This window comes from Pipistrellus hanaki (genome assembly GCF_964339955.1).
Source record: "Pipistrellus hanaki genome assembly, chromosome: 3".
Classification (NCBI taxonomy): domain Eukaryota; kingdom Metazoa; phylum Chordata; class Mammalia; order Chiroptera; family Vespertilionidae; genus Pipistrellus; species Pipistrellus hanaki.
This window is the reverse complement of record NC_140505.1, coordinates 142083306-142151414: the sequence shown is the minus strand read 5'-3', so window position 1 is coordinate 142151414 and position 68109 is coordinate 142083306. Positions and strand designations below refer to the sequence as shown.

At 57.3% G+C, this 68109-nt stretch overlaps 3 protein-coding genes across 7 annotated transcripts; all 3 read left to right on the top strand.

Moving 5' to 3' along the window:
* The first annotated feature begins 11368 nt into the window (after positions 1-11368).
* Positions 11369-28487, top strand: NR4A1 (nuclear receptor subfamily 4 group A member 1). Of its 3 annotated transcripts, XM_084877420.1 has the most exons (8): positions 11369-11391; positions 13597-13702; positions 22841-23724; positions 24568-24697; positions 24964-25115; positions 25420-25622; positions 26264-26442; positions 27673-28487. In XM_084877420.1, the coding sequence occupies exons 3-8, from the start codon at positions 22843-22845 to the stop codon at positions 27927-27929; spliced, it is 1803 nt and encodes a 600-aa protein (XP_084733546.1). In that variant the 5' UTR covers positions 11369-11391; positions 13597-13702; positions 22841-22842; the 3' UTR covers positions 27930-28487. The 3 variants fall into 3 exon arrangements, with proteins under 3 accessions (XP_084733546.1, XP_084733545.1, XP_084733544.1); XM_084877419.1 differs by lacking the exon at positions 11369-11391 and having other exon boundaries at positions 13501-13702; XM_084877418.1 differs by lacking the exons at positions 11369-11391; positions 13597-13702 and adding an exon at positions 20014-20155.
* Positions 28488-38280: 9793 nt separating this feature from the next.
* ATG101 (autophagy related 101) lies at positions 38281-44077 on the top strand. Of its 2 annotated transcripts, none has more exons than XM_084877525.1 (4): positions 38281-38402; positions 38684-38792; positions 41751-42077; positions 43400-44077. In XM_084877525.1, exons 3-4 carry the CDS (start codon positions 41826-41828, stop codon positions 43802-43804), a joined length of 657 nt encoding a protein of 218 aa, XP_084733651.1. In that variant the 5' UTR covers positions 38281-38402; positions 38684-38792; positions 41751-41825; the 3' UTR covers positions 43805-44077. The 2 variants fall into 2 exon arrangements, with proteins under 2 accessions (XP_084733651.1, XP_084733652.1); XM_084877526.1 differs by having other exon boundaries at positions 38289-38402; positions 41756-42077.
* Positions 44078-46748: 2671 nt separating this feature from the next.
* Positions 46749-50374, top strand: SMIM41 (small integral membrane protein 41). 2 transcript variants are annotated; one of them, XM_084877541.1, is made up of 2 exons: positions 46749-47274; positions 47480-47549. In XM_084877541.1, the coding sequence occupies exon 1, from the start codon at positions 46865-46867 to the stop codon at positions 47111-47113; it is 249 nt and encodes an 82-aa protein (XP_084733667.1). In that variant the 5' UTR covers positions 46749-46864; the 3' UTR covers positions 47114-47274; positions 47480-47549. The 2 variants fall into 2 exon arrangements, 1 of the variants encoding a protein (XP_084733667.1); XR_014794470.1 differs by lacking the exon at positions 47480-47549 and adding an exon at positions 49922-50374 and having other exon boundaries at positions 46810-47274.
* The last annotated feature ends 17735 nt before the right edge of the window (positions 50375-68109 follow it).

Genomic DNA, 68109 nt, shown 5'->3' with positions numbered 1-68109 from the left:
TACCCATCCCACTGCCCGATAAACCTGTGAGGGAAAGGGCTGGGCCTCTCTCCGGCCTCCTGCCTGCCCCCCCCCCCCCCCCCCCCCCCCCCCCCCCCGGTCTCTCCAGGTGTTCCCCGTGGTGAGAGCTCAGGAGGATGGTGTTGCTTGGCAACTGGCACAGCACAAAAGATCCAGCTAATCCCGGCTGTCTGGGCTGGCCAAGCCCCACCGCTTCCAGGGCGGGAGCCTGCTGGCCAGCCGCAATCCCCTAGAGACAGGTGCTTATAAACTCCTCCCTCTTTCCACTTCAGCAAACCCCACGTTCTAAGCAAGTTCTGGCGAACCCCAAGCTTGCACAGCCAGGACCCTTTCTCTCCCCACCTTCCTGTCTCTCATCCTTTTCATGAGCGCTCTTTTCACACCCCAGCGAACAGTCTGCAGGCCTCTCTGGCGGTCCCAACTCTGTTGCAAGCGATGAAATGTGGGGCGAATGACTTCACCTCTCTGAACCCCAGACTCCAGTCGTTGAGGTCTCATGGATCTGGACACAAACCCATGCTTCATTTCTCAGCTGTGTGATCCCAGACGTGTTGTTTAACCTCTTGGAGCCTCAGCTCCCTCCGTGTAAACCTACCTGATAGGCTGCTGAACAAAGGGAAAGAAGCAAAGCAAGGAGAATGTTTGGCAGAGTGCCTGGCACATGACCCGGCAGGATTTGGCCCAGGCCCCCTCTCTAGCCTTATGTTCCAGCACTCCCTTAGTCACTGGCCACTGCTCATTCGCCTGTTCTGCTGTTGAGTGAATCAAGCTCTTTCCCACCTCTGGGCTTTCCGGTATACTGCTTCTTCTCCCGGAACACTTGCTATTACCCCCAACCCCCCGCCCCCGCCCCCCTCTACCAGACAATTATCCTTCAGTTGAAAAATCACCTCCCTGGAGAAACATCCCTTATTCACCACCCCCCTTTTGAATGTGACAGTTCCACATTAAACATCTCTTTGGCATCCTGCATTTTGTTTTCTCTTTATGGCACTTAAATGCAAGATGGTTTAACGTTAGTCTCCCCTAATGGACTGTAAGAATGGACAGGGGCTATATCTGATATGCTTTTTGCTGTGTTCCCAGTGAGAGGGTTGGCCTAGGTCCATGGTCAGCAAACTGCGGCTCGCGAGACATATGCTGCTCTTTGGCCCCTTGAGTGTGGCTCTTCCACAAAATACCGTGGCTGGGTGAGTCTATTCTGAAGAAGTGGCGTCAGAAGAAGTTTATGTTTAAAAAATTTGGCTCTCAAAAGAAATCTCAATCGTTGTGCTGTTGATATTTGGCTCTGTTGACTGGTTTTACCAACCACTGTCCTAGGTGTTCTCCATAGCACATTCCAGCCCTTTAGGGTTTGGCAGACCTGTATATTGAAGGATCCCAGGTTCTGTTCTGGTCAAGGGCACTTGCCGGGGCTGCAGGCTCAATCCCCCATAGGGGGCAGGGGGCGTACAGGAGGCTCAGCCAATCAATGATTCTCCCTTATTGGTGTTTCTCTTAAATATATTTTATTGATTTTTTGTACAGAGAGGAAGGGAGAGAGATAGAGAGTTAGAAACATCGATGAGAGAGAGTCATCGATCAGCTGCCTCTTGCACACCCTCTACTTGGGATATGCCCGCAACCAAGGTACATGCCCTTGACCAGAATCGAACCCGGGACCCTTCAGTCCCCAAGCCGACGCTCTATCCATTGAGCCAAACCGGTCTCGGCTCCCTTATTGGTGTTTCTATCTCTCCCTTTCCCTTCCTCTTTGAAATCAATAAAAATATATTTGAAAAAACCAGCTAACAAACAAAAAGTATGTTCCAGCTTTCTGTGTCTCAAACCGGCTAGGGCTGGATCTCTTTCTTTTTTTCTTTTTTCTTTTCTTTTTTAAAGTTATTTTTAATTAAATTATTATCTGTGTACATATCTTACCATTCTGGATCTCTTTCTTATTTCTTCCGTCTCCTAAATTGACCTAAATAATTTTTGCACCACTTCTTTGGTTAACCTGAGTCTCCCAAATGCGGCGTCTCACTGCAAAGGCGGCTCATTTCATTCCACTCCATTTCTTTCAGGACGGGCTGGACCAGATTTGGGACGGCCAATCCCAAATCTGCCCCTTAGGATTTGGGGACGCCTTTCTCATCTCGGGGCGCTCCATCCTCCCAGCGAGGTCCGTGAGCTGAAAGCAGACATGAAGGAAGCGGGCCCTCCTGGCTTATTTGCATACCCTCGCGCTATTGGTCGGAAGGGCGACCAATGGGTGGCTCCGGTGTGTGCCCTGTGCCTGCTCCGCACCGCCCGGTGATGTAATGGAAGGCGGCCCTGCGCGTGGGCTCCCTCAGGTCAGCCTCGTGACGTAGAGGCTTCCCCGGCTCCAGCCCGCCCGGCCCGGCCTGGCGTGGGGCTGGGCAGCCGCCCCCGAGGACGTGGCGTGGGACAGGGCCGAGGCCAGGGCCCCGGCGCTGCAGCGGGGCCCAACCCTCTCAGTTCCGGCCCGGCGTTCCGGCCTCGGCTCCTCCAGGAGGCCCGGCGCGCCAGATCGGATCTGGCGACGTGGAGAGAAATCTGGAAGCAGACACCAGGAGATTACCAAACCCGACTCCCCTGGGAGTGGATTACCGGCCTCTCACGCCGTAAATCACGCAGTTCTCTAACGTTTTGCATTCGTGTACAGCGAGCGTGTTTGATTTTGTAATGAAATGGTTACAGAGGATTTCTGTTTGTTATTATTAAAGAGCCTGGCTTGGATCTAGAGGAAATCTAGGCATTAATTTCAGCCTGGTGACCTTGGCCACTTTTTACTAGCTGGCCCTGATGCCTTCCATGGCAACCAGGAAAGAGCAAATGTACAGGCATTAAAACAAACAAACAAACAAACAAACAAAAAAAACCCCCACAAAAACCCTTCAGCCTTGCGAGGTCCAGTCTCTCCCTTCATTCTGTGCTCCATGTTCTCTTCCTCCAGGAAGGCCTCTCAGATTAACCCTCCAGATTCCACTCCAATGCTAGCTCGAGGTCTCTCGGACCTTCTGGCAATGTTTTCATAACCACTCTTGTGCCCTGCCTTCCATCAGATTAGGAACTAGCTTTCTGCCACACAGTCTTGTCCTTCTCCCTTAGGAATTTTCCATAATGTGGGACAGCACTGGCTAGGGCATCTGTTTCCCCCTCTGGTCCTAGCTCCTGAGCCATGCACATAGTTGACCTTTTCTTTCCTCAGTTTTCCTATCCACAATAGGGGCTGTGTGGTAGTTACTGGAATTTGTGTAGAAAGAGGAGGGGCTAAGGTATGAAGGAACAAGGTGGTGGTAGAAACTAGAGCACTGTTCTGGAAGTCAGAAGACCTGGGCTGTGGTTCTGTCATGGCCACTGACTTGAGTCAGGGAGACCACAAGGGGGTTGAAATGTACTGGACATTGTGATGCACTAAGAGGTGACAGCGCCCCCATCATCTGGGCAGTTCCTCAAGCCCCCCACCCCCCAATAAACATACCAGCTGGGCAAAGCCAGGTGAGTGCTTCGCATGTGCAGCTTGCAGATAAGTTCCCCAGCCTGCCTTCCCCCAAGTCCTGTGTGGAAATGGCAGGTCTGCTACCATGTGCCAGATTCCTTGCTGCATTCTTTATCTCGAACCTGTGAGATGGTTATGCTATCATCCTCATGTTTCAAACGAAGAAACTGAAGCCCTTGCCGAAACTGGTTTGGCTCAGTGGATAGAGCATCGGCCTGCGGACTGAAAGGTTCCGGGTTCGATTCCGGTCGAAAAAATCAATAAAATATATTTAAAAAAAGAAAGAAAGAAAGAAAGAAAGAAAGAAAGAAAGAAAGAAAGAAGGAAGGAAAGAAGAAAGAAGCTGAAGCCCAGAGAAGGTAACTTCCCTGAAGCTACACAGTTCCTAATAGCTGAACCAGTGTCAGTCTCAGGCCTCTTGAACGTATGTGCTCCTACCACCTCGCACCATTGTCATGAGCCACACAGGTAGGCTTTAGCATTACATATTTTTTAAAAAAATATATATTTTATTGATTTTTGTACAGAGAGGAAGGGAGAGAGATAGAGAGTTAGAAATATCGATGAGAGAGAGAGTCATCGACCAGCTGCCTCTTGCACACCCCCTACCGGGGACTGGAATCGAACCCGGGGCCCTTCAGTCCCCAAGCCGACGCTCTATCCATTGAGCCAAACCGGTCCCGGCTAGCATTACATATTTTATGGAATATTTTATTTGATTATGAAACAGGAGAGTATACAATAAAGCCAAGTTATGCCAAAGTATTTATAGAAGGGAAAGACCTCTGTGGGCTGGAAGCCTTCGTGGAAAAACTGGTAACTGAGCCTTTGAAAAAAAAAAGAAAAATCCTTCCTGTCCAAATAAATGTATTTCTCCTACGCAGGCAAAATATTTTTAAAGTGTGTTTCAAAAGTTAGGTTTCTGGAAAAAGAAAAAGAGGTGGGGGTAGTGCCTTCTTTAAAAAGTCCATTTGGAAGGAACACCTGGGGCAGGAAGGAGAGGAGGGTGGCAGGGGCGGGAAAAGCCAGCCCCGTGGCTCGCTCACTTCCTCTTGCCGTTTTTGAAGCCTCGGTTTCTTTCTCTCTGCTTTGGCCTACTCCTTGAATGTGGAAGAGAAATGTAAAGGTCCTGAGAGGTGGTTTTGAGATAAGCCGGAGATCCGTGGGGTCCTCATGAAGAATGAGAGAACGGGGCTTCAGATTTGCAGCAGGAGTTTAGGACGGGTCCAGAAAAAAAAGGATTTCTGGACATTGGCAAGGCCTGGGGGAGAGGCATGTGGCCCCTGGAATGAGGGCTGCGTGGAGATGGGGGACCCATCGTGGAGAGAGTCTTTGCTGCATGGGACCTGCTGGGTGCTGGGGATTGGGTGATATGCTCATAATTTAAGGTGGTGACTGAAATGAGCAGTCGCTGGTGGCTGGTGCTGCAGAGCACAGGACTGGCTCCCGCTGAATGGGCCTTTCCCGCTGGTCCTGCCTGCCTGGCAGTATAGGAGCAAAGAAGGTAACCCCAGCTCCTCCTGCCTCCAGCCCCACTGCTCCGGCCTTAACCTGGCTTCCCTGAGTCAGCCACAGTGAAGTGGGTAAATTGCTGGAGAAGGATTTGCTCAGAACAAGATGGTTCTCCCATTTCCAAATAGTGAACCAATCAGGTGGGAGAGAGAAACCTTCCAAGCACCCCCACTGCCAGATGGCTCTTATGGGGGAGCTTGTGCTTGGAGACTGTGGTCAGATGGGGGTTCTCTCTCAGGGCTTCCTGCCCACTGGGGTGAACCTCTGGGTATTATTCCTGCCATTTGGGAAGTCAGACTCCAAAAGGGGAGCAAGGAGGAGAGTTTGAGTGCCTACTGTATACAAGTCACCTCCACAGCTGTTCAATTATCCAGAAAACCAGAAAAGGTGGATCATATTAATATCCTCATTTTAGCCCTAACAGGTTTGGCTCAGTGGATAGATAGAGCGTCAGCCTGTGGACTGAAGGGTCCCGGGTTCGATTCCAGTCAAGGGCATGTACCTCGGTTGTGGGCACATCCCCAGTGGGGGGGGGGGTGCAGGAGGCAGCCGATCAATGTTTCTCTCTCATAGATGTTTCTAGCTCTCTATCCCTCTCCCTTCTTCTCTGTAAAAAAATCAATAAAATATATTTTTAAAAATATCCCCATTTTAAGGTAAGAAAACAGGTTCATAGTGGTGAAGTGACTTGCCCTCCGTGGTCGGCAAACTTCGGTTCTCGAGCCACATGCGACTCTTTGGCCCCATGAGTGTCGCTCTTCCACAAAAGACCACGGCCTGAGCAAGTCTATTTTGAAGAAGTGGTGTTAGAAGAAGTTTGTTTAAAAAATTTGGCTCTCAAAAGAAATTTCAGTGGTTACACTGTTAATATTTGGCTCTGTTGACTAATGAGTTTGCCGACCACTGCCCTAGATCATACAATATTATGGGAGTAGCCAGATCAGTGGATCCCCCCAGTGCCTTGTCCCTGCCTTCACTTCTGCCTCTGGGAATGCTTCTCTTGAGGAGAAATTTCACCCTCCAAAAACGTCCTCTTCTCTGCTAGTAAGCAAGCTGCCTTCTGGCTGGTAGCCCTGAGTTTGGGGGCTTATCCACAATTCCCCCCTCATCCCCCTCCCTCCTAGCTGGGCTCCTTTCCTTTGGGTTGGCATGCAGGCCAAGCAATGCAGATGAGGGTGCCCACGGCTGGCTCAGAGGGACAGCTCTTTGTCCTCTCCAGCCAGCCTCATTGCTGTGTGACTTTGGGCTGCTGCCAAGCCTCTCTGGGCCTCACTTTTTCCACCTCTACCTCGGGGGAAGCCCCAGGTAAACTTATTTATAACTTTAGCTTCAAGTTGGCTGCTTCGGAAGGTGTTAGCAAGGCCGCAGCACCCTAGCCTGAAAGAAGCGGCAGCCCCCCCAGGCGGGTTTGCGGCGGCGGCGGCGGCGGGGCGGGTTATGTAACCGGGTGCTGTGCGCGCGTTGGGGACGGGGGACGCGGGGCGGGGCGCTCGCGGCTATTCCGGGCGCCGCTATTTTTAGCCCATTGATGAGGCTGCGTCGGCTGCCGCGGCCGGGATTCCGGAGACGTCAATGGGCGCGCGTCACGGCCCCTGCCCGCCCGCCCGCCGGGGGAGGCGCGCCCGGCTGGGACGGCGGCGCGGGCGGCCGCGGGGCGCGGGGGCGGGGGGCGCGGCCGGGGCCGGGGCCGGAACTGCGGGGCGGGGGGCGCCAGGGGGCGGCGGGGGGCGCGGCGGCTGCAGCGCGAGAAGGCAGCGGGGCTCGTGGGGGCCCCCCGCGCGGCGTCCGCGACCCCCGGGCAAGGGCGCTCCCCCGCGGCCGGCTGGGGTGCGAGCCCGGAAGGCGGGGGTGCAGAGGCGAGCGGAGCTCCCAGCCCAGGTGAGGGGCCGCGCGGGGCGGGGCGGGGGCGCCGTGGTCCCGGGGTGACCCGGGAAGGAGGGTGTCTTGCAGACATCTCGGGGGAGCTGGAGCCTGGCCGCGAGTCCCGCTTGGACGCCGGGCGGCGTGGGGTTGGGGGGCTGGGGCGGAGAGGCACTGGGTTCCCAGCGGAGCCTCCTCGCTCCGTCTCAGCCCCCGAGTGCGGCGGCCAGCTCCTCTCTCCCCGGCCGCCAAGGGTGGGGTTTGGCCGGCGAGGGCGCTGAAGGTGGCCAGGCCAGAGACATTCCTTCCACTTCCCGCCGGCTGCAGGGAACGGGTTCCAGGAGTTCGGGAGCTCGGCTGCCAGGATGCCCCCTGCGAGGGACCAGGATTGCCACATGCAACGTCTTCGTGGGACGCAGTGCAGAAACCGAGGCCGGAGAGGGTCTCACGGAGCCAGAAGCGGACCCGGGCCTGGAAATGCTCCCTGGTGGCATGTACAGTGAAGTATTGATTTGGGTTCGGGGCTAGTGGTAGGGGAATGCCGGGAAAACGAAGGCTGGGCAGAGACTCTGTTCACAGCATTTCTGCCCAAAGGCTGCTCATGGATTGTTGAGGACAGCCTGGACAGGGGCCCTAGTGGTGGCCACACGGCTGGTTTGCTTTGTCCTAGACTCGCTCCAAGTGAATGGCTAGTTGAGGGACTTGGGGGAAGACTGAAAAGGGAGGCCAGTTGTTCCTTTGAGAGACCGAGAGCTGAGAGGAATGACATGTGAACAGTAGGTAGGATAAAATCAAGAATCCAAACGATGGCAGTCTAGCAGAAGGGTGGACCAGGAGTAACGAGATGCACATGACTGATTATAAATGTTGAGACCTGTGCTGGAGTTAGGAAAATTAGGTCAGGAATGCAGGCCCAGCAATCCAGGCCCTGGAGCTTCCCACCTGCTGTCTGGTGTTGGCTGTCAAACTGCTCTGCAGTCAGAGCCCTCTACCCCCTACACAAGCCCCAGGGGGAGTGGAACGCCTGTCCGGGGGGCCCCCTGGGTCCTAAGCCCGGCTTTGCCTCTTCCTCGCTGTGTGACCGTGGGCAAGGTGCTGAACGGCTCTGTGCCTCAGTTCCCTTCTTGGTAAAATGTTCTTAATAATCATCCCTTCCACACAGTGGTGGGAGGCTGAAATGAGAACATATACATAAAGTGCTTAGCAATGTATCTGGCACACGGTGTTGAGCATATATCAGCTGCTGTTGTTAGTGTGTGTTAAAGCGATATGCCCATTTCTGGGCGGAACATTGGCCAATACACACAGCCTAGGAGCCACCAGGGCTGCAGAGGGCCTGCCAGTCGTGTCCTGTTGCAAGGGAGAGTTTAGTTAAGAAAAGACCCAAAGGCTGTAGGAAAGAGAAGGAAGGACGTGTCAGGTGGGCCCAAGCAGAGCAGAGACCCAGAGCTGAGGGCTCTTGGAGTCAGGGCTGTGACTCATCACAGTGAGTCACATGCCCCCACGTGGAAGGGACCGCTCTCTGGCTGCAATGGCCTTCCCACCTCCTTCCAGGCGACTGGCCGACCCCCGCTCCCAGCCCAGGTCCACGGCGGGCATGTGTGAGCCCTCCTCTCCCAGAATTCCACAGATACCTTACTAGAGCGCCTGCTAGTGCTGAACTCTGTTTTATTTACTTTAAACTCTGTTTTATTTATTATTGATTTCAGAGAGGAAGTGGGGGGGGAGAGAAAAAAGAGGGGGGGGAGAGCGAGAGCGAGAGCGAGAGCGAGAGAGAGAGAGAGAGAGAGAGAGAGAGAGGAGACATTAGTGATCAGAGAGATTCATTGATTTTCTGCCTCTTGCACACCCTTGACAGGGGATGGAGTCAGCAACCTGGGCATGTGCCCTGACCGGGAATCTAACCCTGACCTCCTTGGTTCAGAGGTTGATGCTCAACCACTGAGCCACACAAGCTGGGCTGAACCCTGTTTTAGAGACTGAAGAATGTAGGGTTTGAGAGAGACAAGTGAATAGCTTTAATCCTACAGAGATAATAAAAGCAGGTTAAAGTGGTAGGATGAGGGTGGAGGCTCTGCAAGAAAATGATGGATGAGGAGAAGAGAGCTGTACAGACATCCGGGGAATGCTTTCCTGGCGGAGGAACAGACAGTGCAAAGGCCCTGAGTGAGGAAAGAAGGCCCGTTTGGCTAGAGCTCAGCTGGGTGCATGACGTCTGGCCTGATGCTCCCACCGCGTTTGGCGGGTTGGCGGGTACCACTTTTTCTCCCTCCCAGCCCTCTCAGTCCTTGGGTTGCCCTCTGCACAGTGCTGATTGTAAGTGACTTTGATTCACCCCCGTGGTAGCCTCCTGTGGCCCAGGGGTCTTGCTTTGTTCCTTCTGGCGCCTCCCACTGTTCATGGCTCACTGCTGGGCTCCCAGGAAAAGTGTATGAAATGACTGTGGAGGGAGGACATTGATCTGGGAGAGGAGCTAGGATCAGGGCCCTGCTCTGAGACTTTAGGAATCACTGTCTAGGCACCGGTGGGCCCCTGGCTCTGGCCCCGTTTTCAGACACAGGATGACCTGGGCGCTCGGACTGGGCCTGACTGGTAGGAAGTGTTTGTCCCTCTGACCTTCCTCCTCAGCTGTGGGCTGGAAGGGAGAGGAGGAAGTCGGGCCTAGGGCCTGCCCGCAGACCTCTTCTGGGGTATAGGAGGTGATGACGTCATTCTGGGAAGCAGGGGTAGCATATGGGCCGGGGCAGGTTTGAAGCTGATTTTGCCTCCTGTTTGGGGTTGGAAGCTCTCCAGCTGTTCGAGACTGCCCTCCCCTCCTTCCCTGCGGCCCTCACTCCATCCTCCCACCGCACCCATAGGACAGGAGGCGCTGGGGGCGCTATTAGAGGAGTCTGAGTGCCCTGGGCCAGAGAGGCCCCCTTTGCTGAGGACCCTGGGGCAGAAGTCAGGAGGGCGAGGGAACCCGCCGCCCACCCTCTGGGGCCCTCTCCTTCCTGCTTCCTCTGCCTCCCATCGTGGAAACATCTACTTCTCTTTCCCCAGACCTCACCGTGGCCTGCAGGGCAGCCTGATAACCAGAGAGGGCCACGCCTTGGCTGGTCCTGCCCTCTGGGGCCCTGCTGAGAGAGGAGAGGGTTGAGTAAGGGTGGGGACAGGGAAGGAGTGCACTGGCTGAAGGGGCTCTGGCTCCAGTGCCGTCAGCGGGAAGAGCCTGGAAAGGCTAAAGAGGCGGGACACACAGTTGGCCCCAGAAGCACAGGAGAGGCTAGGAGACGCCCAGAGTGGCTTGGAACCAGGTCTGAGGTTGGCCTTGATGTGTCCACATTGAATTTCTCTCCAAATTGATATCACATCTGTGCCTAGCACTGCTCTAAGCCCTTTACGTGTAGCTCATTTTAAGCCTGACGATAACGCTACGGCTGTTAATTTTAGACACGCCAATTACAGATTGCCATTTTTACGGAGCAGGAACAAGCGGCACAAAGAGGTTATGTAACTCGCTCAAGGCTGCAAGGGATGAAGCCCGGATGTGAACCCAGGCATCCTGAGACCTAGCATCCTGCCCTTCACTCCTCTACTCCAACCGAGGCCTCCCCCTTTGGGGACTGACATCCCTCCACCGAATATTCCTGAGAGTCCTCACTGCTCTGGTTACAAGGCTGGGCGGGCTGCCTGGAGATGGGGTCACCGAGCTCCCCCCGCCCGGAGGGCCTCTGAGGCTTTGGGGGCGACAGTGCAGCCCCTGGGGAGAGAAGGTATTCTGCTCTGTCCTCACAACCGTTCTCTTTTCTCTGCTTACGAATGCCCCTTTGTGCGTCTCAGGGGGCTGCGAGCTGGATTGAGGCACCCTCACCCCAGAGTAGGGAGTCAGGCTGAGGGGCTGGGTACTGCCATGCGTTGCCATGGTCTGGAGATGCCCCAGATGCTGTTAGCATCTCCTGGCCACAACCCCAAGAACTGTTTGCCTAGGGCCATGGTCGGCAAACTGCGGCTCGTGAGCCACATGCTGCTCTTTGGACCCTAGAGCGTGGCTCTTCCACAAAATACCACGGCCTGGGCGAGTCTATGTTGAAGAAGTGGCGTTAGAAGAAGTTTACGTTTAAAAAATTGGCCTCAAAGGAAATTTCAATCGTTGTACTGTTGGTGTTTGGCTCTGTTGACTAATGAGTTGCCGACCCCTGGCCTAGGGCACAGGCCCCACGCTCTGATGCCCAGCCTTGGGCTGGCTTGTCCCCCTGGCAGCCTGGGTCCTGCCCCTGTCCCCACAGCTGTGTGCTGGTCTGTGCTGTCTGGTCTGTGTGTGCTGGTCTGTGCTGTCTCCAGGGAAGGCCCCTGCTGGCTGGTTTCTTCTCCGTCACGCTGACTCCCCTCTGTAGGCCTCAGCATGGACAGAGGCCAGCTCCAGCCCTGCCTGGCGCCCGGCTCCTTTGGCCAGGCCCTGAAGATCCGGAGGATGGTTTGAGGATTGCCCAAGGCCTGGCCATCCATCCGGAGTGGTAAGTGCTCTGCTGCTGCTCTTTGTCTACCCCTGGGGCCCCGAGCAGGTGGGGTTGGGGGGCAGAGGTGGGTGTGGAGCCGCCTGAGGTGGATGTGGTTTGGGGGGGCGGACGGGGAAGCCCTGCAGAGGTGGTGGGCGAGGTGCTGCTCGGCACGGGGAGAGCTGAGTTTCGGTGGTGGGGTGATGTGGGGGTGTGGAGGGGGAAGCCTCTTTTTCTCAGCAGGATAGGTGGAGGGGGGCACGCCGGGCCCTGTGACATTGGGTGATGGTGGGGGTGGGGGTGGAGGGTGACAGCGACTCTCAGGGCAGCATGTGCCCCGTTCCAGGAAGCTGAGGGGGTGGAGTCGGGTAGATCAGGGCCAGGCTGGGAGTGTAGAGGGGCAGACGTGGGGGATGGGGAGCTGGCTTGTTTCTGGGGTGCAGGCACAGCCCCAAGGGAGGGCATGAAGGGAAGGCGGGGTTACCCCATTCCTCCCTGAAAGGGTACTGATAACCCCCTGCCTACGATGGCTGTCCTGAGGGTCCTGTGAGGTCTGGTAGCGGAGGTGCCTCTGTGAACGGGAAGGATCTTGCTAACCAAGGACTGGGAGAGACCCCCCTTCCCTGCCACTATTAAAAAATATAGATATATTTTATTGAATTTTTATAGAGAGGAAGAGAGAGGGATAGAGAGTCAGAAACATCGATGAGAGAGAATCATCAATCAGCTGCCTCTTGCACACCCTCCACCGGGGATGTGCCCGCGACCAAGGTACATACCCTTGACCGGAACCAAACCTGGGACCCTTCAGTCTGCAGGCCGACGCTCTATCCACTGAGCCAAACCGGTTTCGGCCCCCGCCACTATTGATCCAGCATTCCTGAGGGGGGAGATCTCAGTCTGGTGGACATGGCCAGAGGGATCCTCGGATGAGGGACTGGGTTACAGAGGGGAGAAGTGACTTTTCCAGGTCCTACGGTGAGGACATGTAGAGCCAGGCTCAGAGTCCAGGCTCCTGGATTCCAGGCAAGCCCAAGCCCAGAGGCCTGATCTGCTGTGAGGACACACCTTGTCTGAGCATGCTCCCAGAGAATGCACGAGCCGATCTGCAGATGGGGAGTGAGAGGGGGGGTCATTGGAATGGCATTTCCATCAGCCCTGTCTCTGGGGACCTGGGAGACTGGGATGGGCCAGGGGCACCGTAGTCCTGGTTACCATGTTTACCTGAGGTAGCTGGAGTTCACCCTGGCACCCTTGACAGGGATCCTGTGACACCCCCCCCCCCCTTTTCCTTCCCTGGAACGGAGAACAGAGGGCGTCTCTGAGCAACAGCCCCCTGAGGCCTTGGGAGATCTCAGATGAAGCAGGGGCCGGCTCAGTATCTCCCCCGGCCCCCCCAAACGCCGTTGCCTCCTGGGGAGTTGGTGTTGAGGGTGCAGAGAGCCCCAGAGAGATGGCTGGGCTGGGGAGGGCGGGGTGCCAGGGTGAGCCTGGATGGAAAGGGGAAAGCCCTGGGAAGCTGGGCCTCCGTTTCCAGGGCTGCCCTGGCTGTGCACCTGGCCTCATGCTGGCAGCAGGCTCTGTGCCACCAGCCTCAGGCCGGGGCAGGAGAGGAATTAGTGTAAGCGGGAGAGGCAGGTGTGTCCGGTCAGCCGGAGGTCACGACGTGGGAAGCACGTGAGCGAAGGTGGCAGCAGTGGGCCAGGTATCCCCGCCATTCCCTCGGCTCCCACCTCTACCCTCAGCTCAGACCTGGCATCCTGAGCTCCCAGCCTTCCCTCTGGGTACACAGCAGCCCCCAGGACAGGGTTTCTCATGTTCCCCTCGTTGTCTGGGTGGCCGGACGAGTCTCTCATGTCAGACACACTGCCAAGGCCACCCTGCGGGGCTGCCAGCTGGGGCCCCGTGAGTGCAAGAGCTGCTGGTCTTGTGACGTGGACACCTGTCTGCCAGGCCCGGGCACGGGCCCAGCGTCACGCTCACACCGGGGCTCCCGTCAGTTGACTATTTTGGGCTCCTGCTGACCTGGGCCAACGTCGGGCTTCAGCCAAGAGGGCCCTGAGGCAGCTCCCCCTGTCCCCAGAGGCCGTTCTGGTTTCTGCTATATAAACAGAGCAGGACACGCTGGCCTGGAGACAGCTCTGTGTCCCGAGCCCGCTCAGCTGGTGCACGGCCTCCCCTGCGCAGGACAGGCTGACTGGGCGGTCACGTCTCTTCCCTCAGGGCTCCCTGAGGCCACGGGAAGGGCCCCCCACCGGGCCCGGGACCCTCCTCCCTCGGTGCAGCAGCTGCCCACGATGAGCCGAAGCCGACTGTGAAGAGGAAACTGGTGAGTCTTAGGAACGGGGACACTGAGGCACAAGAGCTGGGCTATTTGGGTCTTTTCCCATCGAGACTGTCTGCTCTGTGGTTTGTGTGGCCTCGAGAGGAGTCAGGGAGGAGGAGGGAGCAAGGGTGGCCGATGTCCTGAGGAATGAGAGTCAGGGCTCCCCTGCAGTTGGATGATGGGAGCTGGACCTGGGGACCCTTTGTGGCTGAGAACCGGGAGGCGCCATGCCATCTTCCTCCTTCCTTGGAGCTCTCCCACGGGGTCCTGGGCCTCCTCTCTGCCGCCCAGGTCGGGACCCGGCACCGATGTGCTCGGGTGGGGAGGGGCACTGGAGTGAGCCGGGTGTCCACCCGGGTACTTCAGCACTGGCTCTTGTATGGGGTCCCTGGACCCCCAGCTGGCTGGGACTGGGAGGCAGACCCCCGGGCGTGGCTCCCCCGAGCTCCCCGCCCCTGCCCCACTCTCCTTGCCCAGCTCCCCAGCTGGTTTGGGTGCCTGGGAAGCAGAGCTGGAGTGAGGTCTGGCAGGTCGGCCAGCCAGCTTGCCACAAACATGCTCCCCAGGCCCCAGGCCAGCGGCTCCGGCCCGGCCTGGAACAGTGGCAGCTCCTTACGTGGGAGGCTCTTGTGCTCTCCTTCTCAGCGCTTAAAAAAAAAACAAGACCTTTTCCCCTTTCTGAACGTGAGTCTCTAAACGAATCCAGAGCCTGTGCCTAAAAATACTTTAACAATAGGAAAATGCCTCAGTCTTTCCGGCTGGGGCTCATTATCAGAGCGTTTTTATTTTGGAATTTGAAATGTTGCCCAAGGTGGCTGGGTGGAGACCCCGGGCTGGGCAGGAGATTTGGGTGGGTGCTGGCTCTTCTGCAGGCTGATGGGAGACCCTCCAAGGGAGGAGGCAGGCATGGCTGGCCAGGAGCGGGGTTTGGAGGAGGGTGCACACGGGGCGTGGGCTGTCCTTTCCCAAAGGAACTCCGTGATCCCGTCTGCGCTTCCCAGCTCTGGCTGTTCTTCCTGAGGTCGAACCTTATTCCTCCGTGCTCTATGCTAATTCCGTCCGGCCGAGAGGGAAGTGGGGTTGAGAAATCGCTGGGCTGAACATGACCTCTATGGAGAGAGGCCTGCTTTCCTCAGAGCGTGGAGCACTTGCTGCAGACAGGGCCTGGGATTTTCTGGTGCTGGGTGGAGCCACCTCTCTGGGCACACTCCCATTTCCTTTCACTCAAGCCCTGTTTTTCTCTGGCTCGTAAAGAAGGGGGAGGCCGGCTCCCCAGGTTAGCTGAGGACCCTGGTGTCTGTCTCCTTTCCCTGTGGCCTAGGATCCTGCTGCAGGGCCCCAGAACCCCCATCCCCAGACGGTGCTCTGCTTCATTGTTGAGCCTTGATGCACCCCCCCGCCCCAACCCCTCCTCCCCCCCTAGCAGAGGGAATTCTGGGTCTTGAGATGCTGTCTGCTTTGGACAGGTGAGAAACAGTCTCAGAGAGGGCAAGGGCCTGGTCGCACACCAGGTTTGCTGGCTCCTGGTCTCAGATGCCTCTGAGAGCTCCTCTGTCATTTGCCCCGGCCAGGGGCTGGGGGGAGAGGTAGGGGCAGTAGCCAACCTGCCCACATCGCTGGGAGCCTGTTTTCAGGGAGATAACATATGTCCGTGGGAAGCCTCCTGGGACAGTAGGCAGCATGGTCCCAGCCCCGGCTCGAATCCCCCTGCCCACTGTCCGGGCAGGAAGAAGAAGTGGCCAGGAAGGGCCAGGCAGAGGTCCTGGGGCTGAGGTGGGGAAGGTCCCCTGGCCATTCTCAGGGAGAGGAGGCAAAGCTCTCTCTCTCTGCCCACCCTGGGGTGGGTGTGGAGGCCCGTGGGTGGGGTTGGTTTTGGTGAAAGGGGGGCAAGTTCCTGCCCTCTGCACAGCAGCAGAGGGGGCACCCTGAGGTCAGGGGCCAGCGTGGGAAAGGGGCCGTGCAGTTCCACTTCCTCCATCCTCTATTCTCTCCACTCCACGCCCTCCCTCGGGGCTGGGAACATGGGCTACCCATTTGGGACGGCCCTGAGGATGCTTGAGGGGCCCTCCTGCCAACTTGGGGGAGACAGAGCCTTGCTCTCACGTTCACACATTGATGGGGGAGGGGTGTGGCTGAACACATGATAAGTCCCCCTAAGATGTGACTGGGAGGGGCAAAGGCCTAGTGAGTTGTTCAGAAAACATGCTGTGTGTGTGAGGAGCCCTCTGTACTGTCAGGGGTCATGGCCGCTCCCAGCTGCAGTTGTGTTCTGAGGATGTCGCATGAGAACAAGTGCATCATGGGAAGCAGCCGCTGCTCCTCTGTGATTTCAGAAACACACACACGAATGAGTAAATTCCAGCGGCATCTGTACCATATACATACAGATATTTCTTTCACTGAGGCATGACTGTCTTTTAGTTATGCTTTTATTTATTCAAAAAATATTTTATTGATTTTTTTACAGAGAGGAAGGAAGGGGGATAGAGAGTTAGAAACATCGATGAGAGATCAACATCGATCAGGTGCCTCCTACACTCCTCCTACTAGGTATGTGCCCACAACCAAGATACATGCCCTTGACCGGAATCGAACTGGGGACCCTTGAGTCTGTAGGCCAACACTCTATCCACTGAACCAAACCAGTCAGGGCTACGCTTTTATTTTTGAAAGTATAATATATGTACCACAAAGCATGCCAATGACAGGTGTGATAGTTTAAGAGTGGGGGGCCATGTCCAGATTGTGAACCAGAAGGTTCCCAGACCCCCTCCTGGCACCACTATTTTCGATTTACAGATGCTTGTTTGTACCTGGTTCTGTGGGGGCACTGGGTCCAGCCCAAAACTGAGAGTTAGGGGACCTGAGTGTGAGTCCTGCTCCCAAGCCTCCATCTCTTCATTTATAAAATGTGGGTCAGAATTCTCCTGGACGGCCGAGGAGAGGGTTCGTGGGAGAACCCATGTGAAGTGCCCTGGGCTGACCCTTGATCGGTATTCCTCGTGCTCCCAACCCCAAGTGAGGAGGGGCTTATTGTTCTGTGAGGCTGACCCAGGGGTGGCACGGGAGCTATCTTAGAGGATGAGCAGGGTTAGAATAGGTGGTGGTGGGCAGGTTTAACCCAAGGTTCTTATATGGGGGCGGTGTGGAGGAGAGGAGAGTTGTGAGGGCACATTGGTGGGCTGGGCCTGCAGTGGGGGCCTGACGTGGGTGGCTGTCTTATCTCCAATATGACACCTTCCATCCCTGCCCTTCCTGTGTTATCCTGGCCCTTCCTTACCTTCTGGTTCTCCCCTGAGTTCTGGATTCATCTCTCGTCATTTCCTGTTTCATCATTACCTGTCCCCCCAGCCCCCACCAGAGCTGTTGCACTCTTGAAGGCTGGGAGGGCCCTTAGGAGTCTCTGTGCAGCCTGGGACCAGCTTCTGGTCTAGGTCTCCCAGAGTCTGCATCAAATATGCCTTTCCCCACAGTCCTGCCTTAGCCAGACGCCATCCCTTCAGAGACCACCTCCTCTGGAGGACATCAGGCCAGCAGGGATGAGCTCAGGTCCCCAAGTCCCTCCCCTCTCCTCCTCTCTCTCAAGCTAGGTGTTCCACAAGGGTGCCCAATGGTGGCCCTGGCTGTGCTCCCACAGAGGGACCCCACCTTTGTCTCCTGTGTTCAGAGTGTCATGTGTGTAGACCTCCCAGCACCCCTCCCCTCCTACAAGCATGGCCAGGAGGCAGATGCAGTTGCCTCCCCTCCCCTCTGCCTTTGGAGAGGGGAAGCGGGGCCCGGGCTGCAGACGCAGATCTGGAGGCTGGGGCTGAGATGCGGAGAGTTAGCCAGGGCCCTGGACAGCTCCTCAGCACGTGCGCGTTCCCTGGTGCTCCCCGGTGGGCCTCCCCGCGGGAGCAGGGAAATGGACAGTGGTCGGAGGAAAGGCAGGTGCCAGGGCTCAAGGCTGGCCCCGTCCTCAAAGAGCCGCTGAGGCTGGGCTGGAGCACACGCAGCTTATACACCTGTCTGGCTGGTGGGGGGGAGGGGGGAAGAACGCTGATCTGGCGAGTCATCTTTTGCTGACCTATTAAAATTATTTTTATTTTTTGAGGAAGGCCATGTTGGTTGGAAGGAAGTGTCCCAGGGCGGGCTGGGGGACTGGGCGGCCAGCCCAGTTTCACCCGCCCAGACTCGCTGTGTGTGCCTGAGCAGGGTGCAGGTCCTCTGGGAGTCCTTGGGTCCTAATATGCAAAATGGGAAGACATGCATGATATTAGTGGTCAAGCCTTCTTTTTTTTTTCTTTTTTTTTTTTTCCCCTAAGCAAAATCTTATGCAAAGGGCCAAGACAAAGAAAAATTTTGGCTTAAGTGGGGTGGAGATCCAGGATGGTCCCATTGGCATTGTCCTGCCCGTGTTTCACCTGTACCCCGGTGGCCTTGAAGGGTCTCTGGAAGATGGTTTGGGAAAAGCCAGCGCTCTCTGAAGACAGAGCTCCCATGCTGGAATCGGGGTGTTCTGGCAGGGCCTGACCACATACATCACTGAAGGAGATTGGGATTCTGCGAAGACTGCTCCGTCCGGGGGGTTTGGGTTTGGGAAGTGGAGACAAGCTGGTTAAGGGGTGGTTTTAATTTTCCTAATGGGTGCGGGCAAGGAAAAGCAGAGGTCCCTGGCCTCACTCCGCTGGTCTGCTGCTGCTTCCTGCAGGTCCCACTTAGGCATGGCTGTGGCTGGCAGTAGGCACTGGGGATCCAAGAAAAGTTCCAAAATAGAACTTCAGGAAAAAGTGAAAAGTTGCATGCAGGGCATCAGGAGCAGAAGTGGGGTAACGGAGAGTGCACAGATGACAAGCACTGCTGGGAACAGATGAAGTTTGAGGTGCTGGCTGGGCCTTTGAATGGACAGAGAAGTGGGGGCTGGAAGACAAGGGTGTGGGGAACCTGAGATGGAGGTGAGGATGGAGGTGAGGAGCAGAAAGTGCCCCAAAGGTAGAAGGAATTGTTGTAGGGTGCCCAGATGAGGTGAGAGTGGGGTCCAGGGGTGCATGCTCAGTGGAAGCAGAAACTCCATGTAGACTTGCAGGGGAGAAGGGGGCTGGGTGAGGCCCCAGTGTGTGTGTGTTCTCCTTATGAATATTAGCCCTTCCTCCCCCTCTTTCCTAGCAGGTAAGGGTTCCCCAGGCGAGGGACAGAGTGGGGGTGGTGGGGGGAGGGGTGACAGCCAGACCAGGGAAGGTTCCAGGTGGCTGCAGCCTGGCCTGTGCCCTGATATAGCCCTGATACAGGGCTGGTCAGAGCTTTCCACAGGTGTTGGAGGTGAGGTGACAGGGGAAGGCCAGAAAAGATCCCCTAGAAATGCAGTCAGTAGGGATCACCCCCGTGGGCCACCACCTTTCGCTGTGACCTTGCACAAGTGCCGTATTTCTGAGTTTGTTTATTTATAAAAATGGGGAAGAGTCTGCACACATTCGAAAAAATTTCTCAGGCTCAACCCAGTTCTGAAATTCGGTGATTTCCCACCAGCGTTCACTCAACCTGGAAGGGACTGTGGCGGGGACTGGTGAGAAAAGAAGTTCAGCGGGTGGGGCAGGGCCCATGGGTCCATCTTCCGCCAGGCAAACCCCTGCCCTCCGGAAGGTGTTTTGCATAGGAAATTGCGGGGGAGAGAATAAGACTCTTACTGATCCTTGGGGTAACCTCGCAGCCCAGGACCCCGCTGGGGAGATTCTGCAGGGGGAGGCTGGTCAAGTGCACGGGACTGAGGTGGGGGGGAAGGAGGGGGCGCAGTTTCATCAGGTGTGCCCCTGACTTGCCCGCCCCAATCCCAGGCCTTCAGGAAGGGCTTGGGAGGGTGCCAGGCGGAGTCAGCCCAGGGAGCCAACCCAGGGAGCCGGCCCGGGGAGCTGCTGGAGGGTGAGGAAATCCTGGTCAGGGAAGCCCTAGCGGCCGCGGCTCCAGAGCGCCCTCTCCTTGGGCTCTGGCCCTCCGGCCGGTTATTTCGGACCTGGGGACCCCGGGCCGGGCCCTGGGTGCCGCGGGGGAGCCTCGGGAGTCCACGAGCTGCTATTTTTAGCCGGCGCGGCGGGCGCGAGGGCGCTATTTATAGATCAAACAGGCCGCGCTCCCTGCGTCAATGGAACCCCGCGTGCGTCACCCGCGCAGACATTCCAGCCCCCCTGGCCCCGCCCCCCCGGGCTCCCCGGCCCGCGCCGCCTCCCGCCGGAACCGCGCCGCCCCCCGCGCCCTTGTATGGCCAGGGCCGGCCGGCCGTGCGTCAGCGGCGCCCCCGCCCCGCCCCGTGCGTCACGGAGCGCTTAAGAGGAGAGTGGGCTCCGCCGGGGAGCCCCAGCGGCGGCGGCTGCGAGAGTTAGGGCAGCGTGCAGGCGGCAGGAGCAGGAGTGCGCTCGGCGGCGGCAGGCATCGACTGACTCGGGGTGCTGCTGGTCCCGGGCTGGGGAAGCAGGAGCCGGCCGGGTAGGTACCCCCGCGGGCAGCGTGCAGCTCATCGGCGCTGCCTGTCTTGGGTTTTCGGGGTGTTGCATGCAGGAGATGGGTGGGTGTACGCGCGGGTAGAGAGGATGTTGTAGGGTGCAGCTCTGGAGTTGTCCGGGGAGCAGTTGGGAACGGAGCAAGGACCCCAGGTTGGACTAGAGTCTGCCTGGTGCGAGGGGGTGAGGTCTGTGCAAGGTGGAAGCCTCAGGGGGTTGGAGTTGGCGCCAGGAGTCGGGACTTGTCCAGTTGGGAGCTGTCTGTAGATCAGCCTCCCAGGGTGCTCAACGGGGCACCCAGCGCCCTGGAGTGAGGTGCTTGATGATGGGGTTTTCAGTACCGCGGGGGGGAAAGGGACAGAGAGCTTCAGCTGCTGGGAACCTTTGGATTTCCAAAGGGGTCTCCCTCCTCCCAGCTTGTCAGCTCCCTCCCCGTGCTCCTGGTACTTTTCTGAACACGTAAGAGGCTGCGGCTTGGCTTGCAGGACAGACAGCCTGAAGTTTCTGCCCCAGCTCTGTTAGCAGACCTCGGGGTGGCCCACGGAAATGGCCAGCGTTGGTGGCTGAACGGTGGAGGGGGTGCCGTTGCATGATGGGATCAGAAAGTCCCCTTGGGGCAGGAGCAGGGTCTCTGGAAGAACAAGGAGCTGGTTTTAGCTGGAGCTTGGATCCTGTGTGTGTGTGTGTGTGTGTGTGTGTGTGTGTGTGTGTTACGTGGAAACCCTGGTCCCTGGGGGTCCTGGATGCCCATGACCAATGTTGGGGTCTCCGGTGTGGTACTATCTGGAGAGGGACCCCAATCCCTCTACCTCCGGAGTCACGGTTGGATCAGACAGGTAGGGTGCAGCCTGAGGCGGTAGGTTCAGCAGAACAGGTGCAAGCCACATTGTTGCCAGGACCTGCCTGGAGCCGGATTCGCCCCCTCCCTCCTCCAACCCCGCCCCTTCCTCCTCCCTGTGGGACTCTGTGGGTCCGTCTCTTGCGCCTTTGAGTACCTGCATTGGGGCGGGGGCAGGGGGGGTAATAGGTTGCGGGGGGGGGGGGGGGGGGGGCGGGTTGTTGATCCGGATGTGGGACGTCCGAGTGGAGAAACAGGATTTGAATAAAGCTGGAAGCCCAGCCCTCCGTGGCTGCCGCCTCTCCTCCGCCCCAAACCCATCCCTGCCCATGCCTTCCCAGGGCAGGCGGACGTGGCCACTTATCGCTCGCAGGTGCTGTGCGCTGCGGACAGGTGCTGCCGGGTGGGTGGGGCCAGGGCTTCCTGGGGCTCCGTTGTCTGGGTGGCTTGTGAGAAGGGTAGGTCAGGCCCCCGGAGGTGGGAGAAAGGCTGGAAGCTGAGGACTGTTGGGGTTCTTTGCCCCTTCCCGCTGCCCCCCCCCCCTTGATGATAACGCTCTGTGCCAGCTTGCTCTCTTACCCAGCGTCCCTCCCTGACTGGGGAGGCCGGAGCTGTGCAGACCCCAGGTGTGGAGGTGGGATGGGAAACTGTCCTGGAGCCGCTTCTCTGTGCGTTTACGACCAGGCTGGGAACTTAGGGGTCCCCGGAGTGATGCTTCTCTGGTCCTCAGGATTGGGGTGGGGGGTGGAGGGTGGGGGTGTCACCCCATTGTCTGAGCTCCTGAAGCTCTCAGAGCACAGACACCCTTTCATGGAGGGACCCAGGCAGGGCAGGGTGTCTTCTCCCTGCAGAGCCACTTCCGGTCTCCTGGTGGACGCTGAGGGCTCTCTTATGAAAAGCACAGAGAAAAATGCTTGGGGGGAGCAGAGAAATTCCTCTCGGGGACTGTCCATTCTCCCGGACACCCAAGGGGCCGTCCTCTCCTCCCTCCTGCCTCCTCTCAGCCTCTCTTCAGCATGTGGCCTTTAAAGGTTTGGAGCCAGGTTCCCCGGTCTCCGGGGGAGCTGGGGACGGGGCGAGCAGCCTGGGCTGTCTTCCTCTTTGCCTCTGGGAGCATCCCAGGCCAGGGCAGAGAGGGTACCCATCCCCAGATGGCAGGGCCGGTGTGCATGTGGGACCTGCAGCCTTTGCTCAGTCAGACAGGTTCATTGCTGCTCAGGCCTTTTTCACTCCCAGCGCCTCTTCCATTTGCAGGATGTCCTTCCCAGGTCCTGGGGGGCAAGGAAGGGGGTGGGGAGGGAAGAGGGGGTTTTTGCAGAGGCTAGGCTGTGCCTGGGAATACTCCCAGAAGTGCCAGATTGGAGAAACAGCCTATCGGCTCCCGGGGACTGAGCTAAGGCCGAGGCTGGCTGCTTCTCCCACCCACCCTTCTCCCAGCCCCCACCCATGCCTTCCCCTCCCCGGCGGGCGAGGGAGGGCAGGGCCCTGGAGGAACACAGCTTCCCCCTGTTCTGACAGAGAGATTCTGGCCGGATGCCTTCCCCAGGGCTCCCAGGCCGGCTGGGTGTGGCAGGCCTTCCGACGGAGACCACTCTCGCCGGGCCTGTGCTCACAGTGGCCTGTGCTCGGCGGCTTTCTGTGACGAGGAGGTGGAGACGGTGCCGTGGCCGGGGGCCAGGGCTCCTGGGTCCTAGGGCTGACCGTGGCTCTCACACCTCGGGGTCTCACGTCTGGCTGGCATTTCCTGCCACCTGGCCGCTCAGGGGTCTGTCTTTAGAGTCGGGCTTCGGGCTCCTCTCGCTGATGCCCCTCCGTGGTGCCTTCCCTCTCCAGAGATGCCCTGTATCCAAGCCCAGTATGGGACACCAGCGCCAAGCCCAGGACCCCGTGACCACCTGGCCAGCGACCCCTTGACCCCCGAGCTCAGCAAGCCCACCATGGACCTGGCTGGCCCCGAGGCGGCTCCTGGCGCGCCCACGGCCCTGCCCAGCTTCAGCACCTTCATGGACGGCTACGCGGGGGAGTTCGACACCTTCCTCTACCAGCTGCCGGGGACGGCCCCGCCGCCCTCCTCGGCCTCCTCCTCCGCCTCCTCCACGTCCTCCTCCTCGGCCACCTCCCCCGCCTCCGCCTCCTTCAAGTTCGAGGACTTCCAGGTGTACGGCTGCTACCCCGGCGCCCTGAGCGGCCCGCTGGACGAGACCCTGTCCTCCAGCGGCTCCGACTACTACGGCAGCCCCTGCTCGGCCCCGTCGCCGCCCACGCCCGGCCTCCAGCAGCCCCAGCTCTCCCCCTGGGACGGCTCCTTCGGCCCCTTCTCGCCCAGCCAGACTTACGAAGGCCTGCGGGCCTGGACAGAGCAGCTGCCCAAGGCCCCCGGGCCCCCCCAGCCCCCGGCCTTCTTCTCCTTCAGCCCCCCCGCCGCCGGCCCCGGCCCCGGCCTGGCCCAGAGCCCCCTGAAGCTGTTCCCCGCGCAGGCCACCCACCCGCTGGTGGAGGGGGAGAGCTACCCCATGCCCACGGCGGCCTTCCCGGGCCTGGCGCCCGCCTCCCCGCACCTCGAGGGCCCCGGGGTGCTGGGCGTGCCGGGGCCCTCGGCCAAGGCCCGCGGCGGGGCGCCGGCCGGCGGCGAGGGCCGCTGCGCGGTGTGCGGGGACAACGCGTCCTGCCAGCACTACGGCGTCCGCACCTGCGAGGGCTGCAAGGGCTTCTTCAAGGTACGGGGCTGCCCCGGGCGGGCCGGGCTTCTCGCGAGGCGGGGGACGGGCTGGCCGCTCCCCCCCCCCCCCCCCGGGTCTGTGGGAGCCTCCCCTGTGGGCTCTCCCGGCGAGTCCCTCTTTTCAGGAAAGGGTCCCCAGGAAATGGCGAGGGGCTGGGACCTCTCCCGTCTTAGGGCGCACACTGCCCCGGGGGGACTGCGGTGTGATGGAGAGAGGGGGGTGAGATAGGGGCAGAGGGTGTGGGCTGCAGGAGTCCTCAAGAGGGTGTGTGCTCATGGCCGGCCTCTGGCCTCCCGCTGCCCATCCTCGGCGAGCCAAGGCCTGGTGGGAAGGGGGCCCCGGGCGAGAGCTCGCTCGCTCGCTCTCCTCGCTCGTGTTCCTGGCAGGAGATGAAAGGCTCTGGGAAGAGGGCTCGGTGCTTGAGGGCTGGGGGTGGACTCGGGAACAGGCTGTGTGTTTGTCCCAGCACTGGGTGCCCGCTTAGCTTCCCGTCACCACCCCCCGCCACCCCTCCCCGGCCCTCTCTCGTCCGCCTCGAGGAAGGGACAGGCGGATGCGGGCCCAGGAGACCTGCAGGTGTCTGGGCTGCTGGGGAGCCCCTTGCCCTCGGTCTGGGGTCCTGGGGGTCTTCCTCCCGATGTGAGAGCTCCCCCAGCGTCCCCAAGATGTTCTCTCTCCCCCCACCCCCTTCCCCCCCCCCCCTGCCGCCCAAATGTTAGAAAAATAGCTGCGAACAGAGGGTGCTTTTGTCTGGGATGGCAGCAGGATCTGGACCGTCCCCTCCCCGGCTCCCCCTCCCCACACGCCCTGACAGCCTGTTCCGTGTCGCCCCCCCTCCAGCGCACAGTGCAGAAAAATGCCAAGTACATCTGCCTGGCCAACAAGGACTGCCCTGTGGACAAGAGGCGGCGCAACCGCTGCCAGTTCTGCCGCTTCCAGAAGTGCCTGGCCGTGGGCATGGTGAAGGAAGGTGGGTGGTGGACAGGCCGCGGGACAGAGGTGGGCCTGGGGGGGTGGCCGGCGGAGGCCCCGCGTCCGTCCTGGCGGGCCGAGGGGCCGGGAGGGCGCCCCTGGACCCCATGTCTGCCCCACCTCTGGCCCACCTGCCTTGCTTACAGGGCGGTCCCCGTTGGGTCCCTGGGTCTCGGGGGCTCTAGGTCCTCGGTCTCCCCAGCACTGAGAGGCCCTTCCCGGGGGTGCCCTCCTCCCTGCCTCACCCCGGCCGTTTCTTTGCAGTGGTCCGGACAGACAGCCTGAAGGGGCGGCGGGGGCGGCTCCCCTCCAAGCCCAGGCAGCCCCCGGATGCCTCCCCTGCCAACCTCCTCACGTCCCTGGTCCGGGCGCACCTGGACTCCGGGCCCAGCACGGCCAAGCTGGACTACTCCAAGGTGAGCCCCCGGCCCGCGCCCAGCGCCTCTGTGAAGGGGCCAGAGCCCCTCTTCGGCTGGTGGACAAAAGGAAAGAGGAGCCGCCTGTGGCTGGCCGGATGGGAAAATGCCCCCCTCGGGTGGGTGGCCGGTTGGAAGCGTGCGCTCCTCCCAGCGGCCTCTGCCCCGGTGAACGTGTCAGCACCGGGAGGCACGAGGTGGGCGGGACCTCCGTTCCTCTCTCACCCCGGCTGAGAGAGACCGGCCTCTGGAGCGTGGGCGGCTGTGCGTGGTGGCCCGTGCTGACCCTCCCGGCCGCCCCCAGTTCCAGGAGCTGGTGCTGCCCCACTTTGGGAAGGAGGACACCCGGGACGTGCAGCAGTTCTACGACCTGCTCTCGGGGTCGCTGGAGGTCATCCGCAAGTGGGCCGAGAAGATCCCGGGCTTCGCCGAGCTGAGCGCGGGCGACCAGGACCTGCTGCTGGAGTCCGCCTTCCTGGAGCTCTTCATCCTCCGCCTGGCCTACCGGTGAGCCGCCCGCCCGCCTGCCTGCCGCCTGCCCGGAGTCCCCCGCCCCTGACCACCGCCTGCCTGCCGCCTGCCCGGCCCCTCCCAGCCGCCCTGCCCCGAGCCCCCCGCCCCTGACCACCGCCTGCCCGGCCCCTCCCGGCCGCCCTGACCACCGCCTGCCCCCCGCCCTGCCCGGAGTCCCCCGCCCCTGACCACCGCCTGCCTGCCACCTGCCCGGCCCCTCCCGGCCGCCCTGCCCCGAGCCCCCCGCCCCTGACCACTGCCTGCCTGCCGCCCCTCCCGGCCGCCCTGCCCCGAGCCCCCCACCCCTGACCACCGCCTGCCTGCCGCCTGCCCGGCCCCTCCCGGCCGCCCTGCCCCGAGCCCCCCGCCCCTGACCACCGCCTGCCTGCCGCCTGCCCGGCCCCTCCCGGCCGCCCTGCCCCGAGCACCCCGCCCCTGACCACTGCCTGCCTGCCGCCTGCCCGGCCCCTCCCGGCCGCCCTGCCCCGAGCACCCCGCCCCTGACCACCGCCTGCCTGCCCCCCCGCCCGGCCGCCCTGCCCCGAGCCCCCCGCCACTGACCACCGCCTCCCCGGCCCCTCCCGGCCGCCCTGTCCCGAGCCCCCACTGACCACCGCCTGCCTCTTCCCCTCCAGGTCTAAGCCAGCCGAGGGGAAGCTCATCTTCTGCTCCGGCCTGGTGCTGCACCGGCTGCAGTGTGCCCGGGGCTTCGGCGACTGGATCGATGGCATCCTGGCCTTCTCCCGGTCCCTGCACGGCTTGGCGGTCGACGTCCCTGCCTTTGCGTGTCTCTCGGCGCTCGTCCTCATCACCGGTGAGTGGCCGGTCCTGGGGGCCGGGGCGGGCCTGCGGGCCCTGGTGGGCTGGCATCTGACACTTCCCGGACTGCCACCCTGTGATGGGGGTGCGGTGCAGAGAGGGGCGGCCTCTGCTCGGAGCAGCTCTGCGGACGGGAGGCAGAGCCGGGGTCCTGTGACTGCAAAGCCTGGGCCAGTCTGAGAATGACCCCGAGTGACCCGAGAGCCAGACTGTGTCGGTGTGGTGTGTGGCCTAGGGCTGTGACTTATTTTTAAAGTCTTACCTGGGTGACGTTGCGTAACTGCACAGACGGTAAATCTTCACAAACGAAGCACACCTGTGTAACCAGCACCTAGGTCACCACACAGACATGACCAGTCTCCCCAAAGCCCTCCTTGTGCCCCCGACCCCCAGGGCTGACTCCATCCTGACCTCTGACGGTGCCGGTTCCCTGTGCCTCCTGTGTGCTTCCTGCAAATAGAATGATGCAGGATGGGCTCTTGGTGTTCAATGCAGGGGTTTTCAGATCTCACTCTTTTATTACTTATTTTTGTTAATCCTCACCCAAGGTTATTTTTTTCCATTGATTTTTGGAGAGAGTAAAAGGGAGGGAGGAGAGAGAGAGGGAAACATCAATGTGAGAGAGACACACCCATTGGTTGTCTCCTGCATGTGCCCCCACGAGGGCTGGGGATCCAACCTGCAGCCCAGCTACGTGCTCTTGACCAGGAATTGAACCCGTGACCCTTCAGGGAGTGGGCCAGCACTGTAACCGCCGAGCAACACCAGCCAGGGTTATGCTCTATTTTTTTTAAAGCACCAGAATCTGGCCCATCCCATTTTGACTTAAATTTCCCAGGGGACCCCGCAGGGTGTGAGGCCTCTGTGGGTGTGAGGCCCGCTGTCCCTGGAGGTGGCCTCTTGGCACAGTTTGGGGGAAACACTGGCCTCGTCAGAACGCCTGGCTAGGATCGCCTTTCTTTTCCGTGATCTTGGGCAAGTCATCGAACCTCCCCGGGCCTCAGTTTCTCCCCCGGGAAGATGGGATAATGAGGGTTGCTGCCTTCCTAACTTCTGACGAGGCTCAGCAATGGCTTTGTGTGTGTGTGTGTGTGTGTGTGGACGTGCTTTTGCAAAGCGCTGGTGGAGCACGGGGGGCGGCCAGCGGCCGCGGTCTCGGAGGCCTGGGGGAGGCCGGGTTGTGGCGGAGTCCGTCCAGGGTGGCTAACCCGTGCCCTCCCCACAGACCGGCACGGGCTGCAGGAGCCCCGGCGGGTGGAGGAGCTGCAGAACCGCATCGCCAGCTGCCTGAAGGAGCACATCTCGGCGGTGGCGGGCGAGCCCCAGCCGGCCGGCTGCCTGTCCCGCCTGCTGGGCAAGCTGCCCGAGCTGCGGACCCTCTGCACCCAAGGCCTGCAGCGCATCTTCTACCTCAAGCTGGAGGACCTGGTGCCCCCTCCGCCCATCGTCGACAAGATCTTCATGGAGACGCTGCCCTTCTGACCCCCGCCCGGGGACACGCGTGTGCACCGTGTGTGCACGCTCCCGCGCCACCCCACGTGCCTTGAGCCCATGGCCCTTGGATCCCCCGGAGTACCGCCCGCCGCCGGGCTGGAGCTGCAGACTGACTGGCCTCCTCCCATACTCCGGGAGGTCACCCCCTGGAAGAGGGGATGCGTTCATGGGGGAGACCCCTACTATGTGTCTTACCCCCCTACCCCAGCCCTGGCCTTCATGTTTTTGTAAGATAAACCGTTTTTAACACACACCGCTGTGCTGTAAATAAGCCAGACGCTGCTGTAAATACAGGAAGGAAGAGGTTGAGTCTGGGGGGAGGGTGAGAGGGAGGCATGGGACCCACCAGCCCGGGCAAGCCTTCCCCAGTCTCTTCCTGCCGGCTCTCTCGCCACCTCCTTCCACATGTACAGAAACTCACCCGAGGAGGAAGACAAATGACAGATTCTGACATTTATATTTGTGTATTTTCCTGGATTTATAGTATGTGACTTTTCTGATTAATATATTTAATATATTGAATAAAAAATAGACATGTAGCGGAAACTGGGGTTCTGTCTATCTCTGACACCCGCGGCCCCCCCACCCCCATAATTACATAAGAGACAGGTGACTGGGTAAATCTTGGCTGTTACCAGCCTGACCAACAGGCCTCCGTTTACTCTTCTGTAAAAGGTGGATAATAGCCGAAACTGGTTTGGCTCAGTGGATAGAGCGTCGGCCTGCGGATTGAAAGGTCCCAGGTTCGATTCCAGTCAAGGGCATGCACCTTGGTTGCGGGCACATCCCCAGTAGGGAGTGTGCAAAAGGCAGCTGATCGATGTTCCTCTCTCATCGATGTTTCTATCCCTCTCTCTTCCTCTCTGTAAAAAATAAATAAAAAATAAATAAAATAAAAAATTAAAAAAAAAAAAAAAAAAAAAAAGTGGGTAATAATGGCCTCGGCTCCCTGGGGCTGTTCTGCAGAAGCACAGAGAGCAGAGCCTGACACTAGAAAGCCTAGGCTGACATCCAAGTCCTGCCCCGGGGCAGTGATCTCTGTTTTGGCTTCCAAGTTGGTAAAACAGAGGGGCGGAGTCTACCTCGTGTTGCTGCGGGAATACAGGGGTGTGGGTGTGGGGCAGGGTCCGGCAGCCGGAGTGATGGTGACAGCTGTTTTTAGCATACACTTTTTCCACCCGCTTCTTCGGCATTCTTCCCCACAGGCCTCACAGCCCAGCGTCCGGACCCAGGTCGCTGGCAGGCCTTGGCTTCTTGGCAAGAAGATGTTCTGAGGTCCCTACCTGTGCCCAAGTGTCCCTGTGTAGGTGTGCCTTCCCCCAAGCTCGTCAGCTGCTCGGTCAGCTGGATTAAAAGGCAGCTTTCCCAGCCCCGGCCGGTGGGTTCAGTGGTTAGAGCGTTGAGGGGGTCTCAGGTTCAATTCCTCAAGAGCAAGTACCTGGCCAAATCCGATTTGGCTCAGTGGATAGAGCGTCAGCCTGGGGACTAAAAGGTCCCAGGTTGGATTCCGAACAAGTGCATCTACCTTGGTTGTGGGCACATCCCCAGTGGGGGGTGTGCAAGAGGCAGCTGATGGATGATTCTTTCTCATCGATGTTTCTAACTCTCTATCCCTTTCTCTTCCTCTCTGTAAAAATCAATAAAATATATTTTAAAAAAAAGAGTGTGTAGCTGGGTTTCGGGTTCGCTCCCTACCCCCAGTTGGGATGTGCCTCTCTCAAATTGATGTTTCTCTCTCCCTCCCGCCCTTTCACTCTGTCTGAAAAGCAACGGGGAAGATATCCTCAGGTGAGGATTAACAAAAAAGGAAATAAAGAATAAAAATGAAATGCAGATTTCAAGACCACCTCACAGATCCAGACGGGCAGCCCTGGCTGGGGAGGTCACTGGGTTAGAGCGTTGTCCTGATACCCTGAAGTTGCAGTCAGGGCACCTACGAGAATCAACCAATGGAAGCATAAATAGTGTGTGGCAGCTGTTCTCATCACTAGGGGGCTCACGTAGGGACCAAGGTCTCCATTGCCCCAGCCCACCCCCCAACCCTAACCCTCCTCAAGCACAGAAGCGCTGGGCTGTCCTGCGCTCCGTGTCCGTCTGTGCAGGCTGAGGGCAGGATATGGAGGAGAAAGATGGAAAGGCAGAGGACTCAGTCCACCCAGCGGGTGGGAGATTTCCCAGGGACCTCTGCCCCTAATCAGAGCACTGCCACCAGACTACCTCCCTGCTGACAGATGGGGATACTGAGGCCGCTGAGGAAGAGGGGCTTCTGGGAGAGCCTCGTGGAGCTGAAGGCAGGGCTGAGAACAGACACAGATTCCCGACACCCCCCCCCCCCCCGCCCTGCCTGCCTTGCCAGGGGCCAGTGCTGCCACACGTGCTTGGAGGCCCACGCCCTGCTGGCCGTTACCGCGCACCTCACAGGGCTGCCCACCTCACAGGGCTGCCCACCTCACACGTGCGGACCTTCAGGAGGCCCGGGCGGGACTGTTGTCCCAGAGCCCCGTGAGGGCATGTGGGGGGCTCCCCGGGGACCTACAGATGGCGGGGCACTGGGGAAGGCTTTGACTCTGTCCTGCTCCTGAGCCGAGCCCGGGGAGGGGGCATCTCACCCAGGAGGGGGTCCTGGCCCAGGGACACCGGGGGCTGGAAGGAGCAGGTGTGCGGCCCGCCTTCCGCGTCCTGGGAAGGACCCCGGCTGCAGGGCACTGTGTGCAGCGCAGGGGGCTGGATGCCGAGGGCCTGCTACCCGGGGCCTCAGGTTGGGGTCGATCTAGATTCATGTTTCTCAAAAGAGTGGCCCCCAGGCCGCCTGCAGCACAAGCACTGGGTGCTTGGTTAAGGTGACCAGACGTCCCGCTTCTGGCGGGACAGTCCCGATTTTTAACAATTTGTCCCGAGTTCCATGGCGTTTTAAAAAAAGTCGATTTTTAAAACGCCATGGGACTCGGGACAAATTGTTAAAAATCGGGACTGTCCCGCCAAAAGCGGGATATCTGGTCACCTTATGCTTGGTACAGGCTCAGATTCAAGGCCCCACCCCTCACCAATCCAAGTCTTTTCTTTCTTTCTTTCTTTCTTTCTTTCTTTCTTTCTTTCTTTCTTTCTTTCCCTTCCTTCCTTCCTTCCTTCCTTCCTTCTTTCCTTCCTTTCTTTCTTTTTCTTTTCCTTTTAAAAAAAAATTTTTTTTATAGAGAGTAAGGGGGAGAGAGAGAGAAACATCAATCTGTTGTTCCACTTACAGTGTTATGTTCCACTGCCCACAAGACTCCCCCTGTGTTTGAGATCTCAAGCCCTTACGATCCCCCTCTGAGGAAGGGGTGGTTATCCTCGCCTCACGGGCGGGCAGCACAGCAGCCTGGTCAAGAACAAGACTCTGGGGCCAGACTGCCAGGGTTCAAATCTCGGCTACAGCTCTTCCGGGTTGTGGGATTTGGAGCAAGCCACTTCGCCTTTTCTGTGCCTCAGCATCCTCACGGGCAGAGGGAGAAAAATCACTGCGCCTGCTCCATCAACCTGCCGTGGGGATGACAGGGACAAATGCCTGCAAAGTGGTTCGGACAGGGCCCAGCCCATAGCAAAGGCCCCGTAAGAATAGCCATTGTTCTTACAAAAGAGAATTCAGGTCTGGAAAAGGAAATGACTTTCCCAAGGTCACCTGGCTTGTAAAGTGGCTGAGTTGGTATCTCGCTACCTAACCACTGGGCCTCCCTGCCCAGGGCCTGGGACATAAGAGAAGCCCCAGGGGGGTGGTGGCTGCTTTTCAGAGCTCTGGCTGCTGAGATCCAGGGCTCAGGACTGATTTCTCCAGCCCCGCCCTGCCCCGCCCCTGGAGGGCGGCCCTTTCTTTCCATGGAGCAACTGGAAGAACTGGCCTCCGCATCTTGCTAGGGGCTGAGAGGGCAAACAAGGGGGCATTGAGCCTGGTGGGGCCTCACAATGGCCGCTCTGTCCCTGGCTGGCCGGGGGCTGGGCCCGTTTCCGACGGGGACAATAGTCAAAAGGCAGTGACGCTGCTGGCAGGGCCTGGAATCCCAGGCGGGATTTTCCGAGGCCTCAAAGCCCGCTGTTTGTCCTCACACGGGACCCAGGAAGCCTGCCTCCCTGCCTCCCCCAGCCCACCCACGCCGGGCCCTGTGCCCAGGGGCGCTGCCCCCTCCCCAGCCCTAGGGTGCCGCTGGGGACGGTGGTGGCTTTCCGTCTAGGGTCTGGGTGGGCACTCTGCACCCGGGGAGCTGGGCCCGGAATGCAGGACGTTGCCCTCCACCTGGGCTCCCGCTACCGGCACGTGGTGGTGGAGGGAGATGGTGTGGGTTGAGGAGCTTCCCAATGTCATGGGCAACCTGACCTCAGCGCGGCACCTGAGCTGCACGGCGCCGCGTGGTGGGCTGTGCGTGTTTGGGGTGCGTGGCGGTGCAGCCGGCTCCGGGGGGGGGGAGCCCGTGAGGGAGCCGTCGGAGGCGGAAGGGAGGGCTGGGTGTGGTGAACGGACTGTCAGCAGGCTGCTGGTGATGTTTGTTCGCGGTCACGAGGCAGCTGAGGGCAGTGTTTGTGCTTGTCGCTGGATGCGGGGCCTGGGGGCTCCCAGAGAGTTCCAGGTTAAATCTGGACAAGCCCGAGGGCCCGCCGAGTCCCTGACTGCAGCAGAGACCCCGGCCGCCGGGCTTTCTCAGGAGGCGGGGCCGAAGGGATGAGTGTCCATCCGCCTCCCAACCTGTCCAGGCCTGGCCTTGCAGCCCCAGCGCTCATCCTGCAGCCGCTCGGACCCACGGGGGCAGCCAGGCCTGGCCCGCACCTCCCTCAGGGGCCCTGCTCCCGGCTCTGCTCCTGCGGGCTCAGCCCCGGCTGCTCACAGCGGGGCCATCTGGGGAAGGCCCAGGCGGGCTAATGGGACTTGGAAACCTCCAGCTCCCGGTGGTGAAGACAGGAAGTAAGGCAGAGCTGAGGAAAAGCCCCTCACCCCCACCCCAGTGTCTCCTTCCTCACACAGCCGGGGACATCCTGAGGGCAGGAGGCACATCCCAGAGCCCCCAGCAGCAGGATGCAGAGCTGGCCTGAGGGCCCTGGGCCCTGGGGCTCAGGCCTGGGCTTCTGCCTCCTGCCTGCCTCTCCCTCCCCTGCACCTCACCCCTGGGCTCAGGCTCCAGGCGTCCTCCCCACAACCCTGGCTCCCCTTTGCACCCTGCTGGCCCTGACCCTGCCACTGGAGGTCTGACTTGAGGTCTGACTCAGGAGCTGGCACTGCCCAGGCATGGGACTGGGGGTGGCAGCTGGGCCAAGGAGCAGAGTGCTGTGTGAGCAGGGAGCGGCGCCCAGCTGCATGCCAGGCAGATGGGGTACTGGATGCCCAGTGGGCACATCAGAGAGCAGGGCCCCCACCCTGGGACACCCAGAGGGTACTACGGAGACATTCCCTGCTCGACAAGAAGCCGGGGAGACAGACTCTCTGACGAGGGTGGGTAAAAGGGCCCGTTCCTTTTGCAAGGACAGCCAGCCACACAGAACCCAGGCGGCGTGACCCGGAGAACAACGGACGCACACACGCCTCCCCAAGGAGCAGACTTCGCAGGACGTCTTACCCCCGTGGGACGAACACAAAAACAAAGCCGCACCCCCACCCCAACGTGGCCGGAGAGACAAGCACACAGGCCTTCCCCCGGTGGAAGGACAGACCCCGCTCCCCCGGGAGAGCGGGCAGCGGACCCGCCACCTCCCAGCCCCGGCCCGGTGCAGAGGCTGCCCGTGGAGCCGGGCTGGGAGGTGCCTCTTTCTCACGCTCTCTGCCACTCTCTCCCCCGCCCAGCCATTTCCTCTGCCCCGGAGGAGGCGGGGCCGGGAGGGACATCCCAGAAAGGGCGGGAGGTAGCGGAGCCCCTGCCCAGGATCCCGGGGATTGGGGGGCAGATGTCAGAAGGCCCGGTCACCCTTGAGGCCCGGCCTGACTAGAGGGGCGGCAGGCAGGCAGGGTGCTGGCTACCCAGCCAGGCCGGTGACCGTCAGGAGCCCCCAGCCTGACGTCAGTCCCGCTGATGGCTGTTGCTGAGGCTCGAGTCGTCCCTATGACGCCACCAGGGTCAGCTCTGGAATGGCTGGGGGTGGCCTGCGGGCCGCGTCAGCTCTCCCCTGGGACCTGCAGGAGGATGGGCGGGGCCGTCGAGGCCACAGGCTCCAGCGAAGCCAGCTGCCTGCTCCCAAGGTCTCACGTCGGCCTTGACGTTCCCTGTTCCCTCCGCAGACCTCTGCGGCAGGCCCCACTCACAGGGCCTCAGCACCGGCCCCGCTGCCTGCCTGGCCGTGGCTCTGGGCTGTGGCTGAGACGTCCTGGCCCCTCCTGCTTCAGAATGCTCAGTGTCCATGCTCAGTCCTCAGTGAGACCTCTCCCCCAACTCTTTTCTTTCCTCTTTCCCAGGAAGCCTCCCCGGAATAATTCCCTGTGGCCCCACTTCTTTCCGGAACTGACTTCCAGAATGCCCCTCCCGCCGTCTCCACAGGCTGCTAGCCTGGGTTCTCGGCAGCTCTTCTGGCTTCTTCTGGTGCCCAGTCACCTCCCAACTCGCCGAGAGCACGGCTTGGGGCTCGTCCTCGCTCTGAATGTGTCCCTTTCTGTCCAGGCCGCAGGCGTCTCTCTGGAACGACAGCAGTGGCCTCCATGCTGGCCCCATCTGGCCCTGCAAAACCTCTGCCATTCTCTCATGCCACGTGTGCTCTCTTGCCCAGGAGTATCTCCTGGACCTTCTCCTCTCAAGGCTCCGAGCTCCCGGAGGGCCAGGGCTGTGACTTGTCCACTTTGGTATGACAAGGGTCTAGCATATGGACAAGTTATGTATGTGTTGCATGAATGCATGCATGAATGAATGAATGATTGCATCTTGGTCATCAGGGTAGTGGCAGTGTGATGGGAGAATTTATTCCATGTAGTCTCTCTATTTTGACCAAGACCTTCCTTCGCTGTCAGGACCACCCTTGAGGGTGGAGGAACCTGAACTGAGGTACAATGAGAACCAGCCAATAAGGATTCAGGGAGGTAAGAGGAGGCAAGTCTTGGCTAGCATCTGGGCCTGAGATAAGACAGATGAGAGGGTTCGGCTTCACCCTCAGGCAGGAAAGGCTCCCTGGACAGGGGGAGTTTGGGAGCAGGGACAGGAATGGGTAAAAGAGCTGGTGGAATGAGGGAAGAGTACCTGTGGGGCCTTGGCAAGTGTTTCTCAGGGTTCTCCAGAGAAACAGAACCAAATAGGATCTGCACATTAAAAAAAAATTAAATATATATATATATTATTATTATATTATTATATTGATTTTTTTACAGAAAGGAAGAGAGAGAGATAGAAAGTTAGAAACATCGATGAGAGAGAATCATCGACCAGCTGCCTCTTGCACACCCCTTACTGGGGATGTGCCCGCAACCAAGGTACATGCCCTGGACAGGAATCGAACCCGGGGACCTTTCAGTCCACAGGCCGACGCTCTATCCACTGAGCCAAACTGGTTTCGGAAAGATCTATACATTTATTAGGAGGAATTGGCTCACGTGAGCATGGAGGCTGACAAGTCCCCCGGTCTGCAGTCAGCAAGCGGGGGGCCCAGGAGAGCTGATGGTGTAGTTTCCGGATGCTGGGAGCCTTGAGATCAGGGAGAGCAGATATTTCAGTTCAAGTCGAAAGCAGGAAAAATCCAAAGGTTCAACTGGGAAGCTGTTACCGGCGCGAGGAGTTCCCCTCACTGTGTGCTGGTCAGGCCTTTTGTTCCATTCAGGATGACTGCCTGAGGCCCACCCGCCTGAGGGAAGGTGGTCTGATTTAATCTCACCCAGAAGCACCCGCACACACACCCAGGGTAAAGTTTGACCAAATGTCTGGGCATTCTGTGGCCCACTCAAGTTGGCACACACGATTAGCCAGGGAAGCAAGTCACGGCATATCCCTAAGCCCCAGCTCCATTCTGTGTGAGTTGGGGGAAATGATATTTCCCTCCCAAGTGGTTGGAGAAACCCACGCCATCGCGCACGTGAAGTGCTGCCGTGGTGCCTCGTGAGGCCCCATGGCCGGCAGCAGGTGATGATGTCGTTGGGCAGCGGCTGCGCAGAGCCCGGAGGCAGACGGACGGTGTCAGAGGTAGAGAGAGGTCAGTCACCCCCTCACTCACTGCTATATCGGGGAGTCAGCCCCTGGTTCCTCCCCTGGGGGTCTAACCTGCCGTTGTCTCCTCACAGACCCCCCTCCGAGGTTAAGTCCAGGCACAAGGAAAGGTCGCTGGTCTGTAAGGCAGGCAGTTTTCTCCTTCCCCCGGCTTTGGGGGTATTCCAAGGCTGCCTGGGGAGAGGTATCTGCAATTGGGACAGAGACAAGCAGAGACCAAGGCTGCACAGGGCAGAACTATGGGGAGGCAGGAAGTGGGTGGGGAATAGATGGGTGGGGAGGTCAGCCAGAAAAGGGGATTGAGGAGGGGGGTTGGAAGAAGGGTGAGAGAGGGGAAGCCTGAAGGGCAGGTGGGTGGCCGTGGAATGCTGGAGCTGGCTGGTACTCAGAGCCAACTGTAACTCTGACGATCAATATGTAATCCTTTCATTCTGAACTCTGCGTTCACTGATGGCCTAGAGCCGTGGTGGGCAAACTCATTAGTCAACAGAGCCAAATATCACTGGTACAAGGATTGAAATTTCTTTTGGGAGCCAGATTTAAAAAAATATATTTTATTGATTTTTCACAGAGAGGAAGAGAGAGGGATAGAGAGTCAGAAACATCGATGAGAGAGAATCATCATTCAGCTGCCTCTGGATAGAGTCAGAAACATGGATGAGAGAGAATCATCGATCAGCTGCCTCTTGCACACCCCCCACCGGGGATGTGCCCACAGCCAAGGTACCTGCCTTTGCCCGGAATCGAACCCGGGACCTTTCAGTCCGCAGGCCGACGCTCTATCCACTGAGCCAAACTGGTCCCAGCGGGAGCCAGATTTAAAATGTAAACTTCTTCTAATGCCACTTCTTCAAAATACACTTGCCCAGGCCGTGGTATTTTGTGGAAGAGCCAAGCTCAATGGGCCAAAGAGCCACATGTGGCTCACGAGCCGCAGTTTGCCGACCACGGGCCTAGTGCTTCAAATTGGCTGTAGTGGAGAATTGGAAAATGCTACTCATCAAGGCATGTCTCCATCAGAGAGCAGGTGTTGGGGGTGGCATATTGGAGTTTGGTAGTGCACGGAGGGTCAGGGTGTGGAGGAACCAGAAACAGAACTTCTGTAGTGGTAAGAAGTCCTGCATTGGAACCCCAGGACTTGACCTTGGGCAAGTTACTTGACCTCCCCAGCATCAATTTGACTCCTATGATTAAATGAACATATAAAACCCACTTAGAATCATGCCCTTTCCATTCCATTCCATAAATGTTATGTATGATTCCTTTGAAAGAGAAAGTGTGTGTTAGGGAAATGAGCATCTTAACTCCCAGGTTCTGTGGGCCTTCACAGAGCTACAGAGAAACCCCTGTCTGCCCTGGACGTACAACCTACTGGGAGGACCAAACATGCTCCCAGGAAGTTACACGGCACTAAAAACGCACTCAATATGCATGTAACACTTGGCAGCACACGAAGGTTTTTCATATGAATTATCTCTTGTAAGCCTCACAACAGCTCCCTGTTTAAAGGAGCAAATCAGCACGGATGAGTGACGTCAAGAGGCACACACTTAGGCAGCGGCAGGATCACCCGCCTGACAAGGACTGCCACCAGATTGGCGAAGTGTAGCACCAAGAGGCGCTTCTGTATGATGGTCACACAGTGGAAGGTTAAGCCCCTTTCTCCAGTCTCTGTGTGGGGCCTGGGATCCTGATTATCATGCACTGGAAAAGCTCAAATTTTGCTATCCACTCAGCGTCCTGCAGCAAACTGGCTCATCTCCAGGGCACCTCCCTACTTAGCATGCCCCTCATCTTGGGGCATGGGTGCCCCTTGCTTGCCTCTGAGGCCAGAGTTAGGGACCGCATCTCCACCCGAGGGGCAGGCTTGCCGCCCATAACTCCGCTCCGCCTGGGGAGGCAGCACCGAGCCCGTCTGCCTCTCCTCCCCTCTCGTCTCTATGGCGGAAGTGAGTCGTTCCAGCCGAAACACAACAACATTCTCGGTGGTGGGAGTGAATGGAGTCGTCCAAATGGGAGGGGTACTTCTCACCGTTGAATCTTAAAATCGGAAAGATAACCAAGATCAAGGAAAAATGCAAATACCATAGCAGCATATGGTAATAATAACTTTCTCGCGTGAACGTAAAAACTGTCTGGGCAGCTACACTTGTGTCAAGGCTCGGCCAGCGTGAGCGCGCCCCCCCCGTGGCCGGGAGGCAGGTGGAGCCGTCCGGTTCGGAGGGGCGGGGCAGGTGTTTCCGGGCCTGCGCGGCGTCTCCCGCGGTGGTGGTCGGGCGCTGCGGCGCGTGGAGTGGCTGCGGGTCCGGGCCGCGGGTTCGGGGAGGTAAGGCACCATGCTAACCCCCTGCACCTTCTCCGGGGCAGGCGCGGGCGTCCCCTGAGCCGGCAGGAGGGAAGGCGCGCCCCGAACTCCCAAGCCCGGCCAGGCGGGGCGCGGAGGGCCGCCCCGAGACCACCTCTGCGGAGTCCGTTCCACCCGTGGTCCCGAATTGTGGAGGTTCTGGGGGCAGTGGCGGTGGGAAAACGGGACCCAAGCCAGAAGTTTGCCCCGAGTCCCGCCCGAGTTTTTGATGCGTAGCCCAACGCTGTCTGTTTTGCTTTTAGTCCTTCTCTTGCGCCGGGTCGGACCTGCGGAGATCTCACCGGGTGTGAAGAGGAGGTGGAAGGGGATGGTCCGAGCCTGAGCGACCCCGCTTCGGCCTGGACGCGTAAGGTGGGTATGGGGTGCCCTGGGCTTCAGCCTGACTCCGAACGCATCGGTCAGTCTGCCCCTGTGATCTGCAGACCTGCGCCGTCCGGGGGTGGGGGACCAGAGTGACGAGGCTTCCCAGGCCCAGCTTTGGAGAACTCCTGGCTCACGGGAGCCAGGGGTGAGGCTGAGGGGACAGACAAGCTCATCACAGACCAGAGGCGGCTGCTCTGGGAAGGAGGCTGGAGTTGGTCAGTACTGATTTCCCAGAGACCGGGAGCCTACAATAGCGTCGAGAATGAGGGACGAGCCTGGGCTTGGGACAAAGAGGAAGCGTTGTATGGGCTGTTTGAAGGTTTGTGGGGGGCGCCCGAGGGGCAAGTTGTGGAAGAAAGGGGAGCTGGACTGGAGCTGGGAGACTCTAGATGGGGAAACTGCCGGATGGAGGTAAACTAGAGAGAGGGCAGACAGGAACAGGAGAGCCCCGCTCATTCTTGCTCTAAGACCGTAAAAGAAACCAACCCCGCAGCCCGTGCAAGGACCTGGCATTCCTGGTCCGGGTGAATCCAGCAGTAACTTTGTACCAGGTTCCAGGGACCGAGTTTCTGGTGATGGATAGGACAGACCCCGTCCTCGAGGAACCGTCTACCTCCTGCGAGAGACAAAGACAGGATTGTGAAAAGGTTGACTGCTGGGACAGGTGGGGCGGCTGATTGCCAAGCTACAGGCAGAGCCAGTTTGATTTCTGCCCTGTGTGTTCAGCGGTGAGCAGCACTGCTTGAGGAGGATAGAGACAAACTTAGAAAAGAGTTGTTGGGACCCCGAGTAGATAAGATGCGATGTCGGCATGTTTCTGGGGGATGGAGATCTTGAACCTGAGGAAGGGGTGAGGGGGTGATGGAAGAGTTGCCTCTAAACAGCTGAGAGGCTTCTTTGTGGAAAACGGGGCGGCGTATTCTGTCTGGCTTCTGGCATCAAAACTAAGACTAGTGGTTTGAAGCACTAGAAGAGATTCCTTCAGGACAGCTGTCTAAAGATGGGATGATCTGCCCTTGCCAGTTTGGCTCAGTGGATAGAGCATCGGCCTGCGGACTGAAAGGTTCCGGGTTCGATTCCAGTCAAGGGCATGTACCTTGGTTGCGGGCACATCCCCAGGAGGGGGTGTGCAGGAGGCAACTGATTGGTGTTTCTCTCTCATCGATGTTTCTGACTCTACCTTTCTCCCTTCCTCTCTGTAAAAAATCAATAAAATATATTTAAAAAAATAAAGGTGGGATGTTCTGCTGTGGGAGGCACTGACTTCCCTGCCAGGAGGTTTGTAAGCTGAACACTCAGCTAAGAAACGTGCCTGTCCCCTCTGCCTCTGGGCGCCTCTTCAGTTACCTGCTAAGTTCTGGTCCTCAAGTCTGTTGTTTTCTTCCCTCTCCCTCCCCCAGCCATCACCTTGCAGCAATTACAACATAATAACTATAGCAGCTCACCCCTGCTGTGGTTACTAATTGCCAGGTACTGCTTTAAGTGCTTTAGAGATGCCAGCTCATCTGATCCCCCAGAAAACCCCTTTAAGGTAGCGATGGTTAAAATCCCCTTTTTATAGATTGGAAAAACTAAGGCACATAGGAGCTAAGCAGCTTGCCTAAGAGCACACAGTGAGCAATTGGCAGAGCTGGGGCTCCAACCCAGGCTGCCTGGCTTTAGAGTCGTTGTTCTCAACCTCTGTTCTGTGTTTTCCATGTGTTGTTTTATTTAACTGTCACAACAATCCACATTTTCGGATGAGAAAGCAGACCGGAGAAGTTGTGAGATTTGGCTAAGGTCCCTGCAAGATATGGGAGAGCTGGGATTCGAACCCAGGACCGCAGGACGTGGGAAACCCCCCACCCCCAACTCTGCACTTCATTCCCCCCACATCCATTTAAAAAATATATATATATTTTATTGATTTTTTACAGAGAGGAAGGGAGAGAGATAGCTAGAAACGTCGATGAGAGAGAAACATCGACCAGCTGCCTCTTGCACACCCCCTACTGGGGATGTGCCCACAACCAACGTACATGCCCTTGACCGGAATCGAACCTGGGACCTTTCAGTCCGCAGACCGACGCTCTACCACTGAGCCAAACCGGTTTCGCCGCCCCCCCCCCCCCCCCATCCATTTGGCTGCCTCTGTAACTGCCACTACTGTAGGGCCTCTAACTGGAGTCTGTGGAGGGCCCTGGAAAAGTGAAATTTGATGTGTACGGGCCTGGGTCAGTCAGGTTTTAAAGCTGAGCCTCCTTAGCTTTAGTTGGCGTCTCAGCATTTTGTGACCCAGATAGTGAAGAAGCTGAGCTAACTTTCTGATGCACAGATTTGATCTTGGCACAGTGATCTCTGACTCCGCTGTCCTTAGGACAGAGTTCAAACCCTTAACATGGTCATTCGAGGTCCCAGGAAATCAGACTTTCCTGCTCCCACCTGGGAGTCTTGCCAGTTTGGGAGCGTTTGGCTGCCTGTCCTCCTCCACCCTGGCAGCTTCTCAAGGGCAGGTGTTTGCCTTTAATGGTCAGTGCCTGACAGCTGTTGCACAGTGAGCATGTGTCGTAACCTGCACTGAATACCCTCGGTCGGCAAACTTCTGCTCTTTGGCCCCTTGAGTGTGGCTCTTCCACAATACCACGGCCTGGGCGAGTCTATTTTGAAGAAGTGGTGTTAGAAAAAGTTTAAGTTTAAAATATTTGGCTGTTGATATTTGGCTCTGTTGACTCATGAGTTTGCCGACCACTGCAATGGAATTCAAGCCTTGGCCAGTTGTGTGGCCTGGTAACTTTGAAGCTCTCCCCCTTTCTGATCCCAGCACCTAAGGTTCTCTGATAGTAGGTGCTGCCGAAATGCAGAGGAAGGCTGTGGAGGCAGGAGCTGGGCTGGGCCTGGGAGGAAGTGAACAGGTAACACTCAGATCATTCAGAAGGTTTCAGTCTTCTGACCTGGCTCTTCCTGCAGGGCAGCCCCTGTGTGGGGTGAAGCTCCCTGTCTCTACTCCTGTCCCCTGCCCTGTGGTGGGCCACTGGCCGCAGGATGAACTGCCGCTCGGAGGTGCTGGAGGTGTCGGTGGAGGGGCGGCAGGTGGAGGAGGCCATGCTGGCCGTGCTGCACACGGTGCTCCTGCATCGCAGCACAGGCAAGTTCCACTACAAGAAGGAGGGCACCTACTCCATCGGCACCGTGGGCACCCAGGATGTGGACTGCGACTTCATCGACTTCACCTACGTGCGGGTCTCCTCTGACGAGCTGGACCGGGCCCTGCGCAAGGTGGTTGGGGAATTCAAGGTAGGGTGTGGCACACCCCGTCAGGACCCGAGGGCAGCACCCTTACCCTCTGGGTTGGCTCTGCATACTGGGGTGGAAAGGGTCCTGGCTACCCTAGGAGAAGGGGGTGGGGGGAGCATGGGCAGAATTACTGGACCACATGATCCCATTTGCTGCTCAGATGAGAAGAGGGAGAAGCATCAAGGTCTGATCTGTACTTTGCCTCACTTCCCTCTTCTGTTCTTTGGCTTCCTTTATTATTATTATTATTATTATTTCAAAAATGCTTGGATTGCTGAGATCAGTTTGGCTCAGTGGATAGAGCGTCAGCTTGCGGACTGAAAGGTCCCGGGTTCGATTCTGGTCAAGGGCATGTACCTTGGTTGCGGGCACATCCCCAGTAGGGGTGGTGCAAGAGGCAGCTGATCAATGATTCTCTCTCATTGATGTTTCTCTCTATCCCTCTCTCTTCTCTCTGTAAAAAAAATCAATAAAATATATTAAAAAAAAATGCTTGGATTGATGTCAGAGCGGAAGGGAGAGGAAAAGAGAAAAACATTAATGATGAGAGAGAATAATTGATTGGCTGTTTCCCGCATGCCCCCCATTGAGGATTGAGCCTGCAACCTGGGCATGTGCCCTGACCGGGAATAAAACTATGAGATGTTCAACCACTAAGCCACACCAGCCAGGCTCCTTGGCTTCCTTCTTTCCAATCAAGGATTGCTGGGCTTTATATTCCTCCCTCCTTTTCTTTAAAGATTGTGAGTTTAGGTTGTCATGGATCAAAGGAAGGGGAAGAATTGTCCTTTATTAGTAGTGGAGAATGCATGTAGGATTTACTTGGGGATTAGATGTTGGAGTACATTTTGAAGGATGGGGCTAAACGAGTGTGGTTCTGGAAGGAGCAAGAAGGCCCTTTGTGTAAAGGTGAAAAGCAAGGATTTTGAAATCAGACAATCTGGATTCAAATCCCAGTGCAGCCTTTCACTGGCCTGTGACTTTTGGCAAGATAACTTCAATCTGAGCTTCATTTTGCCTCAATATTCCTGCCTCCCAGAGTTGTTAAGTGGGATTGTGCATATAAAGTGCCTGGCCCAGAATAAGTGCTTAAAAAACAGCAATTCTGAGACAGGGAGACAGGTTTTGTTTTGCCGGAACCACTCAATTTTAGGCGGGCTGTTTGCTGTGTCCCAAATCTCTATCTTCTCTGTTTATCATTCCCTGCCCTCCCTAAAGGACTAATAGAACTAGGGGAGCATAATTCCCTGGGGCGTAGGAAGCAGTGCTCACCGGTTGAGAACTCCTGTCCTCGCCGGCTATCTGCTACCCTTCCTTCCCAGGATGCACTGCGCAACTCGGGTGGCGACGGGCTGGGGCAGATGTCCTTGGAGTTCTACCAGAAGAAGAAGTCTCGCTGGCCTTTCTCAGACGAGTGCATCCCCTGGGAAGTGTGGACGGTCAAGGTGCACGTGGTGGCCCTGGCCACGGAGCAGGAGCGGCAGATCTGCCGGGAGAAGGTGGGCGAGAAGCTCTGTGAGAAGGTCATCAACATCGTGGAGGTGATGAACCGGCACGAGTACCTGCCCAAGATGCCCATGCAGTCGGAGGTGGACAACGTGTTCGACACGGGCTTGCGGGACGTGCAGCCCTACCTCTACAAGATCTCCTTCCAGATCACCGACGCCCTGGGCACCTCGGTCACCACCACCATGCGCAGGCTCATCAAGGACACCCTTGCTCTCTAGGCCGTGCTGGTGCCTTGGGTGCTCCTTGCTGGCTTGGCTTCTGGGGATTGTACTGTTAGCCCCTGGGGCTCTGGAACCTGCTCCGGGTCCTGATAAGACTTGGCTTGGCTGGCTCCCTTGATTTGTGGCTGCCAGTCTCTGGTCAGCCTTGTAACCTTCACTGACGGTCAATCAGGCCAATACTGTCCCACCTCTGGTGGGTCCCCTTCTCTACTGTATAGAAGGGCCATCGCTGTGATGCTGAATAAAGCTGAGAATGTGAGTTTGGATTAAGCCATGTCTCCCTTGCCTCGTGTTCTGTCCTGAAACGGACACTTTCTGGCAGACTTGTGAGGACACAGGTGTGGAGGGCATTAATCCAAGATGAGTGGAATGGGTGGATAGGATTACAGATGGATTAAAGATGACTGATTTTGTACTTTGTTGGGCATTCACATGATGTTACCCACCAGGGTGTGACCAAGGTCAGTCCTTTGAGGATGTAGATCAGGACCTATTGCTTTTATTTATTTATTTAAAACCTAGAGGCCTGGTGGGGTCCCTTGGCCTGGCCTGCACCCTCTTGCAATCCAGGACCCCTCGGGGATGTCCGACTGCCAGTTTTGGCTGTATCCCTGCAGGCCAGGCCAAGGGGCCCCACCACCGGGCCTCTAGTATCATATAAGATCTTTGGTTAATCTCTTCCTGCCCTTCCTCTTACTCCCTCCTCTCTTCCCTCTGAGATTGATCAGTTTTTTCCATGTTTCTATGCCTGTGCGTTGAGCGTCTGCCCCCTGGTGATCAGTGCGCATCTTAACTACCTGTCTTATCTGTCAGCTGGTTCTTAGATTTTTATATATATAGATGATAATTGATTGATTGATTTTAGAGGGAGAGAGAGAAAAAAATTGATTTGTTCCACTTATTTATGCATTCATTGGTTGATAGTTGCATGTGTCCTGACCAGGGATCGAATTCTCAATCTTGTATCGGGACGATGCTCTAACCAACCTGGCCAGGAGGCTCTGTTGCTTTTAGATATGACAGTGCTGTTTCTCCTCCCTAAGGAAGCTGTACATCCCTGGCCTGTATGTTATGTGGTCTTGCTTTATGATGGCAGAAACATCAATGATGAGAGAATCATTGATCAGCTGCTTCCTGCACCCCCCACACCAGGGATCAAGCCTGCAACCTGGGCATGTGCCCTGACCGGAAATCAGACTGTGACCTCCTGGTTCATAGGTCGATGCTCAATCACTGAGCCTTGCCATCTGGCTTCTTTGTCTTCCTAGTGCACACAGACCCAGTGTGCACCGAGGGAGGGATTTGATTTTGGGTTTCTCTCTGGGGAGAGATGGGCCAGCTTGAGACTGGTGTCTGGTGACACTACTTCCAGATTGGGCTGGCCTGGCTGGTGGTTAGAACATTACTGTGGTAGCTCACACTTGTTTCAATATAGGCATACTCAAAATCAATGACCTCCACTGTGTGCTTTTTATTGATTTATCCCATATTTTGCGGTGCTTTTTGGTTACATCTGGGCCAGTTGTAACAGACTGAGTGAACTGTGTGTAGGGAGGGTGCTAAGGGAGAAATGGTTGGGGTGCAGGAGGGGTCTTGCCGGTGGTCCTGGAGCAGGCAGGTAGGAGCCAGGATTGCCAGGAAGTGTCTGCACAGTTTTCTCATTCCGAGCCGCTGTGGCCAGGTGATAGTTCATGATAGGTTTTGTGATGTCCTGCCCTTGATCTCCGAGGAATCGGAGAACCCAGGGGTTTGGAGACGGGGAAGGCCCATCCCCAGCAACTCCTTAATGGTGTGTGAGCCCTATTTGGCCTGTAGTCTGGGGACCTTTTCCTCTTAGCTGGCCATCAGCCGATCTTTCATTCGAGTTGGATGACACGTGTTTGCTAGCAGTGACTTTATTGTATTCTTTTTGCTAATGATATTTTATTGATTTTTAGGGGGGGAAAGAGAAGGAGAGAAACATTGATGTGAGAAAGATACCTCAATTGGTTGCATTCCACATGTGTCCTGACGGGGCCAGGGAATGAACCTGCAACCCAGGTACATGTCCTTGACTGGGAATCAAACCTCTGACCCTTTGGTGTGCGGACCAACGCTCTAACCACTGAGCAGCACTGGCCAGGGCGGCAGTGACTTTGTTTAAAAGAGCTCAAGGTTGCTATAGGGTTTCTCAAGACACGTGGGCATTCCCTCCATTCCAGCTTCCCCAGACTCCCGCAGCCAGGCTGCTCCACTCTCCCACGCTGGCGTGGCTGTGGGCTGTCCAGCTGGCAGCAAACTCCCCAGGTGGACAGGACAATAACACCTCCATCCTTCTGGCATTGTCATTTCCCAGAGGGAGGGGGCTGGTTTTCTCAAGGTCAGAACCCAAGCTTTGGTGTCTCTTCTTGCCCTCTGGGGCCTGCCCAGAGGCACAGGGGTAGGCCTTAAAGTCCCCCTCGCCTCCCTCTCCCTGTGTGGGACCGAGGAGGCACTGGCCTGCTTGTCCAGCCCCTCGTGGCTCCCTAAGGGGAGGACGGATGGGCATCACTCGGGGCTTAGAGGCTGTCAGTGACCAGCATCGCCTGTTGTGGGGCACCTGGGCCATCGAGCGAGCGAGCAGCACTGAGCAGACAGCCCAGGAATGGGCATGGCCCTGGCTCCTGCTCAGCGGCCCGCACCCCAGCCCACACCTGGGAGGGGTCTGGAAGACCTTTCTCAGGGTTCTGGGAAAGGTATTAGCTCAACTTCCTTTGACAGAGGGGAGGGGGCGCCTTGGGGACAGGATTCCTGGGTTTTGCTGGTTGGGAGCATAGGCCAGATTCGCAGGCACAGGTGTGGGGGCTTTGAGACAAGAAGATAGAACCCCTGGCCTGGAAGTCTGGGCTGGCGTCCACGCTGTGAGAGCCCTTGGTCTGGGAGGGGCCTGAGTGCTTTGCGCAAGGGGTGGGGGTGTAGGACGACTGGGACCCGCCCCTTCGGTCCCTCCCAGACGCAGTCCTCCGCCTGCCGCCAGGGCTCCCACACGCCTGAGGGTCCTGCACACATCTGGGCACATCTGGGCAGCTGAGGGGAAGCATGAACGCCTCGCAGGCGGCCAGAGCTGCCTGGCTGAGCTGCTGCAACCAGTCCGGGGTGCAGCTGGGGCTCCCCGAGGGGCCGCGCCCCATGCAGGCCGCGGTGCTGGGCGTGCTGTCGCTGCTGGTCCTCTGCGGGGTCCTCTTCCTGGGGGGCGGCCTCCTCCTGCGCGCCCAGGGCCTGAGGGCTCTGCTGGCCCACGGGCAGCACGCATCCCCCGAGGCTGAGCCGGGCAGCGAAGACTCCTAGCACCCCTGCCCTTGGGGTTGCCCGGTCCAGGCGGCCCTGGAGCTGGGTGCGTGGCTGCGAGGGAGGCAGCTGCCGCGGTGCCGGTGCGGGTCAGAGTGCGCTGAGGACTGCTGCAAAGCTGGAGCTCCGGTTCCCCCTTCACCGAGGCTGCGGGTGCACAGGTGAGAGACACAGCTCTCAGGTCTCCGGTTCCGCCTCAGGAAGTCCCAGGCGGGCCTGCAGCTGCCTCACCCCACCCCGGGTTCTGGGATCTGCGGGGAGGGGCTGCCTCTGCTCTCCGCCCTCGTCTCTCTCTCCTGCAGTGGTGCCCCTGCCCAGGTATGTTTTTTCTAGGACACATTTTTTACTGCCCCTGGGACGGGGGAGGTCGGCGGTGGGAGAGGAGGGAGTCTGGGAGGACCCCTGTGCCCACTTTGCTCCAGCCCAGCTCCGAGGTGCCCCGGCATCGCCCATACCCCTGGGAGGAGAGACTGGGACAGAAACTCAGACAGCCTCAGCCTTTGACTTCATCCTCCCCTCCTAGAAGCGTAAACGGAGTGAGATTTCTCACTGTGACCTCCCTCTTGGGGCCGGGATGACCCCCGAGGGTGGGGGTGTGTGTGTGTGCAGGGGGAAGGGGCTCCCCAGCCCTAGCTCAGTTGGGGTGGTGGGTGGTGCCCCAGAGCTGGGCGCTCCGTGGAGTGTTTGTGGGTGGCGGGTGGCAGGGAGCTGACAGCTGGGGGGCCTCAGGGGCACTTTCTCCAGGACGCTGGGACTGACGCTTCCCAGCTGTGTGGCTCCATCTGGCTCTCTGCCTCCTGTCTCCACGGACTGGAACCATCTGGAGGGAAGGGCCTGGGTGGCCTAAAGACACGGTGATTCCAGGCCAAGGGCACAGGGGCGGAGCCATGGGGGCTCGGCAGAGAAGCCCTCGCTGTCCCTCTCCTTCAGCCTTGCACCGAGGGGCTCCTGGCAGGTGTCCCTGGGGCACTGCCTCTGGGGGGTTCTCTACGGCTCACTGCTCCACAGGAGAGCCCTCGCCTGCTTGCAGAGGCAGTACCAGCTTCCCTCTCGGAGTGCATGTGGGCAGGGGCTGGTGAGGGGCAAGGGGCAGTGTGGGCAGGGTGCTGAGCAGCTGTGGAGCTGCCCACGTGTGATCTGCACACAGCAGCCTGGGACCTGGTGCCAATCCCAGCAGCCGAGCCTCTCAGGCCTTGCTGAGCTGTGGGAGTCTCACCTCCAGTGCCACCCTCACCCTTTGGAGAGGGCCCCTGGGGCACTGAGGGTGCGTGTTTGCCCCTGGCACCGGGGAAGCAGGCTGGACCTGGGACACACCCTCCCCCTGTGCTGTGTCCTGGCCTGGGAGCCCCTCTCTGTCCCCAGGTTCACCTGGCCTGGATGAAGCCCATCGCTTTGCGGCTTCTCCGTGCTTTCTCCCTGTGCTCCGCTTCCCCCGTGGGGGAGGGGGTCTCCATGCCCACGGCGAACCCTTCGTTTTACAAACCGGGAGGCGCAGAGAGAAGCAGCGATGTGCGCAAGTGACTGACACAGGTGGAAGGGGGCTCGGGGGCTCCTGATTCTGATCTCAGGGATGGCCGCATCCTAGCGAGTGGTCCCCACTTGGGTCACCCCTCTTGCTCTGTCCCCGCCTCCCCTATTTCCTATTACTTTTTGGGATGCTGATGCAAAATATGGCCCCTCCCTCATTTTCAAAGAAATCAGAACTCAACCCCTCAAACTCCTCCCCTCCCCACCCACCCCGTTGCTGCCTCACTCCTGCCCGTACTTCCCCAAGGGCCTTGTTAGATGCCTTCGGCTGCCAGGACAGCAGGACGCTGCGGCAGCTCCCCGCCCGCTGGGCTCAGCTTCCCTGGTGTGACCGAGGGTGGGTGGGACCCGAGGTCCGCTGGAATACGCATCCATGAAGAATCCCAGTGGCCAGCGCAGCGGGATCCGAAGTAAGGGTGGTGATGCCTTTGGATTGGCGTCTGGGCCCCCGTCCAGGTGGTTTTAGGGGTGTAGGTGGGTAGAGGGCAGGGCTGGACCCCAGCAGCATCCTGTCTGCTGACACCGCAGGGCTGAGGGGAGAGGGGAGGGGTGGGCAAAGGGTCTCTTCAGCCTTCTGCTGTGCTTCCCTTCGGCCCAGGGCTTGGAGGGCCAGGGCGCCATGAGCCGGGGCCTCCATGTTCCTGGGGAAGATACGGAGATGTCTGCTAGGGAGCGCTGACCCTGGTCAAGGCTGCCAGACGGAGTGGGAAGGGAAAGAATTTAGAAAATTGGGAAATGGGAGCAGCCGTCACCTGGCTCTCAGCTTACAGCTAGGAGCGAGGGCGGGGTGGGTGCAGGCCCGAGGGCCACGGAGGGAGGCTGGCACCTGGGTCCCTGCCAAGCTCGCTCAGCCCGCACTGTCCTTCGGGGGGAGACTGGCAGCAGGTGGGTGGAGGTCTTCCCCTAACTTTCCTCCAGCCCCCAAGTTTCACCCTGAGCAGGAAAGGGCTGTTGGGGTTTATTCAGCTCATCCCTTGGCTTCCACAGAGCACAGCTCCCTTTCCAGCAAAGACGGGGCTGTGCCTGGCCGGTGCGGCTCAGTGGTCGAGCTTCAACCTAGGAATCTGGAAGTCAGAGTTCAATTCCCGATCAGGGCAGGAGCCCAATTGTGGGCTTGATCCCAAGTGTGGGGCGTGCAGGAGGCAGTCGATCAATGATTTTCTCCCATCATGGATGTTTCTATGTCTCTGAAATCAATAAGAACATATTTAAAACAGAGACAAAAAAGATGGGGCAGCTGTCCCTTCCAGATTCCTGAGCCTTGTATGGTCTGTTCTCCAGAGAATGCTCCCCGCCAGCTGGAACTCGACAGAGGATCCACGGCCCTGGTGAGACCTCCACCGAAGACCCACGTACTCCGATGCCGCCTCTGACCGGCTGCACTCAGCCTCCCGGACTCGTGGCGTGGGCTGAGGGCCCCGGGCACGGAAGTGGCCACATCCTGGGTGCTCCGCAGCCGGTGCTGGTGCGCCCCAGCCTGCTGGGCCTCGGAGGACACGGTCACGTCCTGTCTCTGTGAGGTGGCCATAATCTGACCGCCCAGGGACCTGTCCTTGCTGAGAGCGAAGGGCCAGTGCCACCCCTTTGGAAGTCTTGGGTGCCCCGGCGGTGCCCCCTCAGCGCCTTGGCTTGTTACGAAACATGCTGTCCTACAAGTTTGACCTCCAGGAACTCTGTCGCACGGAAGATACAAGTGTAAAAGCAAAATAAAAAATAAAAAATTGTGGGCAGTGTTATAAAAGAGCTATGAACCGGGTGATAGGAGAGCATAAAGGAGGAAACGTAAAACTGCCTGAAGGTTTCACTTAAATCTGCTTCAAGATTGCACTTACAAAAGATTAGTAAATATTGGTATTCTTGGGAGTGAGGGCATGAAGAGCAGTTTAAAGGCTAGCACTCATATAAACCATTATTCAGAATTCACATACCCAGTGATGTTAGTTTTCTACTATAAATATGCAGGTGCAGTTGTGGTATCATTTTGTTTCCAGCTCCAGACTCTTGGCATCAGTGGTCCCGCTGCCCGCCTCTGGTCTGAGCTGTTTCTGGCAGATCTGAAACAGCAGCCCCAGCCGGGCCCCCTCCCAGGTCTCCCCAGGGGTGGCTTTTCCAGTCTCAGGTCCAGATCTGTGTAGATGGAGGAGGCAAGGCGACAGCGACTCTCACCCAGCACTCCGCTGCCCCCCTGTGGCCAGTGTGCGCAAGAACGCCCATTCTTTCTACCTGTGCACTGGGGTCTGATCCCAGTCCAGCCGCAGCTGGTGCCTCCAATGAGAGTGGGCTTTGTGACCGTGGTGCCTCCAATGAGAGTGGGCTTTGTGACCGTGCTCAGTGAATTCTAGGGAGTAAACTTCCTGAACCCCCGTCTCTTCCCTTATAAAACGAAGACAGCGAATGTCCTTGTGAGGATCAAATGGGTAATGGGCTTGTCTGGAGATAAAGGGCTTTCTGTATGGAAATTATCATGTGATGTTACCGTTCCTCCCCTTCCCCAAACCCAACCATCCTCAGAGAAGACGAGGGTCGCCCCTGTGCTTTAGGGCCGCCTCCCTGATCCCCTTCCCCACGAGGACCCACTGAGTGAGGGCTCTGTGCCGGGCAACCTCCGGGGGCTCAGAGCGATGCCCTGGAGGGGCTCACAGCCCGGTGACGAGCTGAACGTCGGGGAGAAGTGCCTGTGTCCATAGCCCGGAGCACAGGGGGCCGGGCTTGTAGCAGAGGCGGTGGATGGGCATTCGAGGGGCGAAGAAGGGGAGGGGAGGAAGGACTTTCTGGGCCGAGGGGCGTGGCCGGGGTGCCCGGAAGCAGGGGAGTTAGAGTGGGTGTGCAGGGAGGTGAGCACAGCGGGTGGCAGCCTGGGGAGGGTGGGGGACAGCGAGGTCTTACGGTGGGACCCGGTCAGATCTGAGTCGTGAGGAATTAGGGTTCCGTATGTGGGTGGGAGCAGGCTGGAGGCAGAGCTCGCACGGAGGCGGTGGTCAAAAAACCGGCAAACGTGATGGTGGCCTGGGCGAGGGTGGGAAGGAAGGGGACCGATCCGAGCAATATTTGGGATTCAGGCTTGGATGTGAGGGATGAGGGAGAGGGAGGAGGGAGGACAAGGTCCCGGCTCTCGGCCTGGATGACGGAGGGGGTGGTGATGCCTGCCACCCACCGAGGCGATGTGTGATCCGTTAGGAGTTTTTGGTCTGATTTTACAGGAAACCCGGCAAACGTGGTGTGTGGCTCGAGCAGAAGGGGGTTTGTTGGCCCATGTGGCTGAAAGCCTGGGCTGGCCTCAGGCCTGCCATGATGAGGGCGGAGCCTCGCTCCCTGCCGCGGTGCTGCAGTCGGAGAGAGGGCTTGGCATCACTGTGGGACCCGAGTGCTGGCACCACGATCACCAGCCCTGGGGCTCCCCTCCGTGGCTCCACGCGCCCCCTCAGGGTGGGGGAAAGCGGGCCTCGCTCGTGTGCTTCTGGTTGGGATGACATGGGGTCCACGCGTGTGGAGTGTGCTTGCTGTTAGTCCCACGCGAGGCAAGATGGTGGCTTCATGGCCTCTCAAGTTCAAATCTATCAGGCAAGGGGTGTGTGTGGGTCATGGCCAAGTTCACTCAGGCCAAACCCCAGGCTCTGCTGTGACTCTATGCCTCTTTCACTCTGTGGGGAACCTGCAGTCCTGAGCTGCAAGTACAGAATGTTCTAGGCCTAGGTCACTGCTCTACTCAGGGCCCAGAGGAGGGGGGTGTCTGCTCACCCAGGCGAGGCCTGGGCCAGTCCTGGGGTGGACAGATGCAGGGTGGCTGCTGTGGGTGGAGGGCCGGGGCGGCAGATGAGTCCAGTGTGGGTGTGCTGAGTTTGAGGTGCATCAGGGACATTCGGGGGAGCTGGCAGGTGGACATGCAGCACGTGGGGCTGCAGTTCAGCCGAGAGAGTTCTGGGCTGTGACCTGCCAGAGATGGAGAACGAGGCTGTGGAAACGGTGGGGTCGTTGGGGCAAGGAGGGAGGAGACTGAGTGGCGGAGGAGCTGGCAAAGAGGTGGAGGAGGTGCGCTAGGGAGTTGGGGAGGCAGAAGGCAGGCCCCGAAGGGTCCTGGAACGGAGGGTGTGGCCAGGAGTGTCCGTGCCCTCAGCAGCTGGTGTGCCAAGAGGGGACATGACACCTGAGGCCTAGGACGGAGGGCAGGTGGCGAAGGCCATTCATGGACCCCATGGCCCACCCCTGGCGGTTGCAGGCTGCCGGCTGGGGCCTTCCTTTGTTTCACGCCGCCCCCTGGTGGTCAGTGCACGTCATACTGAGTGATTGAACTCCCTGTTGGTCAAACTCCTGAGGGGACACTTTGCATATTAGGATTTTATATATAGAGATGCCTTTGGGTGTGTGAATGCTGTGCCACGTACATGTCTCACCTCGGCAAAGAAAAACAATAAAAAACCCAAACACACACACACAGGAAGCTTGTCCTTCTCCAAGGCTGCTGTGCCTCCTTCCAGAAGCAGCAGACTCTCGGGGGTGTCGCTTCCTGTTGGAGGCCCGAGACTGCGGCCACCTTCCCCACACCGCGGTTTCCGCCTCCTCTGTCTCAGCCCCTGTCTCAGGCGCTGGGCTGTATGGGCAGACCTCCTACTCTATCAGCCTGCTCCCTCACACATTCTCAGGATGGCCCCTCGCCCATGTCCCATCTCCTCTCCTCCCTGGCCCTCAGCCCCACCGCCCCGCCTCCTGACCCTCCAGCCTGGATCCTGGGGCCCTGCTCAGCCCCACTCCTGCCCCTTTCCTGACTTCACTCCCAGGGAGACTCCCGGGAGGCCCTCAGCTCTGGAGGGTGGCGACCCTCTTCTCTGAACCTGCACTGGGCGCCGAGTGCCCCCAAAGAACAGCCCAGCCCAGCCCTGGGTAGACGGATGGCGCCAAGACCAGGCCCTGCTGGACCCTGCCTGCCCCCGCCCCTCTCTGCCAATGCTGAGCGACTGCAAATCAGCCCCACTCTCAACCCTCCCTCCCCTCTGCCTGGACTCTGCACAGGTAGCTCACCTCCTGCTTCTCCCTCCTCTCTGCCCCAGCCCTGCAAGCACGCCTCCTTTGGAGCATCTTCCTGCAGGAAGGATGCATGTCGCCTCTGCACCCCACCCTCCTGGGTGCGGATTGTCCTTCTTCACCCCAGTTTCCTTAGTGCTTCCTTCCCAGCTCCTTCCCTGCTGGCTTCAACGTCCAAACACTCAGGTTTCTTCCACCTTAAAATAGCCTTCCTCTCACCCAGTGCTTCTCCACTTTCTACCCTGTCTCGTCTTCGCAGCCAAACATCTCCAAAGAGTTACCCGCACCTGCGCCCCACGTGCTCACCTCCTGCTTGGCTTCTGTCTACACTGGCGGGTCAAGGTCATCAGCCCCTGGGTAGTTGCTTTGAAGCCGCTTTTCAGCACTTAGCTGCCCTCCTGGACACTCACACTGCTGCCAAGCCTCTCCTCCTACCCGCAGCTCTCCCGTGGCTCCTGTGGCAGCTCTCCTGAGGCTTCTGTGTCTTCTCTGTGGCTTCTGTGTCTTCTCTGTGGCTTCTGTGTCTTCTCTGTGGCTTCTGTGGCATATCCCTAATTGCTTCTGTGGCTTTCCTGTGGCTCCAGTGGCAGTTTCCCTGTGGCAGCTCTCCCGTGGCTCCTGTGGCAGTTTCCCTGTGGCAGCTTCCCTGTGGGTCCTGTGACAGCTCTCCCGTGGCTCCTGTGGCAGCTTCCCTGTGGCTCCTGTGGCAGCTCTCCCGTGGCTCCTGTGGCAGCTCCCAGAGAAGCTCGGAGACTTGGAGAGTAGAGGCTGAGACTGTGGTTCCGGAACAGCCAGGGTCCCACCCTGGGACCGGCCCTTACTGGGGCATGGAGATCCTCCCTCACTGATAAAACGGGGAAGGACAATAGCCACTTTGGGAATCCCCCTGAGGCCTGCCGGGCTGAGTCCAGGCCCTCCTCGCTGCGTGCCTTGGGGGGGCCTCGCTCTGCCTCTCAGGCCCACCCTCTCCGAGGGCCCTGACCATCCCCCCTCTCTCTTCTCTCAGCGTGCGTGGGGCGTGCCTCGGGGCTCTGTGTTAAGCCTTCCTCTCGCCTTGCCTTCTTGCCCGAGTGCTGCCCCCTCTCCAGGAACTGAAATGGCCACCTGAATGTCCCAGCTCTGAACTCGGCAGCTGCAGCCTAACCTGGGTCCCGAGCGGCCCTCGATGCCTCTCCTCCTCAGCCACGTGCTGAGCTACTCTCACAGCCCCTGCTCTGGGCGCTGGAGGGCACGGAGGGAGAGCCAGGTCCTTCCCGCAGACCCTTGTTCCGAGGGAGGGGGCAGGGATGGCCGTGGGAACAGCCGCACGAGGTAACGATAACGCACACAGGTTGTCAGTGAAGAAACAGCAGCGCGATGGAGGGAGACCGTGGGGAGGCTTCGGTGGAGGCGGCAGGGATCCCCTCTCCCTGGCCGTGGCATAGGCCATTGCCGACCCACGGGAGGACCCAGCCCGGGAGCACAGGGTCCTGCCAGGGGCATGGAGGGTGGAGAGGTCCTCCCTGGGCATACGGTTGGCGCCTGAGGGACGGGAAGGAGGCTAGTGAGGCAGGAGTTCAGTGGGCGACAGGGAGGGCGGCTGGGCCCGGGCCCGGGAGCTCCTGGAGAGGGCACCGCGTTCCAAGCGCGTGATCTTCGCTCCTGCCACGTCTGGCTCAGCGCGGCGCCTCCTCCTCCCGCACAGCTGTCCTCGGCTCCCCTTTCCCGTCCCTGTGCCTGCCCGGCCAGTCCATCGCCGCCCTTCGTCCAGGCCACCTCCCGGGCTGTGCTCCGTCTCCCTGCCACCGGCCTCACCACTCAGTCTAGATGCTCTTCCCTCGAGGCGGACGGTCCCTGTGAACCTGTCTCTCTGTGTGACTTTGAGCCCCTTCCTCGCACCAAAGCAGCCCAGCCGAAGGTTAGCCGTGCTCACGGTCACAGCACCATATTCGCGGGCAGCTTTTCTGTCTGCTCACATGTCAGCTCCGCCGAGATGGGGGTTTTGCTGCTTTGTTCCCTGCCCAGAGAGGGCTGCCAGGAACTACCTCTGCGAATGGATCACATGGTCCCTTACACTTTTCTGATCGCAGGGTGGGGAGGAGGGAAACACTAACTGAGTTATAACCACTTCCCTTTCCTGCGTGAAACACGTGCTGACTCCCCAGAAGGTGCTGGCACCTAACGGAGGCTCCTGGGAGTGGCTCGCAGGCTCTGCGGCTGGCGTCCGTGGACGCCTTAGAGAAATGGCAGCGGCGTTTTAAAAAAAATATATATTTTATTGATTTTTTTACAGAAAGGAAGGGAAAGGGATAGAAAGTTAGAAACATGGATGAGAGAGAAACATCAATCAGCTGCCTCCTGCACCCCCGCCCCCAACTGGGGATGTGCCCGCATGCAGACTGGAACGGAACCCGGGACCCTTCAGTCCGCAGGCCGACGCTTTATCCACTGAGCCAAACAGGTTTTGGCGAAATGGCAGCAGCATTAAAGGAGAAAGTTGGTAGATTTCCGGACATTGTCACGAACCCCCAAAAGCTTCCAGTACTGTCGGTTCTTCAGACATCACTCTTCATGGGTTTGCGGAAAAGGCCAGCACATCCCCCCCATGTGGGAGTGGGGGGAGGGGGAGGGCAGAGCGGTGACATCCCATTGGGAAGGTGCTCCAGAGACAACGGACACGGTGCGCTCAGAACCAGCTGCTTCACACCCTCGGGTGGCCGGCGAGCGGGACAGGGTGCTGCCTGCTGCCTCCCGATTTCAAAAGTTATGTTTTTATATAAAATGTACATCAGACCCTAACCGGTTTGGCTCAGTGGATAGAGCGTCGGCCTGCGGACTGAAAGGTCCCAGGTTCGATTCCGGTCAAGGGCATGTACCTTGGTTGCGGGCTCATCCCCAGTGGGGGGTGTGCAGGAGGCAGCTGATTGATGTTTCTCTGTCATCGGTGTTTCTAGCTCTCTATCCCTCTCCTTTTCTCTCTGTAAAAAAGTCAATAAAAATACATTTAAAAAATGTATATCAGGTACCAAATGTTCCAGGAACTGTAGGCAAGATGAATTCGAAGTAGAAATAATATTTTTTGTCCTTTATCATTTGGGTGAAATGGTGAGTGTTTCAAGGCCAATTGGCAGGAAGCAGTGATGTCCCCCCTCCACTGCTGCCCGCCGCCACCCCAGAGGCTGAGGCAGTGTTTTTTAAAGTGGGTTCCGTGCTCCTCCAGACTCAAGGAGTTTTAAGGAAAAAGACTCTGTGGCCTAATACTTCAGGGGATTCTTTATTCCAGCTTTTTTTTAAGAGGCATTGCTATGCCAATGTGATGATGAATCTAGGAGAGGCATAGAGGATTTCCAAGCAGATTTGACCTAAGAATTTTTTTTCCCTCTTCCTCCTCTCCCTCCCCACTTAAAAAATATTTTTATTGATTTTAGAGAGCAAGGATGAAGGAGAAAGATAGAAACATCAATGATGAGAGGGAATCATTGACCAGCTGCCTCCTGCACACCCCACACTGGGGATTGAGTCTGCTACCCGGCATGTGCCCTGACCGGGAATCAATCTGTGACCTCCTGGCTCATAGGTCGACGCTCAACCACTGAGCCACACTGGCTGGGCACCACTTTTTTTTTTTTAATACTTTATTTTTTATTTATTTTTAAAATTTTTAAAAATATATTTTATTGATTTTTTTACAGAAAGGAAGGAAGAGACATAGAGAGCCAGAAACGTCGATGAGAGAGAAACATCGACCAGCTGCCTCTTGCACACCCCCACCGGGGATGTGCTCGCAACCAACATACATGCCCCTGACCGAAATTGAACCTGGGACCTTTCAGTCCGCAGACCGACGCTCTACCACTGAGCCAAACCGGTTTCAGCTTTTTTTTTTTTTTTTTTTTTTTTTTTTAAGGAGCATCTCATGAGACCAACAAATATACTTTGGGAAATATCATCTAAAATCTTCCCTTTGGAAGAGAAGAAGCATTTTGGAGAAAAAAATTTGGGAAACATTAGATCATAGTGCATTTTCCTTGCTTTGTCAGAACTGCAGAATAACATTAATTTTACTTCCAAGGACTGTAATGCCACATTACTAAATTTAAATTCATCCTCCACCCCCCAAAGAGTGTTTTAAAAAACACATTCCGGAATGACTCCCTACGTGAAGTAAACCTCCACAGGGACCCTTGGCCAAATATGTTCATGAGTCTTATGCAGGATGCACATGTGATCTCAGAATTTCAATCCTGCCACAACTATTCCGCCCACCGTCCGCCGCAGTCTGCGGTGCTGGTGACGCGATCGCTCTTGGCGGGGCCTCCTTCACCACGGCTGTCCCGGAGAAAGCCGGTTCCTCGAAGCGCTATTCTGTTTGCTCCGCTTGACCAATCGCTGTAACAGCCCAGCACATTTATTGCCTAAAATGAACTGGGGTCAGTGGCATGGGCTGCTGGCTGGGGCGCGGGGACTGCGGGCCGAGCCAAGGCAGCCGAGGACCTGACACTCGGCTCCTCAGGGAAACTGGCTGTACAGCCAGGAGGTTGGCAATGTTTTAGTAGATTCATCTGAGTTCACCTTGGCCTGTTTGCTATACATTCTGACCTTTAATTTTTGAGGCCACTGTGATTATGGCTGGAGGCTGTCATGTGGACTCTGTTGCTGGACTAAAATAATGGGAATGAAGAGATTCTCTTTTTTAAAAAAATATATTTTATTTATTTTTTACAGAGAGGAAGAGAGAGGGATAGAGAGTTAGAAACATCAATGAGAGAGAATCATCGATCAGCTGCCTCTTGCACACCCCCTACTGGGGATGTGCCCGCAACCAAGGTACATGCCCTTGACCGGAATCGAACCTGGGACCTTTCAGTCTGCAGGCTGACACTCTATCCCCTGGGCAAAACTGGTTTTGGCTGAAGATATTCTTAATAGAACTATTTTCTTACTAAAGAACTAGTGGAGAGTGCATGCAAATTCATGCACTGAAAAGGCGTCCCTCAGCCCCACCTGCCCGCTCTCACAGTCTGGGAGCCCTCAGGGGACTAGGCTACTCCAGAGGCAGGGCTGAGGGGACTCAGTGCAGCCACTTTGTGGCTTGGGTGCATGGCAGTCAATTAGCATATTCCCCCCTATTGGCTGTGGGCACTACCATCTTAGCAATGGTGTGAGGGTCAATTAGCATGTTCACTCTTTATTCGATAGAATAAGTAACCCACCTGGCAGATGTGGCTCGTGGTTGAGTGTCTACCTATGAACCAGGAGGTCAAGGGTCAATTTTTGGTCAGAGCACATGCCCAGGTTGTAGGCTCCATCCCCAATGGGGGGTGTGCAGGAGGCAGCTGATCAATGATTCTCTCTCATTACTGATGTTTCTCTCTCTCTCAATCTCTCTCTCTCTCTCTCTCTCTCACTTATTCTCTAAAATCAATAAAAAAAACATGATAAAAAAGTAACCCTTTGGGAAGAAGTAACCCATGGGCTGCCAGTTTGATGACTAATACTTGAAAAATCTGTATCTCCAACTTTAATTCTCCCCTGAGCACCAGAGCCACATATAGAATGGCCTGCCACATGCTTCCACCTGGATGTCCCCGAGCATCCCAGGGTCTACCTGTCTCAAACTGAACTTGACATCTCCTCCATGCCTGTTCTTCCTGGTTCCTGTCCTCAGCAATGAGACGGCAAGCACCCAGTCCCCAGCCCCCCACCTGGGAGTCCTGCGGGCTCTCCTTCCAGTCCTCTCCCTTCAGGCCATCGCCGGGACATATGTCCTAGCTCTGGTTGCTAACAATCTCCAGCATCCGTGCCTTCCTCCCCATTTCCTTGCCACGGTCTTCAGACCTGTCTCCCCTCCTACCTGGACACTTCCCACAGCCTCCTAACTCATGTTCCTGCCTCCAAATCTCCTCCCTTCTCAAAGTCACTAATTATCCGAGAGATGCAAATCAAAACAACAATGCGGTACCATCTCACACCTGTCAGAATGGCCAACATCAACAAATCAACAAACGACAAGTGTTGACGAGGTTGCGGAGAAAAAGGAACCCTCGTGCACTGCTGGTGGGAATGCAGACTGGTGCAACCACTATGGAGAACAGTATGGAGCTTCCTCAAAAAACTGAAAATGGAACTCCCATTTGACCCAGTAATTCCATTCCTAGGAATATATCCCAAGAAACTAGAAACACCAATCAGAAAGGATATATTTACCCCTATGTTCATAGCAGCACAATTTACAATAGCTCGGATTTGGAAACAGCCTAGGTGCCCATCAGCAGATGATTGGATTCAAAAGCTATGGTACATCTATACAATGGAATATTATGCCATAAAAAAGAAGAAATTCTCATCATTTGCAGCAACCTGGATGAAATTGGAGAACATGCTGAGTGAATAAGCCAGTCAATGAAAGAGAAACACCACATGACCTCACTTATTTATGGATGATAAAGAACATTGTAAACTGAAGAACCAAAAGATAGATATAGAGACAGTAAAGCAGCAAGCAGACTGTCAAATTGCAGCGGGAAGGATAGGGAGATCTGGGGGAAATAAGAGATCAACCGAAGGACTTGTATACATGCATATAAGTACAACCAATGGACACAAAACTCTGGGGAGAGAGGGCATGTATGGGAGGGGGGGGGCAATGGAATATGTACAAAGATAATAATTTAATTTAAAAAAATGCAAAAAAAAAAAAAATCTCCTCCCTTCCGGTCCCTCCTGTAGCCAGTAACCACCTGAGGCTGTTTAAATTAATTAAAGTTAAATAAAATGTGAAAATTCAGTTCTTCTGACTTAGCAGCCACAGTTGAAGTGCTCAGCCCCAGGTGGCTGGTGGCTTCTCTCCTGGCCGGTGCCGATGCAGAGCGTTTCCATCACTGCAGAAGGTTCTGCTGTGCAGGGTCGCTCTGTGATATGTTAATGTCTAAGACCTCCCTGGCTGTTCATGTCCCTCTGGACAAAGGCCAGACTCCCTGACCTGTCGTACACCCCCACCCCGCCTGGATGCACCTGTCCAGCTGCACCTCCCACCTGGCCCCCACACGCACCCTCTGTTCCAGCCGCCCCAGTTCCCCACAGGTTCTCTCCTGTCTTCATGCCCGGGCACCCCTGGTCCTGCAGCCTGGAGCCCGTTGTTTACCTGCCTAACCCCAGGCTCAGTCCAAACACTGCTCTGTGTGGGGCTTCGGAGCGCCCCACCCCAGGCCCACACACCTGCCTGCTTCCCGTGCACATTGCACATCACCGTGGGTGTGCCTCACTGCGGTGCTGAGCCCTCTGTGGATCGTTTGTCTGTCTCTTTCTGGGAGGTCTTGCTGTACTTCCTGCCCATCTGCCTTGCCTAGACCCAGCCCAGCAGGTTGCTCCAGAGGTTGGGGGGGGGGTGCAGTTGGAGATGGGGGTGGAGATGGGGGTGGGTGGGGAGAGACTGGGAACACAATCTTGAGAAGCACCCGGAGTTAGCAGGAGGCTTTCCTTTGCAAGGGCACTTGTCCCTCAGACTGGGGGAAGCGGTAAAGGGGTTTTATCAGCTCAACCAACGGGCCAGTGCAGAGGAAGGATGGACACTCAGGCTGGTTTGACTCAGGCTCAGCAGGTAGAGGCCTGGGGAGTCTGGCCGCTCCCAGGCAGGCATGCTGCGGCATCTGCCGGAGACAGGCACCCCCGTGTGGCCCAGAGGGGTACAGCAGCTCAGCCCAGGGCTGTGGCTTCCAGGTCCAAGTCCTGGGAGGGAGGCGGCCTTGGGCAGCGCTCCTAGGAGGGGGAGGAGCCCACAGTGAAACTCTCCTTGGCCCGGGTGGTCATATTCCCACCCTGACTGGGTAACTGGCAGGGGATGGGCACGGTCTTGTAGCCTAAAGCCCACGGAGGAGCCAGTTCCACACATGGGTTGCTTGGAGGAGATGCGTAGACATAACACGAAACTAGGAATGTTTATAAGAACAGGGGCAATGGTTGCCAGGGAGACATCTGAGAACCACCCGAGCACACCAGCTCTCCCCTTGGTGGTTGGCCAGAGGGCTGGCAGCAGGAGTGGTAAAATGGGGAGGCACCCCATTCTTTCCCTCCCCAGCCTCAGGGCGGGGCAGCATCTGTCCACAGCTACTTAATGCAGAAGTCTGGGAAGGTCATGCGGGGGGAGCTGATCAGAGGCCCCCTCCCTCCCTTACATGCTGTCCCCCCACCTGCACACTCTTAATTATGCAAGAGTGGGGGTGAGGGAGGACCATCTGTCTCAGCTTAAACTCCCTCCAAGGAGCTCCCCAGGCGCCCTGAAAGTGAGCTAGGGGAGTTTAAAGACCCCCTCATTTCTTCACTGGCACACTCTGAGTCACAGGGAACCAGTGTCACCGTATCCCCCACTTTCCAGTCTGGAGTCCTTTTCCCCTGGGTGCTCACATCCCGGGGACCGCGAAGCACGAAAGGAACGGGGACTGATGAGTTCTGGAGCAGGACAGGCGCCTTGCGAATGCAGAAATGCTTTCCCTGGAATCTCATTTGTCCCAACTTCTTGTCCTGGGAGATGCTCTCGGGGTTCATCTGGGCTGGAGCCACCCAGGAAGGCACTGGTGGGTCTCTAGCTGTCTCTAGTGGGAATCTGAAATGGAATCGAATGGGAGGATTCCGGTCATTGTCACTGTGGGGCTGCACCCCACTTCCTGCCAGCCCCCTCCCTCAGCACTTGTAAGGGTAGGTGGTAAGGCATTGTCCGCCCTCCCTCCCTACCCCCATCCACCGAGTCCCCTCACTGAAACTGGGGATGGTGTTTAAGGCTGCAAGGCTCAGCCCTGTCTGTTATGAAGGAAGGTGCAGGGGAAATGATCTGGGAGCAAGGTACTTTCCTGAGAAAGGAGCAGATGTCTGAGGGAGGGGAAAGGGCTCTGGGGGTATGGTTACAGCCAGAAGGCAAGAGAGCAGCTGGAAGTGGGGAAGCTCTGTGCAGGAGAGTCCCTTCCCTGGAAAGACCCAAATTTTTAGTATAATCCTTTATGAAATGTAAGGGAAAGTCCAAATAATTTGGGGCTTTAGCTGTTTCCTCTCAGAGGAGGTAATTCCCTTTATGCAAATGCTTTAGTAAATAAATTTGCATATGGGGTAAAATCGTCTTTGGGGGAGATTTAAGGGACATGATGTCAAAGGGAACCAGTGTCACCTTATCTCCCACTTTCCAGCAGAAAGGATGTCAGCCTACTGGGGCCATGAGGTCCATGGGGTGATCAATGACACTAGAGGTGGCAAAACAATGGTAGGAAAAATAAACCATAGGACATTGGGGGAGATAGGAGACCCAACTTCTGATTTACCCAGAGAATAGGAAGTCCTGCTGCTCCCACTCCCGAGAGGACGGGCAGTGAACTCCTGCCTTGTCATCCATTCCCTTCTCCTTTGATGTGCCTTCTGTCGTATGAAGGCCAGAATGCCATACACCACGCTGCTCAGACTCCCTTGCAGCTAGAGTGCATTAGGTGCCCCAAAGAGGGGCTCTTGTGTAGGACTTGGAAGATGAAGGGGGTCATCTTCCTGCTACTGTTTCTGCTGACCAGCAAGGTTGTGGAAGGTGGTTGTGATGTCTGTCCTCTGGTCCCAGAGTCTGGTCATGATCATCCTGGGTGACGGATAGTAATTGTGGTGATTAGAGCATCAACAACAGATTGTTGATCTGTGGATGGTGATATGGTGGTATGCCAGTGTGTCCTTGACCTCAACAGTTCCATTGGAAGCTTCCTGCCCCCTGCATCTCAGGCTGTTGCCACCTGCCACCTCCAACCATCCTATCTAATAAAGAGGGAATATGCAAACCAACCATCACACCATAATAAGATAGCTGCACCCACAGTGGAGGCAGGGATTCCATAACACAAGATGGCTGCACTCACAGCAGAGTCTGAGTTCCCAAAACAAGCCTTAATGAGTAATCAGCAGGGACCTGAGGCTGCATGGCGCTGGGCCAGGGCAGGGGACCTGAGGCTGCGTCCCCTGCCTGGTGGGGTTTAACAGGGAACCTCAAGTTGCACCCCCGCCCCGGCACCAGGCCAGGGAGCCTCAGGCCATGCCCCCCACCCTGGTGCCAGGCTGCTGCACCCCCTGCCCGGGTGCTGGACGGTGGATCCTGAGGCTGCACCCCCCATTCGGCAGAGCTTGACAGGGCACCTCAGGCTGTGGCCCCTGCCCAGCGGGGCTTGATGAGGGACCTCAGGGCACACCTGCTGCCTGGTGGGGCTTGACGGGGGACCTCAGGCCATGCCCCCATCCCTGGCGCCAGGCAGGGGGACCTGAGGTGGTGCCCCCCGCCATGCGGGGCTTGATGGGGGTGAGGCTGGCTGAGTCTGGGTCTTGGGATTTCAATACACATGTGGGTGGGTGGGGACTTGACTCTGGTTTCTGTGGCAAGCCCCAGACTCTGATAGGAGGGAGATTTTCATATACATTTTACTAATTTTCTTTCATCTCTGACACTTCTGTTATAGAGAAAGGGCAAATAGCAATATTAAAATATTTCATCTAATTAATTCCCTTTTATTTTTTTATTTTTTTCTCACATTTTATTTTATTAGTTTTCTAATTAATTCCCTTTTAATGAACATGAATTTCACGCACCAGGTCACTATGATTTTATAAGTGCCTAATTCCTTGTATTGAATCCTTTTTTAAACCTAAAATGGCTTGTTTCATGCCCTGCTGGTTTAAATGGATGAAAACAGAATGTTGCATCTGCTCCTAAAACAAGTCTTTGGGGTCCTAGACGGTAAAAAAAAGGATCACACCAGGTTGGGGATGGGAAGTGGGAAGGAATCCTCAGAGGTACAGGGCTGGATGGGGGTCCTGTTTTCCAGAAGCCAGTGGGGTATGGGCAGGGAGAGTGCAGATGGGGCGAAGCAAAGGACTGAAGGAGGCCGAAACCGGTTTGGCTCAGTGGGTAGAGCGTCGGTCTGCAGACTGAAAGGTCCCAGGTTCGATTCTGGTCAAGGGCATGTACCTTGGTTGTGGGCACATCCCCAGTAGGGAGTGTGCAAGAGGCAGCTGATCGATGATTCTCTCTCATTGATGTTTCTAACTCTCTATCCCTCTCTCTTCCTCTCTGTAAAAAATCAATAAAATATATTTTAAAAAAGTGGAAGAAAAAAAAAAAAGGACTGAAGGAGGACCAGCCTCTGACTTAAAGGCAATACTCACCTTTACCCCAGGACCTTAGTCCACCTCTTTCCTCCTCCTCCCTTCCCAGGCAACCAATCAGGATGGACCTTTGATGAAACACAATGGCCCAGGTGCTCCCTTCTCCTTTCTTATCCACAGATGCTCTGAGTAAAGGTGAGCCCAACGAGGCCTATAGCACATCCCAAGAGCAGTTGAGGTTGGGGAACCTGTTTTATATTTATTTATGTATTTATTTTTAATAATTATTTATTGTTGAAAGTATTACATATGTCCCCTTCTACCCTTCATTGATCTCCTCCAACCCACCCCCACCCTCTGCTCCAGGCCCTCACCGCCCCATTATCTGTGTCATGGGCCATGCATATATGCATATAAGGTCCTTGGTTGATCCAGGGGTCTTCAAACTACGGCCCGCGGGCCACATGCGGCCCGCAGAGGAGTCTGATCCGGCCCGCCAGGTTTTTTGGGCAGTGAGCGCAGCCGAGGTGTTACAGTAGGAATTAGTAGTTCATATAGTCCGGCCCTCCAGCTCTCTGAGGGACCGTGATCTGGCCCCCACTTTAAAAAGTTTGAGGACCCCTGGTACACCCTCCTTCCCTCCGAAGTTCCACACTCTGTTCCATGCTTCCATGTCTCGTGGTCCAGTCTGTTCATCAGTTTATTTTGTTATGTAGATTTCACATATGAGTGTGATCATGTGATACTTGTCTTTCTCTGACTGACTTATTTCACTAGCATGATACTCTCCAGGTGGGGGACCTGCTTTAGAATAAAGTCCATTCTAGATCAAATGCGAAAGCTCTCCCTGGGAATTTCAAGCATTAGCTGTGGGAAGAGGAGTTATTTTTGACATGGGAACACCTAAAATCATAAAGGTGAGCCGACCGAGGAGACACCCACAGTGGGCGTCACCTGTGGTGATATGAAATATGGCAATTGTAAGGATGGGTTCAAAGTCCCTGACAGCCCTTCCACTGAAAAGGGATCTATGTCCCCTCCTCTGAGAGTGGGTGGGCTCTGACTGCTCTACCAATAGAATGCAGTGGACACAAAGCTACGTGCCTTCTAAGGTCAGGTCACAAAAAACCTGCGTTGGCTTCGGTCTCCGGGAATTCTGCTCTTCTAATGTCCCTCTCCGGGCGCTTCCTCTTGGGACTCAGCGGTCATGCTGCGAGAAGCCACATGAAGAGGCTCTTGTAGGTCTTCCAGTTGAGGCCAGTTTTTTAAAATTCTTTTTTTTTTTTAAATATGTTTTTATTGATTGTTAGAGAGAGAGGAGGGAAGAGGGATAGTGAAATAGAAACACCGATGAGAAAAGCATCATTGATTGTCTGCCTCCTGCATGCATCCCTGCAACCCGGGCATGTGCCCTGACCAGGAACTGAACCGGTAACCTCTTGGTTCCTGGGTCAATGCTCAACCCCTGAGCCACACTGGCTGGGCAAGGCCAGCTTCTGAATCACCTGGTCCGGATTGGTGAGTGACGACTCTAGCCCCAGATGTTCAAGTCACCCCTGGCCACTGGAGCCTTCCCAACTGAGCCTTCCGTTCCTGACACACATCCTGTCCCAGCCCATCACCCAGATCCTGGGGATCCGAACTCAACCCTGGGCGGGCATTGCCAGGCATTTCCCCCAAACACAGCCTCTTCCGCTGTGAGAATAATTCGTCTGCATTTGGACGAGTGAATCGGGAAGGCAGACTCTGAGCAGCAAACCTGGATTTTGAGACTGGCTCCACTAATACTGCCTCTGAGTGCTTCGGCAGCTTTGGTCCTGTCTCTGGGCCGCAGTCTCCCCACCTGTGAACAGGGGAGTGTGACGTCCCCGGCAGGGTTGCTGTGAGTGTTTCTGTGGGAAACGCCTCAGTGACTGGCCCCGTGGGGAGAGCCATCCTTCTACTTGGAGCTGTTGGTACTGGAACAGCCTCAGGGGGAGACACCGTGTTGAACCCAGTACCAGGGCGAGGCAATGGCGTGTCAGCGCACTTCCTGGGCCCACTGGGATGTCAGCTGGACTATCGATTCGCCTACTGCATGGGAGACACAAAGTAATGGTGGCTTACAGAGGACAGAGCCTCGGTTTTCTCCTGCACCCATCAGGACAGAGCACCCCAGGGCTGGGACAGCAGCTCCTAAGAATCTCGTCTCAGGGGGTTCTGTCTTGTTGCTCACAGGCTAATGGGCCAGTGTGATCTCAACTGACTTGCTGCCACCACCTCTGGGCTCCAGCCGGCGGAGGGAACAGGCAGGGAGAGGGTGTGACCTCCAATCACAGCCTGTGCCCAACTACAGATTCAGGCTCCATCACTTCTCCGGGCAGGGAGGGCAGAGATGAGGGGATGAAGGACATGTCTGCCACACCTGGTAAGGGACTCGGGACTGGCTTCAACCACCCACCTGCCCACTTTTCCAACCAGGAGCCGGTCACAGACACAGGACTGGACCCTGCGCTCAGGGTGCAGCCAGTCCTCACCATCCAGAGCCCGTGGAGGGAGCTGAGGGCTTGGCCTTGGGGGCCAAGCTGTCCCTGCTGGGACTGTCTGCCCCAGGGAGTCTGTCCTGGGACCACGCTGCCTCTGTCCTGGAGGCCCTCCTTCCCTCGGTGTGGTGCCCTTGTGGTGTTGGTCACAGTCACATGAGGCACCCGTTCCTTTCGTTCGTTATATAAAGGCCCACGTGAGCTATTTTTATTAGAATTTATCATCAGAGGAGACCTTTGTTCCCGCTGAGAAAACAACCTGCTTCCTGCAGATACAGACAGATCAGATTTCCTCTTCCGCCGGCTGCCTTGAGGCTTAATCACAGCATCTGCTGCCCCACGGTCAGCCTTTCCAATCTCTGCTCTCTGTGGCCCGGGCATTTTATTTTTATTATTTTTTAAAATACATTTAAAAAAAAATTGATTTCAGAGAGGGAGCGGGAGAGAGATAAAAACATGAATGATGAGAGAGACTCACTGATAGGTTGTCTCCTACACATCCCTTCCTGGGGGTGGAGCCTGAAACCTGGGCTTGTGCCTTGACCGGAAATTGAACTGTGACCTTTTGGTTCACAGTGATTGATGCTCCACGCTGAGCCATGCTGACCGGGCTGGGGGCCCAGCACTTTAGTTCTGTGTCGGTCTTACTGTGAATCTTTCATACATTTGCCTCCCGCATTCTTTCTAGAAAGAAGCAGCTGTCCTTAATGATGAAATGGAAGACTAGGGCCCCTTAACTGGGAAGAAAAAGGAACTGGCAGGCACGAGGGATGGTCCCACTGCCCTGTGGGTTTCCCAGCAGCCGGGCGGAGGTGACAGGCTGTCCTCAGA

Coding starts and splice junctions, on each gene's coding strand:
- NR4A1 (XM_084877420.1), top strand. CDS start 22,843: ATGCCCTGTATCCAAGCCCAGTATGGGACACCAGCGCCAAGCCCAGGA. Junction 25,623..26,263: donor ATCCTCCGCCTGGCCTACCG/GTGAGCCGCCCG, acceptor CTTCCCCTCCAG/GTCTAAGCCAGCCGAGGGGA. Junction 26,443..27,672: donor GGCGCTCGTCCTCATCACCG/GTGAGTGGCCGG, acceptor CCCTCCCCACAG/ACCGGCACGGGCTGCAGGAG.
- ATG101 (XM_084877525.1), top strand. CDS start 41,826: ATGAACTGCCGCTCGGAGGTGCTGGAGGTGTCGGTGGAGGGGCGGCAG. Junction 42,078..43,399: donor AGGTGGTTGGGGAATTCAAG/GTAGGGTGTGGC, acceptor CTTCCTTCCCAG/GATGCACTGCGCAACTCGGG.
- SMIM41 (XM_084877541.1), top strand. CDS start 46,865: ATGAACGCCTCGCAGGCGGCCAGAGCTGCCTGGCTGAGCTGCTGCAAC.